The 62,528-nt window shown below is 46.8% G+C and overlaps 1 protein-coding gene across 2 annotated transcripts; it reads left to right on the top strand.

Moving 5' to 3' along the window:
• Positions 1-5,814: 5,814 nt before the first annotated feature.
• On the top strand, positions 5,815-35,681 carry PLXNA3 (plexin A3). Of its 2 annotated transcripts, XM_069063772.1 has the most exons (33): positions 5,815-5,963; positions 9,166-9,860; positions 11,899-12,438; positions 12,758-12,940; positions 14,958-15,086; positions 15,166-15,266; positions 17,313-17,436; positions 17,527-17,683; positions 17,768-17,867; positions 19,609-19,723; positions 20,650-20,850; positions 21,393-21,489; positions 21,778-21,968; positions 22,057-22,202; positions 22,400-22,520; positions 22,993-23,129; positions 24,030-24,200; positions 24,432-24,525; positions 24,614-24,853; positions 25,001-25,144; positions 25,250-25,484; positions 25,659-25,801; positions 26,026-26,282; positions 26,447-26,513; positions 26,703-26,849; positions 27,020-27,179; positions 27,795-27,898; positions 28,257-28,353; positions 28,998-29,188; positions 29,882-30,051; positions 31,241-31,453; positions 32,042-32,192; positions 33,571-35,681. In XM_069063772.1, the coding sequence occupies exons 2-33, from the start codon at positions 9,216-9,218 to the stop codon at positions 33,664-33,666; spliced, it is 5,667 nt and encodes a 1,888-aa protein (XP_068919873.1). In that variant the 5' UTR covers positions 5,815-5,963; positions 9,166-9,215; the 3' UTR covers positions 33,667-35,681. The 2 variants fall into 2 exon arrangements, with proteins under 2 accessions (XP_068919873.1, XP_068919874.1); XM_069063773.1 differs by lacking the exon at positions 26,703-26,849.
• Positions 35,682-62,528: the final 26,847 nt, after the last annotated feature.

Here is a 62,528-nt window from a genome sequence, read left to right as displayed (position 1 = left end):
TCCCAACAGCAAGTATATATGAATGTCTAAGGTTTTGCATCCATATAGTGGGAGGCAGGGTGGGCTGGAGGCTATGGTAGTGTGTGAATGGGGATCAAGTAAAGTGATTTCTGATTGATTCGTATGGCTCCTGTGTCTTTGGGTTATGATGCTATGGAGCTCTGTGTCTCAGTGCAGGTTATCACTGGCTATTCACAAAATCACAGAAATTTGCATTTAGAAGAGATCTGAGGCTCCATGTAGTCCAACACTTATCTGAAAGGACCTCCCTCCCCATTTACTATACCATTCCTCTCTTAGACAGCTCTTAATAAATATTAGGAAGCATTCCAATCCTTGGGGCAGCTAGAGGTCGCTGTAGTGGATAGAGTGCAGGGTCTTGAGTCAGGAAGACACATTTTCCTGAGTTCAAATCTGGCCTCAGACATTTCTTAGCTGTGTGACCCTGGGCATGTCACTTCACCCCATTTGTCTTAGTTTCTTCATCTGTAAAATGAACTAGAGAAGGAAATGTTAAAAAAGAAAACCCCAAATGGGATCACAGTCAGACATGACTGAAAATGACTGAACAATGATTCCTATCCTCAGCTTGCTTATATGCTTTCCCTCCATTGCTGCACCTGGTTCTGCCTTTTGGGACCCAGCAGAAGCTAGCTCACCCCTTCTCTGTGACCTAGCCTTTCCAACACTTGAGCATAGTCCCCTGAGGGGACTCATGTCCCCCCAGGCATCTTATCTCTAGGCTCTTCATCTCTGTCCCTTTAACCCACCATTATATGACATGAATTCGAGACCTCCCATCATCACCCTGCTTTCCGAAACTGGTGTCCAGAATTCAACTCCATCCTCCAGGTGGAGTCTGAGGAGGACATCGCTTACTGGCCATGGAGAATGTAGATGTTCCATCAATGACCTCCATCCTCCTGGATGGTGTGCCTGTCTGAAGGCAGTCCTGAATCCCCAAAGCCCTTCTGGTTGCTACTTTTTACCCTACTAACTTAGATGATCTTGCCCTCCTTTTCAGACCCATTGCTGTCTTTCTTACCAGGCCTCCCCCATCTTGTACTAGTGAAGCTGATTTTTTAACTCATGTAAGACTTTACATTTCTCTCTATTGAACTTGACCTTAGATTTCAACCAAGGCTCTGAGAGCCTGGCAAAGGCCTCCTGGATCCTGACTGTTGTCCAATGTGGTAATCATTCCTCCAGTTTGGAGCTGTCTATACTTGGATGATCAACCAAACCAATAGATTATCAAGCATTTTTTTTTAATATTTGATTCTGGGAATGATAGGGAGACACCATGTCCCTATCAAGGCCACATATGACCTTCTAGGTCCTTGGGTGCTGCCTTTTGACTGAGTCCAAGTTTTTTTTTATTAATTTGTTTGTTTCCTTTTAGTTTACAGGATTCAATTCCACAATTCCTTGAATTTCACATTTTGTCCCCCTCCCTCCCCTCCCCCCCCCATGGCGGCATATAGTCAAGTATGGGATCTGTAAATACTTTCACATTATACATTAGTTCAGGTTATAAGGACAGATTGTACCAGCTGGAATGAAAAATGGTAAAGAGGACATAAAACCAAATAAGAGAACGAAAAAGATCAGGTATTTTGCTTCCACCTGGATATAAACTTAGTTCTTTCTAGTTCTTTCTCTGGATGCACATATTTCTCTCCATCATGAGTCTTTTGGGATTGACTTATATCACTGCATTGCTGAGAAGAGTCCAGTCTATCAAAGTTGGTCATCACACATATGTTGTGTCTGTAATTGTGTACAAATTTCTCCTGGTTCTACTCTTCTCACTCAGCATCAGTTCGTATAAGCCTCTCCAGGTAAATATGAAGACTGCCTGCTCCTCGTTTCTTATAGCACAATAGTATTCCATAACATGCATATACCACAACTTGTTCAGCCATTCCCCAGTTGATGGGCACCCCCTTAATTTCCAATTCTTTGCTACCACAAAAAGAGCTGCTATAAACATTTTTGTACATATGGGTCTTTCTCCCATTTCTATGATCTCTTTGGGATATAACCCTAGGAGTGGTATTGCTGGATCAAAGAGTATGAAAGTATTTATAGCCCTTTGGGCATAATTCCAGATTGCTCTCCAGAAAGGCTGGATCAGTTCACAATTCCACCACCAATGCATGAGTGTTCCAATTTGCCCACATCCTCTCCAGCATTTGTCATTTTCCTGTTTTGTCATCTTAGCCAATCTAACTGGTGAGATGTGGTACCTCAGAGTTGTTTTGATTTTCATTTCTCTAATCGATAGTGAATTAGAGCATTTTTTCATGTGCTTATAGATAGCTTTAATTTCTTTCTCTGAAAACCTGTTCATATCCTTTGACCATTTATCAATTGGGGAATGACTTGTATTCTTATAAATTTGACTCAATTCTCTGTATATTTTAGAAATGAGTCCTTCGTCAGAGACATAGGTTGTAAAGATTCTTTCCCAATTTCCCACCTCCCTCTTAATCTTGGTTACATTGGCTTTGTTTGTACAGAAACTTTTCAATTTCATGTAGTCAAAATTATCCATTTTACATTTTATAATGTTCCCTAATTCTTGTTTAGTCATAAAGTCTTTCCCTCTCCACAAGCCTGATAGGTAAACTATTCCTTATCAAGCATTTTAAATACTATTTTCCCCAATTATATGTAAAAACAATTTTTTTTTTTTTTGGAGGGCAATTGGAGTTAAGTGACTTGCCCAAGGTTACATGGCTAGTTTTTGTGTTGTGTCTGAGGCCACATTTGAACTCAGGTCCTCCTGACTCCAGGGCCAGTGCTCTATTCACTGTTCTACCTAGCTGCCCCAATAAAAACAATTTTTTAACATTTGTTGTTTCTTTTTTTGAGTTCCAAATTCCTTCCCCCCTCCCCACTCCCTGAGAAGGCAAGCAGTTTGATATAGGTTACACATGTGCAGTCATCAAGCATTTCTTTTTAAAAATAAATTGTTTTGTTCTCTTTTCTTTCAAACTCACTTGCATTTCCCCATGTATCCCTTCCCCCTCCTCCTCCCCCTTCTAGAGAGCAAACCCTTACAACAAAGAATAAAAGGGGTTGGTGACAACTCAACAAGACTAAGCATCACGTTGAAATCTGATATTAGGGTTCTCACCTCTGCAACTGCCAAACAAATAAGGTACTGTTCAGACAAAACCAACCATCCTTGCCCTCAGGGAGCTTACATTCTCTCATATCACTCTCTTAGACATCTCAAACCCCATGTGGCCCAAAACAGAACTCACTATCTTTCCCTCCAAACACACTCCTTTTCCCTATTACCATTAAGGGGACCATCAACCATCCTCCCAATCCCTCAGGCTGGTCGCCTTGGCATTGTCCTCCACCCTTCATCAGCTGGATGGTTTGTCTTCTTGCCTCAAAGTCTCTCCCTACTCCAGTACATCCTTAGCTCCTGTGAGCAGAATCCAGTCAGCTGTCAAAATGATCTTCCTGGAGTACGTTTGACCTTGTCACTTCCTTAATCCCCATTCAATCCACTCCTTATTGCCTTCCTTTGCCCTTCAAAACCCTTCACAACTGGACCCATTCTTACTTTTTCAGTCTTTTTAAACCTTATGCACTGCCCCCCCCCACACACACACTCTCTCTGACCCAGTGACCCCCAGCCTCCTGGGTGTACCACAGAAACAAGACTCTTCATCTCTGGACTCCAGCCATTCTCTCTGGCAGACTTCCATCCCTGGAAGACTCTTCCTCCTCAGCTCTGGCTCCTGGCTTCCCTGAAGTCTCAGCTAAAATCCCATCTTCTCCAGGAAGTCATTCTTGAACCCCACTAATGCTAATGCCTGCCCTCAGCTGATTCCCTCCGATTTATTCCACCTCTAGCTTGCTTGTTGCATTGTTTGCCTTCGATCTCAGCCATTGGACGTGAGGTGGGCTCTTTCCTGGAGAGCTTTTTTGCCTTGTATCTTTTTATCCTTTTTTGTATTATGTCTTTGTATCATGACACATAGTATCAATCAATAAATATTTGTTAAGTGCCTACTATGTGCCAGGCACTGTGCTAAGCACTAGGGATACAAAAAGAGGCAAAAGACAGGTCCTGCCCTCAAGAAGCTGACAATCTAATGGGGGATGGCAGACAACATGCAAACAAATATATACAAAGCAAGCTATAGACAGGATAAATGGAAAATAATTATAAGCGGCAAGAATTAAGAGGTGTTGAGGAAGACTTCTAGTAAAAGATAGGATTTTAGTTGGGACTTAAAAGAAGCTAGAAAGTCAGTAGGTGGAGTGGAGGAGGGAAAGCGTTTCAGGAACAGAGGACTGACTACCAGAGAGAATGCCCAGAGCCAAGAGATGGAGGGTCTTGCTTGTGGGACGGCCAGGGGGCCAGTGTCACTGGATCAGAGTTTGGGGTGGGGGTGGGGTGGCTAACATGTAAGAAGGCTGGAAAGGTAGGAGGGTTCAGGTTGTGAAAGGCTTTAAAAGCCAAACAGAGGATTTTTTGATACTGAAAGTGATAGGGAGCCATTGGAGTTGATTGAATGTCGGGGAGGAGCTGGGGGACAGACTTGGCCAAACATGCACTTTAGTGTGTGTTTAGAATGGAGGATTAGAGAAAGGCAAGACTAGAAGCAGGCAGACCCCTCCCCATTCCCCCCCCCCCATTCTAAAGCTATTGCAATAATCCCTTCCTGAGGTGAAGAGGGCCTGCCTAGGAATGGTGGCAGCGTCAGAGGAGAGAAGGGGGCATAATCTAGAGATGCCACAAAGGTGAAATAGACAAGCCTTGGCAACAGAGAGTGAGGAGGCCAGGATGACTCCTAGGTTGGGAGCCTGAGGGACTGGAAGGTGTTACCTTTAGTAATAATGGGGAAGGTAGAAGGTAGGGGAGATTTAGGGGGAAAGATAAAGAATTCTGTTTTGGACATTGAGTTTCAGGATGTATACAGCATGTTCAAAGATAAAAAAGAATTCCAAGATACATGCAAAGATAATTATCAATTGATTTGGGAGGTACACCTACTGACTGGGGAAGATCGGGAAAGGTCTCTTGGAGGAGGTGGCATTTGAGCCTCCTTGAAGGGACCTAGGAGCCCTAACAGGTGGAGTCTAATTCTTACACCATTATGAGCAACAGGAGGCAAGTTTATGCCAGCCTCTCTCGCTCCTGGGTAGATAAAACTGTGCTTAACACATGATCGATCAACTAGCATGGGGCATTCATCCCTATCCAGTGTGTGAGGCAAGCCACTAGTAGCTAGCTAGCTAGCCAGCCTGCCTGCCAGTCAGTCAGTCTGCCCGCCTGCCCGCCTGCCAGCCTACGGTGCGGGCTCCACCAAGGTAGGAGGGGAGCGGGGGGAGAATTCACCAATGGAGACGCTACCACTGTAAGCCGAGAGGGGGTTTGGGCTGAGATCCTTAAGCTTCCTCCCCGAGCGGGGTCCAGAGATGCCCCTCCCTGGGAACGACCGACGGGGGTCCAAGTTCAGAATTTTCGTGCTCGGGATCTGAGGTAGGGGCGCTGGGTCTTGACCCTTCCTCGCAGGCCGACTTTTCGAGTTCCACCCCCTTCCCAGTCACATAGTACAGTCCAGGTTTAAAAGGCCCGGGCCGGCTCAGCGGGCGCAGTGTGTGGGCGGCGGCGGCGTCGGCGGCGCACCCCGGTAGCCACGGACTAGCCTTCGAAGGGCTGCCCTGGCCTGCCCGTAGCCACTGGGCTAACGAGCGATAGCAGGGAGCCCAGGCCGGGGCGCCGCCGCCGCGGGGCCCCGAGGCGCGGGTGCGCACACCCCGCCCCCTGGCCCCGCCCCCCCTTCCCGGGCGGCCAGCCAGTGTGTCCCTCATCCGGGGCCTGCCTCGAGCTGGTGGGCCCCCTCTGCCGACCATTGTGGGCATCAGTGTTTGGGGGACCCCGGTGTAAGCTTCCGGGGTGCTGCCGTCCCGTTTCTTGCATCCAGCTCCAGGTAGGTGACTCCTCCCCCTCAGATCGGAGATCCCCCTGTACCCTGGGGGCCTTGCCTCCCCATCCCCGTTCATCGCGCCATCCCGTCACCTGTCTGCCCCTACTGGGAAAGGAAGAGGTGGGTGCGGCCCCAGCTTGCCTTTACTCCCCGCCCCCCACCCTCTGCCCTACACTTGGTGAGATTTTCTTTGAGGCTTGAGTGTTGGTATCGGGGCAACAGATCCTCCCCCTCCTCGAAGACCCTGGAATCCTTGATTTTCCACCTCCCTTCTATGGGGAAGGGGGTTTTGGATCGATGTGAGCACTTTGGCTAGTTTTTTTGGGGGGGAGGGTATTTTGCTGGCTCTGTGCTCTTCTGGGGCAGGGAAGAGAGACCCCAAAATAAGCCCCAAATACTTTGGGTGAAGAACTAAAAGGCTTGGATATTTGTGGATTGGGACTCTTTGTGTGGGGAGGGGGAAGTGGATGCATGAAGAGGGGGGAGCTGGGTATTGCTTATGTCTGATCTCCAGGGGTAGTAAGTAGATGAAGCAAGCTGGCTGTATATTCCTGAGTTCTAGATCTGGAAGGTGTCTTAGATCATGGGAGTCCTATCAGAGGAAGGCTCCCTGTGTGTGTTTTTTTGGGGCTCTTTGTGACTGACCTCCTCCTGCCCTGGTAGAGAGAAGCTGTCACATAATAGGACTGAGTGGGTGAGGAGGCCTGGTCAGACCCAACACTCCTCCACCTTCAAGCAGAACCCTCACCCCCACTCTGCCCCCCCCATACACTTCCCTGCTTGGGCCCATGTGCCACATTTCTGGGCCTGAACATTCTGGGGTTCCAGGGAGCTGATCCGGTAAAGAATAAACAGATATAGTTTTAATCTTGACTACCACTTTGCAGGTTTATCCTCTCCCAGAACTGGCCTGCTTTCTGTTTATCTTGGAAACTGATTTTTTTTTTCCCCCTTTTGACTCTTCCTGGGCCTCCTTGGAGCTTGGCTGTAGAGCCTTTGCTTTCCTGCTTCCAAACAGTAGCACCCCCACCCTTTGGCACCCTTCTGCTTATATTATCAGTTTGGGCTTTGCCCACCTCAACTACAGAGGGTATGGGCAAAATCAGCAACATGGTTCTCACTCCATTGCTAGTGCTCCTGGAGCTGTTTTCCTCCATCTCTGAGCCTGGTGGAGTGGGTGTGGCCTAGAAGGAGTGGACACATTCATTGTGGGGCAGCCAAAGCAAGGTTGCTACTTTGAGGCCAAAAAGCAGCCTTTTTTCTTAGCTCTGTGGCCCCTCCAGTCAGGCATGCCTCTTATCCCCAAATACAATACAATGAACAGTATCTTCCACTGTCTGCCATCGCTACCCATTGTCAGGGCATTCAAGCCCACTAAATGGCAATGGTGCTTCCCCAGGGTAAGAGAGAGGGTGCCCACTCACATTAGTTAAGGTTAAGAGGAGAGAGGCTTGGGATTTTAGGGAGTTGGGGAACTAAGGCTGGGCTGGGGGAGGGATTGGCATGGAAGGACAGCTGAGGGAGAGTGCCATACCTCTCCCAACTCTCCCCCATTACACACAGCTGGGGGAGGGGGCATGGTGGTTTGGAGTGATCTGTGTCTTAGTAGTTTCTCTTATTGGGCTAAGGTCAAAACTGCTGTGGTTCCCCTCTTATAATCCCCGCCTTCCCCACCCCCCAAAACAATTGCTTTCTGATTTGGATGTAGACTTGAGAAGACTGAACCCTCAGTCACTCCAACACACAGCCTCTCAGACAGTCACCAAGATAGAAGAACGGAAACTGGCAACAGGAAGATGGACACGAGGGTTCAGTCTTCTCAAGTCTACATCCAAATCAGAAGGTTATGGTTTTGGGGGGTGGGGAATGTATGGATGAGATGTGCTGACCCACAGCAGTTTTGGCCTAAGCCCAATAAGCCCCCCCCCCCAAGCCATGCTCTGCTTTGTGTCTGTACGAGAGCTGCAGGTGGTGGGAAGGAGAAGCAGGAATGTAGACTCCAAAGACTGGGGTGGGGAGTATAATGGGGGGAGCCAGCTCAGCTCTCTACCCTGAGCATTGTTGGGGATAGAAAGAAGGGGTTCCTGACCTATAGTCTGGGTCTGGGGGCAGAAATGGGGGCTTCAGAGCTATAGTCTTACAGCTCCATCTTGGCTCCACCCTGTGGGAGCTTGAGGGGGGGGGCAATGAGGGGTAGAGCTTTGCTTCAAGCCAGGCGCCCCCCCCCCCACGGAGCTGGCCAGCCTTAGCGACAGAAGCTGTCGAAGAAAGGACAGCAGCAGCCCTGGGGTTATCATGCCTTACAGCTCCATCCTCCCCACTCTCTGCTGAGCTGTTTTCTGCCCCATACTGTGCATCCCAGCCCCAGCAAGAGGGAGAGAGCTGAGCCCTAGCTGGGTGACAGTTGCTGCTAGAGATGCCAGCCCGACATGACTCTGGCTGGGCTTTATGCTGATCTTCTTCCCTCTCATCCCACCTGTGACTCGATGGGGTGTGGGGGCTCTGGAGGCAGATATAGGCTCTGGGGATTTCGTCTCTTTCCATTTGGGCAGAAAGCAGGGAGGGATAGGGTTTTGGGGGACCCCTTGGGTGTGGTCTTCCTCTCCTTGCTCCCGCCTCCCCTGGGACCTGGTGCGGTAATGAGCTGTCTCACTGGCCTATTCCCTGGGAGACTGAGGGTGATTTACAGCTACTCTGGCTGGCTGGCATGCCTGCTTTCTCCATCGCCGGTGTGGCCAGAAGCCTGCTGGCTTTCTCCAGTGCTTGCTAATCTCAGAGAGATCCAGCGCCATCACTGATCTTTCTTGTCCTCCTCTGCCTCACTGCTTCCTTCTCCTCCTTTCCCTCTCATCCCTACTCAGTGACCAGGTCACTTCTGCCTTCCTGAGCATCATCCCCTTTGTTCTCTCCTTCCCTGTTAGAGTCTGGCATGTGGGAAGAATGGGGCAAGGAGCTGGATGTTGTTGAAGGGTGGGCAGGGGGATTCAGGGCAGGCCCTTGCTGTTCTGTACACATTGGAGTATTTTACTGAGTGGGTGACTAGCAGGAGGTTGAGCTTGCTCCTGGGGAGGAGGGTGGATTGAGGACAGGCCCTCCCAGTATGTTACCACACCTAGTACGCCTAGCCCAGTTGGGTGACCGGTGGTATGGCTGTGTGATGTCTGAGAGAGTAATGGTTCCCAACCATGTTCCCTCTTTCCCCAAGTCTTGCCCTAGGACTCGACACCACTCACAACTGCTTACCCCGGACCAGCCATGGCCTTGGGGGACCCTGTGGTACTGTGTATGAAGGCATCAGTTCCCTTCCTGTCACTGATGCTGTTTCTGCTGCTCCTGCCCATTCCCCATGAGGTACTATCAGCTGTGGGCTCCTTCCCTACCTTCTCTGCAGCTGACACCACCTTGACCCACCTGGCTGTACATCGGGGGACAGGTGAAGTGTTTGTGGGGGCTGTGAACCGGGTGTTCAAGTTGTCCCCAAACCTCACAGAGCTCCGTGCACACATTACCGGCCCCATTGAAGACAATGCCCGCTGCTATCCCCCTCCAAGCATGCGGGTCTGCACCCACCACTTGGTACCCACTGACAACATCAACAAACTGCTGCTCATTGACTATGCCAGTCGCCGCCTGGTGGCCTGTGGCAGCATCTGGCAGGGCATCTGCCAGTTCCTTCGCCTCGATGACCTTTTTAAACTGGGTGAGCCACATCATCGCAAGGAACACTATCTGTCAGGGGCCCAGGAGCCAGACACTATGGCTGGGGTCATCGTGGAACAGGGATCAGAACCCAGCAAGCTGTTCATTGGCACAGCCATCGATGGCAAGTCAGAGTACTTCCCCACCCTCAGCTCCCGCAAGCTCATCCGAGATGAGGACAGTGCCGACATGTTCAGCCTGGTGGGTAGCCTGATGGGGATGGAAGGATGGTCCAGGGAGTGGTCTACAGTTGGCCACAAGGGTGGCATCATGGCAGGGGGAGAAGGTTTTGAGTCCGACCTACTTGAAGAGAGCACCCCTGTCCTGATCAGGGATGAGTTGAGGGGGGTGGTGATCAAATTCCAGTATCTTTCAAAATCAAGGAGAAGCTAAAAGTTAGTGCATCTTCTTCAAACTCTCTTCTGGAGGATGGGTAGGTATTTGCCAGCAGCTTTTCCTTCTGAAGGATAGGAGTCTCCAGATCCTCTGGCTAAGAGTAGGAAGGGTCCTAAGCCATCTTGGGCCTTTCGACAAACTGTCTCAGGCTCTAGCTGATGTGTTCCTGGGGCTAGGCAGCTATACCAACTTGGGTTTGCTGGGACTGAATACTAACCTAAGAGGATTCAGAGTGGCTGCTCCTTCCCTGGCTCTCTCCCCATTCCCCATGGGAGTTCTGGGAGCTTGACAATGGTGCATGAGTATGTACCCCATGTTTATGGAACCATAGACTAGATTGGGTAAGGGACCTTGAGTCCAACCTGGACCTAGCCAAGAATTCTATATAGTATATACACCCCCCTTAGGTGGCCAAGTGGATAGAGCACTGGGCCTGACATCAGAAAGACCAAAGTTCAAATTTGACCTCAGACACTAGCTATGTGACCCTGAGCAAGTCACTTAACCCTTGCCTGCATAAAAAAATAAAAATGGAGAAAGAAATGACAATCCACTCCAGGATCTTTGCCAAGAAAACCCCCTGGACAGTTTGGTCCGTGAGGTCATGAAGAGCTGGTCATGACCCAAGAACAGCAACAACAAACCCCCACAAAGTCAGTCAAGGCTCAGTTCATTTCCTTTTCACATAGGATTGCTGGACTGATAGATCAGGGGAAGGTGCTTCCTGTTTTATATTTGGATTCTTGCAGGACTTTGGGCAAAACTCTTTGGTAATAATCACCTTGTGGGCAGATAGCAGGCACACTTGGGAACTGCCTGGGAGCCTCCTGGTGAGATGCCTGGCAGAAAGCCACCAGACTTCTCCCTTTTACCTGTGCTAGTCAACACTTGTGCCAGTGACTTAAATGAGAACAGTTCCTGCCCTTTAGGATCATACATTCTCTTTGAGGCCAGGGATTACTCTTGGTTTGCCCTCTCTGTCCCCAGCACTTAGCCCACTGCCTGGAACAGAGTAAGCAATTCGTAAAGGTTTGGTGATGGACTGAGTGAACATTGAATGGAAGTACAGATGGCATTCTTAATCAAGCTGAGAAAGGGCAGTTAACGTGTTGGCTTCATGTCCAGATTCCAAAAGTCCTCTCTTATCCCCCCAACTAAGCCAGTTGGCCCTGTCTCGCTCAGATTTGAAAAGAATCCCTGGGTCCATCTACCCGTGTCCCCACATGTGTCATGGCTGAGTCATTTCTTGGTAGTCTCCCACTGGGGTTCTTATCCCTTCTACGGCCCAAAACTTTTCCAAAAGGCAAGTAGTGTATGAACCTGAGAGTCAGAAATCTGGGTTCTCATCCTACTTCTGTCATGAATTACCTCTGTGACACTGGGTAAGTCATGGGTCTTCCTGGGTCTCAGTTTCTTCATCTGTAAAATGAGAGGGTTGGACTCAATGGCCTCTGAGGGTCTTTCTGGCTTCAGGGCCTAGATCCCATGTGTGGCCTTGGGCATGTGCTATGCCTCCCTGAGCCTGGATTTCCTCCCCTGTAAAATGAGGTTGGGCTTGATAACCTCTGAGGGCCCTTCCAGCTCTCAGGCTACTCTCGTTATATAGCAACAAGTAAGAGGAAGGAGCACTGGGGAAAATTATTGAAGGAAGTTTGTACTTGCCAGGTCAGGCTTGGAGGGGCAATTTCTAGAGCCATTTCAGGTGGAAGTAGTAGAGGGTTTTCCCCCTCTCTCCAACCCCTCTAAATCAGCTAAGCCTGGTACTTTGGGGCCAGAGTTGACTCACCTTTCTTCCTCTTCTCCTCGTTTCCCTTCTTTCCTTTCTTTCCCTTCTCTTCCTCAGGTGTACCAGGATGAGTTTGTATCCTCACAGATCAAGATCCCCTCAGATACCCTGTCACTGTACCCAGCCTTCGACATTTACTATGTGTATGGCTTTGGGAGTGAGTCTTTTGTCTACTTCCTGACACTGCAACTTGATACCCAGCAGACACTCCTAGATGCAGCTGGCGAGAAATTTTTTACATCCAAGATCGTGCGCATGTGTGCTGGTGATTCTGAGTTCTACTCCTATGTGGAATTCCCAATTGGCTGTTCCAGAGATGGTGTGGAATTCCGCCTGGTACAGAGTGCCCACCTGGCAAAGCCTGGCCCCCGGCTGGCCCAGACACTGGGAGTATCAGAGGATGAGGATGTGCTCTTTACCATCTTCTCCCAGGGTCAGAAGAACCGTGCTAGCCCACCCCGCCAGACACTCCTTTGCCTCTTTACTCTCAGAGACATCAATGCCCACATTCGGCGCCGCATCCAGTCCTGCTACCGTGGAGAGGGCAAGCTGTCTCTGCCCTGGCTGCTGAATAAGGAACTTCCCTGTATTAATACAGTGAGCATGAGACCCTCATCCCTCCCTCTCCTTCTCCTTTCGCTCTTTCTCCACTCACTTCTCCCTTTCCCATTCCAGGTGGGGATATATTGGAGGAGCCGCAGGCTGGGAGTTGGGGGTGGTGGGCATCTGGATGGCAAAGTGCCTTCACTTTGCACACATTTGTGAGACCCTTGAGCAGGTTTGGTACTGGGCTCTCTTAGCAAGGTAGGGAGTGGTGGCCAGTTGGTTTCCTTGCAGCCTCCAAGGCAGGAGGTGTTAGCCTCTTCTCCTCCAAGGACCTAAGAGAGCAAACTTCCTCTCTTCTTTCCACCCCCAGCCCATGCAGATAAACGGGAACTTCTGCGGTCTGGTCCTGAACCAGCCATTGGGTGGGCTGCAGGTGATTGAAGGGCTGCCCCTGCTCGAGGATCGATCAGATGGGATGGCCAGTGTGGCTGCCTACACCTACCACCAGCATTCAGTTGTCTTCATTGGCACCCGCAATGGCAACCTCAAGAAGGTAAGGCTTAGGGGCTGTCTGCTACACAGGACATGGCTCTGTGGCTTAGCTGGGCTCTGATCTGCACAAGGGAGAGCCATACTGGATTTGACTTTGAATGCCACCTCGAAGACTTGACAATTTCTTGGCAAAGCAGGGTTTTACCGAACAACTCTGAGGCAACATTTCAGCAAGTTTGAAAGAGTGGCAGAGAGGATATGTGGCTGAAGAGATCACTGGTAAGGTAGGGTTAAGATGAACTGAGATTATGGAGGGGGTCCTGGGAGCAGGTGAGTTCTGAAGTCAGGGAAGGGTTGGGATAGTCTGAGTGAGGGCATTCTGGGGAGGAATAGATGGTGGGAAAATACAGGAAAATGAGCAGACAGTCTGGGCTGGAGTGGAGGGACCCAGCAGTAGAAGGCCTTCAGTGCCTGATTGAGGAGTTGGGTTTTTATCTTGTAGGCAGTGGGGAACCAGTGAAGGATCTGGAGTGAGATAGGAGTGTGGTGGCAATAGCTGTGAGTCATAGGACAATCAGATAGAGGGTGACTGTGAAGTTGCTGGGAGAAAGAAAGCTGGCTAGGGAGGATCAAGGAGTAGGAAGATCAAGGGGAGACTCTGTAGAAGCTCAGAGCTAGTAGAGACTGTGGGGTAAGTCAGGATCTTCATCTTGTCTGTGCCATTGTTCTGTCTTTAGCTTGGTCCCCCACCCCCTCCACTCCCATAATGGTGCTCAGAATTGACCCAATACTGTCAGGAACTCATGGCTGCCTTACTGTGCTCCTCCACTTCCCTTCTCTGGATATCCTGCCTACCTCCTGAGGCTTCTGGGAAGTTCAGGTGGGAGACTGGCTAGGGAAGTCTCTTAGGAGAGGCAGAGAGGCAAGACATTCCAGTTTGGGGTTTGATTGGGAGATGGGGGAAGCAATTAAGCTTGTTCTTAGACTCACATGTCTATGTGTCAGTTACCTTCTCCATGTCTGACATTGACAGCTCTCTGGGGCTTAGGACACTCAGCCTACCCTGTTCTCTGTCCCAGCCTACTTCTGCCTCCTGACCTTGGGGCGGGAAGAAGGATGTCCTTTCCATCAGGTGGCCAAGAAAAGGAGTCAGTTGACTTAGTTTAAGCTCTGGCCTGGTCTTCTCTCTACCCCTCCCAATCCCTTTTGGGTCTTGGCTTGACTTCCTTTCCCTTTGTCCTAGTTCCCTGTTCGATGTGAAAAATCCCCATTCAACATCCCCTTCCAAAGTGTGGCCCTCTGGCGTGGGTGCTTCTCCTTCTGTGAGCCCTGGGTCTATAGTCATTTTAGTCCTCCTGACTTAGATAAGAGGACTACTCTTGGGGGAGGGGATGCTGAAGGCTCCCCTTTTTGGGCAGGGTGGGGGTGGAGTGGAGGTAGGAATCCTGGGAACTCCCTAGACTAAGAGATTCAGCTAGAGGCTAATGGGAAGGGGGGCCCTGTCCCTACTGTGATCCTTCTGAACCCTTACCCTTTCCCTAGCTGTGCCCCTTAGGATCCCTCCCAGGCCTAGGGTTCTTGGACAACCTTGGCACCTTACAGCATGTTCTTTCTTTCTCCTTATCTTCTGGATGCTGGGATGTCTTAGAGAAGCTTAAGGGGCAGAGCCAGGAGTATTTCCTTCCGCAGGGACAATGCCTCTTCTTCATCAGGGGGCCAGATATTCCCATCAGTGCCTACCTCTCTACCCCTGAGAGATAGCCAGTATGTCTGAGACATGACTTAGTCATTGTGCCAATGTTCTGTGCCCAGGCAACACCCCAGGCCTGGCATCACTTGCCTGCCTGCCACTTAGTTGACAGTGTCCTAGCACACAGAGGCTTCTTCCCGTTCTTCCCCCCCCCCCATTCGAAGTGTGATTGGGGGTGGAGGTGAGAGTGTTAACAAGGGTGAGAACTGGAACAGAACAGATTGGAGGAGGTGGGGAGGAGTCTGGAGGGGGGAGGGGCAAGTCTGCCCCCTGCCTCCAGCCCATCCTCCCTTAGTCTAAGGCCCCTCCCTTTGCTTCCTTGGCCTAGGTTCGTGTTGATGGCATCCATGATGCCCATTTATATGAGACAGTGCCTGTGGCAGAGGGGAGACCCATTCTCCGAGATCTTCTGTTTAGCCCCGACCATCAGTACATCTACCTCCTTAGTGACAAGCAGGTATCCGAGGCTGGCAAAGCTGGGGGAGGGCTGGCTTCGGATGTTCCACTGAGGCCATCCTCCCCACTCTAATCCCCAGGTGAGCCAGGTGCCAGTGGAGACATGTGAGCAGTATCTTCACTGTGGGGCGTGCCTGGGGTCTGGGGATCCCCACTGTGGTTGGTGTGTACTTCATAACAAGTAAGCTGGCAAAGGGTAGCGGTCGGGTGGGGGGCCAGATGAGGGCTGAGAGCCCAGTGAGGCTACAGCAGGGCCCAGGAAGAAGAGATCTTTGTGGGCCTAGGGATTCCCAGGCCCAGTCTTTAGTCTTCCCCTTGTTTCTCCTTCCTGGACTCAGCTACATTCTTGAGTAGCATTTGGCTCCTCAGGCTGGGAGGGAGTGGGGGTCGGTGGTCAGAAAACCAGCAAGAACAGAGGAAGCCAGGCAGGGGCAGGGGGTCCTCTCTCCCCTGGTCCTGAAGTATCCAGCACTGGCAGGCAGGGTTGGTTTTGCTGTCTGCCTCCCTCTGATATTAAGTGAGTGGCCTGTCCTCTTCCAAGGAGGCTGCCTGGGTTACTTCTTGGAAGTAGGGCAGACACAGTCAGGGGTGAGGGATGTCAGAAGCGGGGGGTGCCCTCAATGCCTGGGGCCAGCTCCTTGGGGCTTTGCTTTATGGGTGAAGAAAAGCTGAGAACCGTCCTTGGCTGGGTCCAGGGCCTTCACCGGCCCTCTTGGGGGCACCTCTATTGGAGATGTGCTGGGGGGAGGGGGGAGCTGCAGTGGCACCCTTACTCTGTTTCCTTGGGTTAGATTCTCATGACCTGAAATTCCCTTAGGTCCCAAGCATTCCCACGTATTTTCTAGTTGTTTCTTTCCACATTCAGTTGGAATACAAAGACAAAATGTTATTATTCTCTCCCCCACACACACACATGAGCAGGACAGTCTTCCTTGTCCTCATCATTGAGCTGCTAAGGAATCAGAAGAAGAGTGGGAGGGTGTGATGGGGCTGGGGGCAGCAGGAGTCTCCCTCCCCACCACCCCTGCTGACAGGCTCACTTAAGTAGGAAGGCCACCACTTGGGTCCTGGGCCTCACCTAAGCAAGTATCAAATGAAAAGCACCCCTCCCCCAGACATGTTGCTCCAGATGGCATTGGGGGGAGGGGGGAGGGAACAAGCATTCATTGAGAGCCATGGACTCAGCTCATTGGGTCCTTATCACAACCCTGGGACTTGAAGAACCTGAGACAGATCGTGGTCTGCCTCAGCAACTTGCCCAGGGTCATACCCCTCATACCCACTAGAAAATGCCTGAGGCCAGCTTTGAACTTATGTCAGGCCCAGCATTCTGATCCTTGTGGTTCACCTGGGCCAGCGTGGTTCCTTTGGGCATCATGCCTCTCCTTCCTGGTACCTGAGTCCTGGAAGCTGTGCCATGAAGGCCTATCCCCCCCCCCCCTTTCAACCCAGCTGGGTTCCCACCTACTCGAGGACTGCTCCTCTTGGGGGGTATTTTTGTCCTCCAGGAAGGGATGGGAGGGAGAGAAAGCCTAGCAGGTTCTCCCTCTCCCAAAGGCCTCTTCACAGGGGAATCTCACCAGAGAGGTGGCTCCTCACCTTGCCCCTGCCCCATTCAGAACTGCTCAGGACCAGAGCTGGGCCAACAGGCTGTGGCCTTGGGGTTGGGGTTGTCTCATTTTTCATCCTCCAAGGTTAGGTGTGTCCAGGGTGATTGGCTGGGGCACATGTGCAGGGGATGAAGGGGGCATCAGCTATCTACTCTGGGGCCTCCTGGCCGTTCTTGAGTTTATTTCTTATTCCTCACAAAAAGCTGCCTCTAGGCAGACCAACATGCCACCCCTGAAAAGCAGGGTAGGCCTATTTGGAAATAACTTTGAAGCCTCTCCTTCCCACTCTGCCCCCATCCCCCATGGCTTGCCTTTCTGTCTTTTCCCCCAGGCCCTAGGACAGGCCCATCTTGTCCTCATGTCCCCAGGCCTCCATTCCACCTAAGGAGCGGAAACTCCATCCCCTGATGACGTCTGTCTGCTTCTAGAGCCTCTGGGGGTTGCCTGATACTCTAGCTCCACCTCCCCCCTCTCCCAGCTGTTAGGGCCACCCCCCCAGAGCACTGCCCTAGCTCAGGCCCATCACTGAGGGTCCTCAGAGGGGTATGGCTTGACACTGGCCCAGCTCTCTGAGACTGTGTTTTCTCCCCCTTCCCCCTGCACACATGCATGTTCAGATGCTGCCGGGAAGGGGAGTGCCCTCGGGCTTGGGAGCCACACCGATTCACCGAGGTGCTCAGTGAGTGTGTCCGGGTGTCAGTACAGCCCAGCAATGTGTCTGTCACTGTGCCTGAGGTGCAGGTGAGGGAGAAGACAGTGGGATGAGGGCCTGGGGGCTGGGCCTTAGGGCCCCTCTGAGCCCTGGTCCCTCTATCCTTGTGTCCCCCACAGGTAACTTTGTTGGTACAGAATGTGCCTGATCTGACTGGGGGAGTGAGCTGTTCCTTTGAGGCCATGGCTGAGAACGAGGCATCCCTGCTGGCCCCAGGACACCTACAGTGCCTCTCCCCTTCCTTGCGAGACATCCCTGCCATCACTAGTGGGCGTGGTAAGTGGGCATGAGCTGGTGCCGTGGCCACACCCTTGTGGATAGTTTGCCCAACTTACTGGCTGCCCCCCACTCTGTCCATAGGTGCCACTTCTACTGTCCAGCTCTACCTACACTCCAAAGAGACAGGCTTGAAGTTTGCCCAGGCTGATTTTGTCTTCTACAACTGTAGCACCTTCCAGTCGTGAGTTTTAATTCCCACTTAGGGAAGACTGGGCCAAGGCTGGGATTCTTCGATTCTGGGATTATGTGACACACTTCTCACCTCCATCTGTGCATTATACATTTCACAGATAGGAAAGAATTCCCAGGGGGAAGGCCCAGGTGCCTGTGAGCAGTGCTGGCCCCCCCCACCGCCCCCAGCCCATGTCTGCTCCTGGGCTTCTTATATATCTTACATAGCTGACTTAGAAAACCACAGACTGTCATCTATGTTCTCTTGAATTTTTCTTTCTTTTGTTAACTGCTTCCCAGTTACATTTTAATCCCCCCCTAGAAAGTGTATGACCCCTCTGTTCTAGTCTAACCCCCTCATTTTGTAGATGAGGAAGTAGGCCCAGAGAAGGAAAGGGCCTGGCCCAAGGTCCCATACCAAGTCTAATGGCCTCATTTTACTGGAGAAGCATCAGGAGTGGGATTTTAATGCAGGTGCATTGACTCCCAAACCTGTGCTCCTTTGTTTGTTATCTAGGCAGATTATGAAACCTGTTTCTGGCAGGGGAGGGGTAAAGGAGAGAGTGAATGGCAGCTGGAAGTGCCTTGGGAGACTTATTGGTTCTTCCCTGGAGCTTTGCCTTCAGGGCCAGGAGAAGCCTGCTGCCCGGTTGGTGGGCTCACTGGCCCTGAAAATGGTGGGGGAGGAGGGAGGGAAGGGTTGTGGGGAGAAGAGGAGGTGCCCAGTGCTAGCCTCAGCTCTCTCCAGGCCTCTTAGGAGGCCACAGCATTGTTTTTCTTGGCTCCAGAGGGCAGAACCAGCTGTGAAGGGGGGACTTCTTTGCCTTTGGACAAGCCCCTCCCTTTCTCTGAGCCTCACTTTCCTCATCTATAAAATGAAGGGTTTGGATTAGAAGGTCCCTGACCAATTTAGACTTACTGTTAGGAAAAACTCAGCAATTAAAACTTGCCTGAGGAAGAATAGGCTGCCCTCCTTAGAGGCCTGCAGGCAGGAAGACCCGAGGGGGAATCCAGCCTCTGACACTTCCTAGCTGAGTGACCTTTCTGGGTGAGGCCTTATTCAGCCTCAGTTTCCTCACCTATAAAATGGGGATAATAATAGCACAGAGCTTTTGTGAGGATCAAATGAAATGATGGGTGTAAAGTGCTTTGCCAACCTTAAAATGCTATAGAAGTGCTAGCTAGTAGCCAATGCTTCTTAGCATAGTGCCTAGCATGTAGTAGGTATTTGATAAATATTTGACTGATTTAAGCAAAGGCTAAATGAATATTTGTCAGGGATGTCATAGTTAGGTTTCCTTTATGACTGGTTTGAATTGGAACGTCACTGAGGTCCCTTCCAACTCAGATCCCGTGATTCCTAGGCAGGAAACCCCAATAATGTACAATACTCTCAGAGAAACAGGACTCCCTCCCTGGGCCCCTAAGCCTTCTCTCCTGTTCCCTAGGAGTGTCCACTTATATGAATGTTTTCAGGTGCCCTTGGGGGCTCCAGCCCAGGACTTGGGTACTCCTATTACCCACTTTGCTCCAGTCATTGGCTTGGGGGAGCATCTGAGCCATCCCTCTCCCCTTCTTGAGATTGTTAAGAGCCCTGAACTGGTATTTGGGAGTCTGGGCTGTTTGTCCTGCTGGACCTCACTTTCCACTGCTATCGAATGAAGGGGTCAAAGCCAGGTGACCTCTGAGGTCCTTGGCAGCTCTGAATTCCATGATCCTTTCTCTCTTGGCTTTGTTATCTCTCCATTCAGGTGTTTGTCATGTGTCAGCAGCCTCTACCCCTGTCATTGGTGTAAGTACCGTCACATGTGCACGGACAACGCCAGGGAGTGCTCCTTTCAAGAGGGCCGGGTCAACACTACTGAGGTGAGAAGCGTCATAACAGCCGCCTTTCCCCTGAACCAGCTGGTGCCCTTGTCTCTTCCTACCTTGGAGATGTGATTGTCCAGCTACCTGAGGTTCTCCTTGCCCACGTGTCAGGGCCAGCCATCTAAGAGCTCCTCCAACAAGTGGCTTTGTTGCAATGTCTCTGCTTTCTCTCAGAGCTTCTTGGTACACTTGGGGAGTGTGTGTACACATACGTCTCTGGATGTCCCTTGCCACCTACTGAGTCCTGATGTTATCCCTGTGGGCATGTAAATTCAAATGCTGAGGGGGGGTGCCATTCTGCCCTTCTGGGCCGTGAGGGATGGGTTGCACTTAGCCTTCTCCTAGTCCCCTAAGCCCTGCTAAAGACACCCTCTATGATAGAGTATAACCTGACTATGTCCCTGGCCTGGGGTTAGAAAACCAGGCCCCTGCCCAGGTACTCTGAGAGTGTGTGTGTGTGTGTGTGTGTGTGTGTGTGTGTGTGTGTGTGTGTGCATGTGCCCATGTGTAAATGGCAGCAAAAGCAGCTGGGAGGAGGTATTGGCTCTGGCTGGTATTCAGAGGGAGTAAGGGGCATGAGGCCAGAGCCACATTTTGTCTTTTGTCTCTCACTGGGATGGGATCAATTTAATCCCAGTACTGAAACCAGCTGAGCTCATAGAATTAGGCCCTGGGGACCCTCAGCTTCCTCCACTGCTTTGGCCCATGGCCCTCCTGACTCTCCAGCTAGGAAGCCAGTGACCAGTGTGGCCATCTGGGTCTCTCAGGGTAGAGGCTTCTCTGTGCCTCTTCCGCCCCCTTCCAGTATTACACAGCAGACTACACGTGTCTCCTTCTGGGTGGTGTGGCCCCTGGAGGCTGGGGAAAGAGGGATTAAGCCAAGCAGTGTGTGTGTGTGTGTGTGTGCATGCTCTCCTCCACAGGGCTGCCCAGAGATTCTGCCCAGTGGAGAGATCTTGATCCCAGTGGGTGTGGTTCAACCACTCACACTTCAGGCCAAGAACCTGCCCCAGCCCCAGTCAGGGCAGAAGAATTATGAATGTGTGTTCCGCATCCAGGGCAGGCAGCAGAGGGTGCCTGCCATCCGCTTTAACAGCAGCAGCGTACAGTGCCAGAACACCTCGGTGAGTGAGGATGGAGGTGGGTGGGAGAACAGGCGGGCAGGCAGGCAGTGGCTGCTGCCCTGGCCTGAGACTGAGGTGGGGAGGGGCTCTTTTGGAAACCCAAGTGGGACAGGACCAGCCAAGATCCAAAGAGGTCATTGTAATGAAACTGCCTGCTTCAGCCCGAGTGTTGGGGGGGGGGGGAGGGTGTGTGGGGTGTGTGTGTGTGTGTGTGTGTGTGTGTGTGTAGTTAAGTAAGACAGCCAACAGAGATGAGAAGTGGAATAAGGTTGCTTGGTAACAGGACACAGCCCAGGCTTCTGTTGCCATGGAAATCCTGGGGTCTCCTCTCCAGGTAGAAAAACCTCTAGAGGCCCAGCCTCCCCTTTGCTCATTATTCCACTTGACCTCTTAGCCTTCTGGATGGTGGGGGAGGAGAGTGATCAGGCTAGCAGCAGGGGGTGGGAGCTGCTGAGTGGTCCAGCCCTCTTTCTCTCCCACTGAGCTCAGGGTCCCTGTCCCTGTGGTAACACTGACAGCGTCTTCATGGTACCTCCTCTCAGTATTCCTATGAGGGAGATGCCCAGGGAGCCATGGCATTAGATTTCTCTGTGGTTTGGGATGGTGACTTCTACATCGACAAGCCAGACAACTTCAAAGGTGAGAACAGCCCTTTTTCCTCCTTGCTCCCTTATGGCACCTAGCCTCCTAGAACTCCCGAACCTCTAAGTTGGAAGGAGCACTTGCTAAAAGGGGGAGGCCCAGAAAAGACTCATGTCTTGGTCATGGCCACCTAGCTTTTTCAGGACAAGGTGAGGACCCAGATCCCAATTCCCTCCTTCATCAGGCGTGTTGTCCCTGTCTTCCTCTTGTGCCCTGAACTTGCCCAAGATACTCTCTTGGAGCCTGACCCTGTCCCTGATACACCCTATGGTCATTTGCTCATAGCCCTGTTGTATAAATGCTGGGCGCAGAGGGAGAGCTGTGGTTTGTGTCTGAAGGCTGACCCCCGCTTTGAGTGTGGCTGGTGCATTTCGGAGAAGAAGTGCCAATTGCGGGCCCACTGCCCTATGCCCAAAGGCAACTGGATGCACCCAAGCAAGAGGAACCCGCGATGCAGCCATCCACGCATCACCAAGGTCAGTCCACGTCCCAGGGCCTGCCTTCTCCCTCGGCATAGAGGAGAAGCTCCTTGCACATACCTTGCTTTGTCCCCATCTTCCACAGATCTCCCCTGTGAAGGGGCCCAAGGAAGGGGGTACACAAGTGACGGTGCTAGGGGAGAACCTAGGCCTGACATACCATGAAGTTGGTGTGCGAGTAGCAGGCGTCCGCTGCAATTCCATCCCTGCTGCATATATCAGTGCCGAGAGGTAAGTGAGCCATGGGCACATGAACCGTCCTCCCTGGCCCAGCCCCCATCCCAGCAGCTTCACTGCTCCCACTCCAGTCCCCAAAAGCGGGTAAGACAACATAGGAAGCCGGCAGCACTTGGCCAGGGGCACCTTCTCCTCCTGCTCATTCCCAGGTCCTGGTGACCACTCACTCACTGCACTTTCTCACTTGCCAGGATAGTGTGTGAGATGGAGGAGTCTCTGGTGCCCAGCCCTTTGCCAGGGCCTGTAGAGCTGTGTGTGAGTGACTGCTCGACTGACTACCGGACCCAGTCAGAGCAGCTGTACACTTTTGTGGTAGGTCCCTACGCCCATTGATTCAGATCTCCCTGGAACCCATTGGAGCCACTCTCCCTCCCTGCCTTGGTTTCCCCAGAATGAAGACTTCGCCCCCCTCTTGGGCCTGGAGTCAAGAAGACCTGACTTTGAATCTAGCCTCAGACACTTACTAACTTTGTGTTCCTGGGCAAGTCACTTGACCTCTGTCTGCCTCAGTGTCCCCATTTTCCTAATGAGGAATATAATAGGACTTAACTTCCCAGAGTGGTTGGGAGGTGCACATGAGATAATATTTGTAAAGTGTAAGCTTAGCCCAGTGCCTGGCACACAGTAATAAATCCTTCCTCCCTCCCTCCATCCTTCTCTCTATCCTTCCTTCCCCCCTTTCTCCCTCCCTTTCTCTTCCCCAAAGGTCCTGCTGAGTGATTTCTGGGGTGGGCTCTGGGGTGGGCTTGGCTTTTCCTTCTCAGGACCTCTCCTTCCACTGCAGACCCCAATTTTTGACCAAGTGAGCCCTACCCACGGGCCAGCTTCTGGGGGCACCCACCTCACCATATCCGGCAGCCACTTGGATGCAGGCAGCAGTGTGGCCGTGGCTGTGAGGAACAGAGAATGCCAGTTTGTGAGGTGAGCAGGGGTGGGGAGAGTGAGCTCTTCCTGGGCAGTACTCAGTTTGCAGGCCTTTCATGCCAGGCAATGTAGGAATCTACAGTCTTTTGTGGGCAAAACAACATGCACACAGAGCAGTAAATGCAGTAGAAGGTTTGGGCTGCAGGAGGGTAGGATCAGAGAGGCCTTCCTGTAGCAGGAGTACCTGAGATGAATCTGGAAGAAACTGCAGAATTCTAAAGAGGTGGGGTGAGGAAGCTTGAGGGCCAGCCTGGGCCTACACACTGGAGTACAACTATGGGAGCCACCTGGCTTCATGAGGGTCAACCGACCAGTTTGGCTGAAATGTGGGGCACATGAGCGAGAGTAGTGTATGAGAAGCCTAGGAAGGGAGCTTGGAAACAGAGGAGTTTGTAGTTGATCCTGGAGGTTAGTAGAGAATCTCTAGAGTCTGTTGAATAGAGGATAGACAGAAAGGGGAAAGACCTGAGGCTGGAGTCATTGAAATTGTGCCAAGGCCTGTCCTGGGGCTGTGGCTTTGGAACAGAGAGAAGGGAAAGGAAGCTCCAAATGCTGTGGAGATGAAAAGAGGAAAATTTGGCAACTGCTTGCCTTGGAGGATAAGGGAGAGGGAACAGTCCAGGATGCCTTGGAAGATAATGGTGGTTCCCTAGGTGGTGATAGGGAAGCTGGAAAGAGGAGAGGTCTTAGGGGAAGGGAGATAAGTTCAGGTTGGAACATGTTGAGTTTGAGAAGTTATTCACATGGAATGTCCAGCGGGACAGTCAATGTGAAGAGAGATTGAGGCTGGATATATAGATGGAGCCCAACGTAGGGGAGAGGGATTGTTGGGGAGATCATCACATGGGAGCTGGGGCCCTGATCCCCCTCACCCTGATCTGCTCCATGTCTCCCTAGGAGAAGTGCCAAGGAGATCCTGTGCATCTCCCCCAGCTCAGGCCTGGGCCCCAGTCAAGCTGCCATCACTGTCCGCATCGACCGTGCCAATATCTCGAGCCCAACCGTGCTCTACACCTACACTCCGGATCCCACCATTACCCTCCTGGAGCCAGCTTGGAGCATCTTTAAGTGAGCATCTTTTTTCTGCCCCAAGCAGGAATAGCCAAATGGACCACTTCAGAGAGTTGGCTTCTGCCACGTGCTCACAGTCTGTGGGAGCTGGCACAAGGAGACCAAGGCTTCTGGCTCGCTGGGCCTCCTGGCTGAGGCTCACACTATGTCATGGTGAGGGCTTGGCCTGGGTCAGCCTAGGCAGGATGTGCAGGGGCCTCAGCTCTCTTCCCTTCCTACCCACTACAGTGGCAGTACCACCATCACTGTAACAGGAACCCACCTGCTGACAGTCCAGGAACCCCGAGTTCGAGCCAAGTACCGTGGCATTGAGACAATCAATGTAAGTTGAATATGCCTCCCTCCCCCAAACCCCTTTTTCCCTTTTCTCCCTGCTCCCCACTTACTTTCTCCTTTTCCATCTCCCTCAGACCTGCCGAGTGCTCAATGACACTGTCATGCTGTGCAAGGCCCCTGGCATCTTCTATGGGCATTCTCACCCTCCCTCTGAAGGAGAGCATCCAGATGAGTTTGGCTTCCTAATGGATCATGTGCAGGCTACTCGGACTCTGGACCACTCAGCCTTCACCTACTACCCCAACCCCACCTTTGAGCCCCTTGGCCCCACTGGCGTCTTGGACATCAAGCCAGGCTCCCATATCATTCTCAAGGTGTTGGGGGAATGGCAGGCCCTGGGAAGGCATGACAGGAGCCAGGGAGGATGCTAGCTAGGGAGCCAGGGCACTGGCTGGCATGGGCCCACCTGGGCCACCCAAGTGTGACTCTGGCCTGTCTTTGTCTCCCCTTCCTGTCCACAGGGAAAGAACCTCATTCCAGTGGCATCAGGCAGCTCCCGGCTCAACTACACTGTGCTGATTGGGGGCCAGCCATGTGCACTCACCGTCTCTGACACTCAGCTTCTCTGTGATTCTCCGACCCAGACTGGCAAGCAGCCTGTCATGGTATGGGCATGGAGCAGGGGGTAGGGAGGGTGGAAGAGACTAGATCTTTATCGGGCATGAAGGAAGGGCCATGGAGTCTGGCTAGGCCTTGCTTTTCTCTGGCAGATCCTGGTGGGGGGCCTGGAGTTCTGGCCAGGGACACTGCACATCTATGCAGAGCGGGCGCTGACCCTCCCAGCCATGGCTGGCCTGGGAGCAGGTGGTGGGCTGCTGCTTCTTGCCATCGGGGCCGTCCTCATTGCCTACAAACGCAAGACCCGAGATGCTGACCGGACCCTCAAGCGGCTGCAGTTACAGATGGACAATCTGGAGTCTCGAGTGGCCCTGGAGTGCAAGGAAGGTATCAGACGTCAGACTGTGCGGAGGGAGGGTTGGTGCTGTGGGAGATGGGGCCAGAGAGATTGGCATCTTCTCGGGGAGGCCTCTAGCCAAGGCCCTCTGGCTTGGCCCCTGTCCTTTTCCTTGCTTGGGTCTGTTTGGGCCCTTGTGCATTTCTTTCTTCATTTCCCCCTAGCCTTTGCTGAGCTTCAGACAGATATCAATGAATTGACCAATAATATGGATGGGGTCAAGATTCCCTTCCTTGATTATAAAACCTACGCCATGAGAGTGTTGTTCCCTGGAATTGAAGAGCACCCTGTGCTCAAAGAATTGGATGTGAGTCATTCTTGGGACAAAGCACTGAGGTCCTGCCCACCCCCCAGTCCTGCCCACCCCCCAGTCCTACCCATTGGGCCCCTTCTGTCACCCCCAATCCTGTCCATTGGTCCCCTTCTGTCCCTTCACACCCCAGTCCTGCCCATTGGTCCCCTTCTATCCCCTCCCCACTCTAATCCTGCCCACCCCTCATTCCCATCCTGTTCCCTTTCCATTTTCCTCAGACCCCTCCCAACATGGAGAAAGCACTACACCTGTTTGGGCAGCTGCTGCACAGCCGTGCCTTTGTACTGACCTTCATCCACACCCTGGAGGCCCAGAGGAGCTTCTCAATGCGAGACCGAGGCAACGTGGCCTCCCTCACCATGGTGGCACTGCAGGGCCGAATGGACTATGCCACTGGCCTCCTCAAGCAGCTGCTGTCTGATCTCATTGAGAAGAACCTGGAGAGCAAGAACCACCCAAAGCTGCTGCTGCGGAGGTAGGTGCCCACTTACTGCTGTTACCTCAGGGGTGTCTGCTCGCCTCCCTCCCCCCTTGTCTGGGTGCCTCTTGTGGATTTGGGGGCCCTTGTCTCGGACGTTCACTCCACGTGCACCTTCTACTGAACTCTTTCCTTTCTCTTTGCCTCATGGAATCTCCTAGGACAGAATCAGTAGCAGAAAAGATGCTAACCAACTGGTTCACATTCCTGCTGCACCGCTTCCTAAAGGTGAGCAGACCTCTGAAGGCCCAGGGGTCTGAGGGAAGGGAGACTCTGGGCTTGCCCTGTCCTAGAAGGTCCCCAACAGGCCTGGGCCTTCATTTAGCAGCATTGCTTAGCTGGGCTCCTGCTCCCCAAGAGCCCAGGAAGCTCCTAGGGAGTGTCCTGTGGAGCTCACCGAACCTCTCCCTGGACCAGGAGTGTGCAGGGGAACCCCTCTTCATGCTCTTCTGCGCCATCAAGCAGCAGATGGAGAAAGGACCCATTGATGCCATCACAGGGGAGGCGCGCTATTCCCTTAGTGAGGACAAGCTCATTCGCCAGCAGATTGACTACAAGATGCTGGTGAGGGCCAAGGCTGTCAACCATTTGAAAGGGGAGAGGCACAGACAGCCCATGTTTGCTAGGAGAGCCTTTTGGGGGGCAGGGGTGGGGGTGGGGGAGGAAGAAGAAAAGGTACCATCATGGGCAGCTTTCCAGAGCCTCCTCCTGCCACCTTCCTCCTTCCTTCCCAGACCCTGCACTGTGTTTGTCCTGAGAGTGAAGGCAACGTAGAGGTTCCTGTGAAAGTCCTCAACTGTGACACCATCACTCAGGCCAAGGACAAGCTGCTGGACACCGTGTACAAGGGCATTCCTTACTCCCAGCGCCCCAAAGCAGATGACATGGACTTAGGTAGCTGCTGGCAAGGCCAGAGCCAACTCTCCTTGGCTGTCCCTCTCCCAGCACCCCCTGCCCCAAGTCGGGCACTCAGGCGCATGCACATGCAGAGAGCCCTGGACTGAAAGTCAGCAGTGGAAAGCTAGCTAGGTGGCACCAAAGTGGAGAGAGCACTAGGCCTGGACTTGGGGAGATCTGAGTTCAAATGTGGCCTCAGACAGCTACTAGCTGTATGACCTTGGACAAGTCACTGAGCCTCTGTCTGTTTCAGTTTCCTCCTCTGTAAAATGGGCTCATAAGAGCAGCTACTTCCCAGGTTTGTGGTGCCAATCCAATAAGAAAATATTTGTAAAGTGCTTAGCACAGTGCCTGTCACATGATAAGCACTCACATATTCATGTGAGCTATTGTAAGAATTCTTATTAACCATTCTGTTGTGTGACTTTGGGCAGGCCACTCTCCCTTTGTGGCTTCAGTTTCCTCACGTACCCAACATATGTTTGCTGTGTCCATCTGTCTGCTGACCCTTCAGATTTTGGATGCTGGCTTTGGGAGGGCTTCAGGGGGGTCCCAGAGTCATGGGCCAAGTTCTCCCTGTCCTCCATTCAGCTGTATCCCTCCTCCCTCTAGAATGGCGTCAGGGTCGGGTGACCCGGATCATTTTGCAGGATGAGGATGTTACAACCAAGATTGAGTGTGACTGGAAAAGACTCAACTCCTTGGCACATTACCAGGTGGGGATAGCATCTTGCTGTTTGGCTTCGTGTTCCTGTGAGCTTTGGCATGGCCCTTTGCCCTCTCTCTCTTTTATTTCCTCTGTCCCATCTCCCTTCAGTGCTTTCTTCCCAGTTGGGAAGCCCCCTCCCCACCTTTATGACCCCAGCTTCCTCTTCTCCTTTGATACAGTTCAAGGGTCAGAGGATCTGGGTTCAGATCCTACTTCTGCCCCTTACCACTTGTACATGACCTTGAGCAAGTCACTTCCCTTCCCTGGACCTCAGTTTCCTCTTGTGTAAAAGGAGGGGGTTGAACTAGGTGGCCTCCAAGGGCCCTTCTAGGTCTATGATGCTCCTGTCCTTGCTCCTTTCTCAGGTGACAGATGGCTCCTCAGTTGCACTGGTGCCCAAGCAAGTGTCTGCCTACAATATTGCTAACTCCTTCACCTTCACCCGTTCCCTCAGCCGCTATGGTGAGCAGGGGTCACCAGTAGAGGCCTTCATTGGACCTGACCTCTCTGTCAGAAGTTCCTCTCCCCCTTCAGCTGTCAAGTATCAGAACTGGCTGTTGGCCTCTGAGGCCTCAGTCACATGATGGGAAAGAGAGGGAGAGGGAGGGATAGACAAAGAGGAACTGAGAGATTGAGCTTGATTGTGCAGGGGCATATCTGTAAAACTGGTACCTAAATGGGTCAGGGATCCCAGAGCAGGAAGAGATCCCTGGAGCTTGGCATCTCTACTCAGGGAAAGCCAGCTCCCTTTGAGCCTGGAGCTGGACTGGTGTTGGAGAAAGAACTCTGTGCCTGACTGTTTACCTCCCATTCTAAGATAAAAGCCTTGCCATTAGAGGGGACTGTGGCCTGGCCACATGTATTTTCCAACATAGATGATGGGTTGGTTTTGCTTTTTTCTTCTTGAGAGAAAGAAAGTATTTCATATGTGGCAAAAGCTTTAATAGCTAAAAACAGACTTAAGATTTTGGGGACACTTTAGATTTAGAGAGGAAGGTGATTTCAAACTCAAAGATGTCTCCGTCAGCACTGGGGCCCCTCCAAAGGTCCACATGGCACTCTCTCAAGTGCTCATTGCCCCTCTCTTCTCCACCACTCCCCTACAGAAAGCCTACTTCGAACCTCTAGTAGTCCAGACAGTCTCCGCTCTCGGGCACCCATGATCACACCTGACCAGGAGACAGGCACAAAGTTGTGGCACCTGGTCAAAAACCATGACCATGCCGATCACAGAGAGGGTGACCGAGGCAGCAAGATGGTATCTGAGATCTACCTGACTCGGCTGCTGGCAACCAAGGTCAGTCGGTGGGCGCTGGGCAGGGTTGAATTAAGCTACCACTATGGGCTGGGATTTTATCAGCTCCAGATTCCTTCACTTCCTCCTGTCAGTAGTGGCCTTAGTTTCCTCAGCTGCCATAACATGTGCCATAACAGACCAGTCCATTCTATCCCCAGGCCTAAGACTGAAGGAATCCCCCTAGTCACACCATCAAAGCTGTTGCCCCCCAAAGAGCCTTCCAAAGGCTAGAGTCAGCTGCCTCCCCAGAGAAAGAGTTTGCTAGGCATCAGAAGTAGTACTTTCATGTCTAGCAGAGAGCAGCATTGGCTCTGGCAGATTAGTCTCAGCACACATTTGATTTTCTCCCTGGTTATTTCAACCAAAGACCCAATCTTAGATGGTAGTGACTTGGGCCTCTGGATGTTTGTAGGCATGTCACTTGGCAATGTTGCTGTTCGGGGACTCCCTTTTCAGTAATACTGGACAAAAATAGTGACAGTAGAGTGGCGGCAATGGCCAGGATCCCTGGCTTCTGTTTTGATCCCAGACAAGCCCCTTCCCCTGTCTGGGCCTTTGTTTCCTCCTGTAGAGAAGGGCTTTGGTTGAGATAAAACTTAAGGGCCCTTCCAGCTCTTTGCCATGGCCCCAGCCCTCTGGGGGCCTCCTCTTCTCTCCCCCTTGTGGGCACATATCCTGTGCTGTTCTCCCCAGGGCACCCTGCAGAAGTTCGTTGATGACCTCTTTGAGACAGTGTTCAGCACCGCCCACCGGGGCTCAGCCCTGCCACTCGCCATCAAGTACATGTTTGACTTCCTGGATGAGCAGGCCGACCGGCAGCAGATCGCAGACCCTGACGTGCGACACACTTGGAAGAGCAATTGGTATCTGCCTGTCCTGCAGGCCTCACCTCCAGGCCTAGCTGAGGGGGAGCTGGAAGAGGGGCCAGGCATAGTCAGCTCCAACATGGGATTCTTCCTATAAATGCTCAGTCTTTACCGGCCAGCTGATACTGCTTTTCTGGGAGATGGCAGTGTCTCCTGGGCTTAGTAATGCTCAGGACCTTTGGGCAGCCTGGCAGCTTGTTCTAGCTCTCGGTACCACTTTGCCTCTCCCAGAGTTACCCTACTGTGCCCAGTGAGAGTATCCCTGGAAGGGCCATGTGTTCATGGGAGTTCTCTGAATGTCTGAAGTGTTTGACATGGAGTAAGGAGCTGCTGTGGATCTAACGATCCTGAGTACAGCAGGAATGCCTTCCAGAGACCACATCCTCCTCTTCTGTTTAAAGAAATCACAGTGTTTACATACTGGGTTTGCTAGAAACCCGGAGCACTTGGGTCAGCTAGGTGGTGCAGTGAATAGAGCACTGTCTCTGGAGTCAGAGAACCTGAGTTCAAATCCTGCCTCAGACACTTAACACTTACCAGCCCTGTGACCTTGGGCAAGTCACTTAATCCCAATTGCCTTGCCTTTCCCCTTCAAAACAAACAAACAAACAAAACCCCAGGGACACCTGTAATGAAATCAACTCTGCTTTATTCATGGACTTGGCAGTTCTTTGTAACATGTTATGACTTAGCCCTGAAAGTTTTTCAGAGATGAAGAGGGAGGGGAAGTGGCACAAGCAAAGGTTTGAAGGCTGGAAATGAGCCTAGCATTTGTGGGAGGGCTAGAGAAAAGGCTGACTTGACCAGAACTGAAAGGGCTTTAAGGCACATTTTGAAATCAGCTGTATAGTTATTTTGATCCTGGAGGGCAGAACTCAGGAAAAGTGTTTGTTTGAATTCCCCTGCCCTACTACACTAGAAAGAACTAGAATACTTAATCCCCCTCCCAGCTCCCCCCAAAAAAGCTGAGAGGTATGGGGGTACATTCTTTGGCCTGGCATCTGCACTAAAGCTTTAGTGGGGGACCCAGCATGAAGAAGTAAGTCAGGAGAATGTGAACCAGGAGAGCCAGCTGGGGAAACCATGATGCTGGGGGGAAGGGAGAGAGAGGTATGTGGTGGGAGGATTGGGAGGGCCAGCCAGCTAGACTCTGCTCTCACTGGAGTCCTTGGGAACTCTCTGCCAGCCTCCCTCTCCGCTTCTGGGTGAATGTCCTCAAGAACCCGCAGTTTGTGTTCGACATTCACAAGAACAGTATCACGGATGCCTGCCTGTCGGTGGTGGCCCAGACGTTCATGGACTCGTGTTCCACCTCTGAGCACCGGCTGGGCAAGGATTCACCCTCCAATAAGCTCCTCTATGCCAAGGATATCCCCAACTACAAGACCTGGGTGGAGAGGTGGGCACTGTGTCCAGCAGGCTTGTTGGAGGCTCCAAGTTGGGTACCAGGGGCAGGAGAAGCTTGCCAGCTGCTTTCCACCCTGGCAACATTAGTGGGCAGCAGGTACCAGGGGAAGGTGGTCTTAATGCTGCTTTAGCTCATTATGGAAGGAGAGCAGGAAAGGGGGCAGCCCTGTGCCTCTAACTGGTCTAGGGGAGGGAAAAATGGGATAGGTAGGGAATCGGTTCCCATTTATTGAGCACCTACTATTTGTACTCCTGGCCTCACTTGGGGACTTTCTAATCCAGCTGAGATCTGATGATTTATAAAGCAGCATCCACCAATCACCCAGTGAATGGCACAGAGAACATAGAGAGGGAGGAGCAAGGCCTGTTCTGGGCCCCAAAATCCAGGTAGGGTTGGAACAGAGAGAACAGTATGAGCAAAGGTATATGCCTGTAACAGGGCTCTCAGAGGGTAGAGAAGGGTGGGATGGGAGAAGGTGCCTTCAGTGATGGAGACATGGGAAGTGATGTTGTTGCCCTCCCTGCCCCGTTCAGGAAGTGAATCCCCTTTTCCCTTCCTTCATGATCTCCACCCTGACAGGTACTATCGAGATATTTCAAAGATGGCATCGATCAGTGACCAAGATATGGATGCCTACCTCGTGGAACAGTCCCGCCTCCATGCCAATGACTTCAACACCCTCAGTGCCCTCAGCGAACTCTACTTCTACATCAACAAGTATCAGGAAGAGGTGGGCACTCTTCACTGCCCCCACCCCCTATCCCCCATCCTTTACCCTTGAACAAGAGGTTTCAGGCCTTCAGTCCCAGCTCTGTGTTCTCAGAATTCTTCAGAAACTCCAGTCTCCCCATCTTCATTGTGACCTGCTTATTTAAGAGCTGCTGGGCCCAAGCTGGGTTATGGGGCAGCTTGAGGTTGTGGCCCAGCATCAGTGAAAACCCAGACCCTGCCCCAGGGAGCACCAAAGCATGTAGCAAAGGGGCTGATGATTGGTATAGATAGGGAGGCCTGGGCCCTGAAGGGACAGGATAGGTGGAAAGCATCCAGGTAGAAGGATGGCCAAGAAAGGTGCAGAAACTGGAAGGGCTTGGCACATAGCTGGGGTGAAGGATCCACATTGGGAGCAGAGAGGACAAACTTTGCATTTGGGTACTGTTATCAGAGAGAAGTCACAGAAGAGTAGTTGAGGCTTGGTGCCTGGCTCAGGGCAGGAGAGACACAGGAGTCTCCTGAGGGAGTGGAGGAGTCCCTTCCTACCTTGCCTCCCCATCCCACACTGCCAAGGTTGGTTGGGCAGGTGGCCTTTCCCATGGGTAGCCCTTATACCTCACTGAATGTATGTCATGTGCCTTGGCCCAGCTGCTGTCTGTCCCTGGCCACCCCTGAGCCTGATAGGCCCGGAGGACAGACAGCTTTCACAGAAGTGGGTAGTTGGGAGGCAGGGGGAAAGAGGGGAGAATGTGGGACAGGGGAGGGGCCTAGGGTCTCATAAGTGGACATTTGGGCATCAGAGGCAAGTCTGCTCAATTTCCAAGAGGCAGTTAGGTAGGTGGTGCAGTGGATGGAGCCCTGGGCCTGGGGTCAGGAAGATCGGAGTTCAAACCTGATCTCCAGCATGTGTTAGCTCTGTGACCCTGGACAAGTCACTTCACCTCTGCCTCAGTTGCCTCATCCATAGAATGGGAATAAATAATAGCATCTACCTTGCAGGGTTGTTGGCAGGATCAAATGAGATAATACTTGTAAAAATACTTAACAGTGCCTGGCATACAGTAGGTGTTTAATAAGAGCCAAGATTGCCAAGGGATAGTGTGGGGAGAGGAGAGCAGAGCATGCCCAGGGTGGCTTGGGAAGGAAATCATGACAAGGGTATCCCAAAGAAGCCAGGGAAGGGGCTACTGCTTTAGGGGAGCAGGAGGCCCCCTCTAACAGGCATGGAGCAGGAGGGCCAGGCCTCAAGTGAGTGGGCCTTGATTGAGCAAGGATGAGGGGAGGTTATAGAGCTTTAAAGACCCCTGGACGGAAAAGGATGGAACAGTTGCTTGCAAAAGGTAGCTGCTTGGGCCTGCTGCCAGGCCTTCCCTCACCAGGCCTTGTCTGCCCCACAGATCCTCACTGCCCTGGACCGAGATGTTGGCTGCCGGAAGCAGAAGCTGCGCGTCAAGTTGGAGCAGGTCATCAGCTTGGTGTCCAGCAACAGCTGAGGACGAGGGGCTGGGGAGGGGGACCCAGCAACCCACCCTCCCTTCTCTCTGCTTTCTCCCCCCACAGCCCGTCACCCTTCTCAACTCCCCACAGACACAGCCAGGAAGGGAGGGGGCCTTTATCTCTACATACCACCAGGGGAGACTACAGATAGACAGGCCTCCCCTCACCCCCAATAGAGGTAGAAAGGAGAGACAGGCTGGGCATATCTGGGTAGACCTGCACAACCCCCCCCCCATAGAAACCAAAGGGGGGCAGTGTCTTAACTCTGGCCTCATGGAGGGGAGGGTCTTTACTTAGTGCCTTTCTTTTTTTGGGGGTGGAGGGCCAACACTACTCAGTCAGGCCCCCCATGGCCAATAACAGCAATACCCCCAGAGATGGACCCCCAGTTCTCCCACCTCCCTCTAAGCTCTGATCTCTGCCCTACCCCCTTTGTGTGTACTGTCCCAGGTGTTCAACAGAACCTATCCTCAATCTGTATTTATAACTCCCCCCACTCTCCCCAAAGCCCTGACTTGGCCTATTTATTTAATTTTAATACCCCCCCCCATTTCTGTAAATATTCTTCCTGCCTAAGGGTGGCTAGTGCTGTACCCTGTGGAGATGCCCAGCCAGGGGCCATGGCCCCCCATTTCTTCCCTTTCCTTGAACCTGTTCTCAGGCCCTCTTGGCCCCTCTTGCTTTGTTCCTGGGACTGTCACCTCAGGAGCCACTGTTTGTATACGTGTGCGCACGTATATGGTAGGCTCATGTAGCCTCTTACCAGTCTGGAAGGTGGTAGCAAGGGCCCTGGCTGTCCTGGAATGGGAGTGGGAAGACCTTGGACCCAATACTTTTCCTCAGGGCCTGAGTTTCCTCTTCTTTAAAATCAAGGGATTTAGTAGACGGCCTTTCAGGGCCCTCCCAGCTCTACCAGCCTAGTTGGACAAACCCTTCCTCCACATCCCAGTCTGTGCCAGGCAGTCATCCTCCTCTCTGCACCCAGCAAAGCAATAACAAGGTTTTACATGGTGCCAGTGACCCTTGTCCCCACTTCTGTGGGCCCAGGGCTAGTGCCACCTTTCCCTCACAGTGGCAGTGCCTTTCACCTGCCTTCAGAAGCCTGCCGGTGCCCCACACAATAGCTTCTCCAGACATCCCTGCATATTCCCATCCCTGGCTGGGGAAAGAGAGACGTGGACACCTGGGCTGGGAGAGAAGCTTGTCATCTTCTAGAGGCCGTGCCTTATTCCTTAATTTATTCTGTACACTGCCCCAAAGTGTAGACATTTTCTGTACAAAGCCAAGCAACTGGCCTGCCCTGTAAATAAGTGTCTGTACCCCACAGTCTGGTCGTCCTTTGTCTCTTCTTCTTCACCTCCCCTGTTCCTGGTCGCATGAGCTTTTTATTTTTTCGTTTTGTGATTATTTTCTTTTGCTAATTAAAATGCCTGGAAAAGAAGTGGCTTTTAACCCTGCTGATTTAAGGGGCAGTTTGCCCCCTTTCATCCATGCCTTCTGGGAACCTGTGGGTGCAGCTTTTGGGGTTAGTATAAGACCATGGAGGACCCTAGATTACAGCAAGATGTTTAGGGGGCTCTCGGGGAAAAAGGCCCATTGAAACCAGGTATAAATAAGCTAGGCCAGGATTAATAATTGAGGGGTCTTCCCTTTTAACCAGGGGTGGATCCGAAGAAAGCAATCCAGACTAGGGGTAAGGCTCCTCATGCGATAGGTGCTTAATAAAGATGTGTTGAGGAGAAAGCTGCTGGAAGCAAAGGAAGAAGCCAATTAATTGGGGGGGGGGGGGGCGGAAGTGGCTTCAGGAATTCTGCAAAGCCATTGGCCACCTCTGTCCATTATTTCTTCATCCATTGTGGCAGGAGGTACCATGATGCTAAAAGACCGCTGTCTCCCTTATCCCTACCTTTCAATTTTTATGGTCTGTTACAGAGCCTTCAAGGGTGGGATCTGCCCTGAGTGATTTTTTTTTACTTTCTTTTTTCAGTAATAAAGTACTGTCATGTTGAAAGCCTGTTTTATTACTACTGAGGCCCTCTCCTTTTTGGGGGGGGGTGTTCCTGTTGAGGCCAGCCCCATTTCAGTCCTGCATGCAGCCTGGAGACCTCCCAACCTGATTCAGTGGTAGCCAGGCAGCCTCCATTCTGGCCCACACCAGTTGCCTGGTCACGGTGCTGCTTCTGCCCAGAAACCTCTATCCTGCAGTCTGGGAGGTAGCTTTGGTACACGTAAAGCTATCCTTGCAATTCCAGATGGAACCACCTTGGCCACAGTGCCTCAGATTGTGTACTACCAGTAAGATACCATCATTATCCCAGAAATTAAAAGGAGCAGCTTCTGAGCACAATGCTTTCTGTGATGAGATGAAGGTAACAAATGAGTGTCAATGGGCCCGGCAGGACATAGCAAAGAACAGATAGTCAATAAACATTAAACACCTACTATGTGCTATGAGACTCAAAAGATAGTGCCAGCCCCCAAAGAGCTCAATCTAATGCATTCAACAAAGGGAAGGGTCTCAAATTCAAGATGGGGAAATGCTTCTTGTAGAAGGTGGGGTTTTAGCTGGTACTTGAAGGAACTCAGGAGGTGAACATGGGGGAAAAGCAGGCAAAATTCCCAAAGGCTAATGATAGAATTTTTAAATTAATTTTTTTAAGGTTATTGAATTTTTTAAAATCCAATTTTATTTTCAGTTTATAATTCTCCACCCCTTTGCCCCCCCAACTGAGAGGGCAAGAAAAACAAAACCTGATACAAATATGGAATGTCTTTCAAAAAACAAATTACCACATTAGCCATGCTGCCCCAAAAAAGGGAAGGGGCAGGGGGAAGAAAGGTAAATATGCTTCGATCTGTCCTTGGAGACCATCACTTCTGTATCTAGAGATGGGCGGCATATTTCATCATGAATCTTTAAGAACTTAGTGTTTGTTATTTAATTGTTGTCTGACACTCTGTGATCCCATTTGCATTTTTGTTGGCAAAGATACTGGAGTGGTTTGCCATTTCCTTCTCCAGATCATTTTACACATGAGGAAACTGAGGCAAGCAGGGTGAAGTGACTTACCCAAGGTCACACAGGGTCTGAGGCCAGATTTGAACTCAAGTAAACTAGTCTTCCTGACTCCAGGCCCTGCACTGTATCCACTATAGCGCTACTGAGCTTTACAATATTTTTTAACTTTGTATAAATCACTGCTTGCTTTATTTCGCATCAGCTCATAAAAATCTTCCCAGTTTTTAAAAAAAATCCTCTTTTCACTATTTCTTACAGAACAATAGTATTCCATCACCTACATATTCCATAACTTGTTCAACTATTCTCCAAATGATGAGCTTCACTTTCCAGTTCTTACCCACCATGAAAAGAAATGTTATAAATATTTTTTGTACAAATGGGCCCTTTTCCTCTTTCTTTGATCTCTCTGGGGGCATGGACCTAGCAGTGGGATTACTGGGTTAAAGGGTAGGCACAATTTAATAGATTTTTTAGGCATAGCATATGCCTAAATTTAGCAATGCATAGGAAAGTTTTGCTTTCCAGAATGGTCAGATCAGTTCACAGTTCAACCAACAACCTGTTGTCCCACAGCCCTTCCAGCATTTGTCATTTTTCTTTTTTTTCCTGTCAATTTAGCCAATATGATGGGTGTGAGGTGATATCTCACAATTGTTTTAATGTGCATTTATCTAGTTATTAGTGATTTTGAGCATTCTTTTTTAAAAAAATGTTTTTTGTTGATGTCTTCTGTTTTATATATCATTATCATCTCCAGTATCTCTCCCCCTTTTCTTCCCAGAGAGCTATCCCAAATAACAAACAGTATTTTTTTCCAGGTTGGTTTTTATTTATTTACTTATTTAGATATCTTCTTATTTATTTTAACATTCTTTTTAAACATTTTAGTTCCAAATTCTCTCCCTTCCACCCCTCCCCCACTCATTGTTAAGGCAAGAAATGTGATATCAATTACATATGTGAAGTCATGAAAAACACATTTCCATATTAGCCATGTTGCAAAAAAAAGATGCTATCTATTCCTTCTCTTTTTTCCCTGCCTCCCTTTAAGAATCTATTTAGCTTCTGACTAATGTCTCCCTTAATCTAATCTCCCTCTTATTCCTCCCCCTTCCATTAACCCCTCTCTCCCCCCCCAATTCCTCTTTTGTAAGATGTATTTCTGTCCCCAGCTGTGTATGTATGTATATTCTTCTCTCTTTTAACCAGTTCAGATGAGAATAGGTTCAAGTGTCACTCTTCCTGCCATTCCCTCTCCTGATTGTTTGAACTTCTCTTTGTGTATTCAATTTAAGATAATTTCTCCCATTCTTCCTTTCCCTTACCTCTTCTCCTAGTGTTTCTCTTCCTCAAGCATTCCATTCTTCTTTTGAGCTCATCAAAACATATCAGTCATTCCCAGGCCCTCTATCTAATTAGACTTTGTGATCCCCAATGATGATAGTGATAAGGAGCTATGTTTATCATATCTCCATATAAGAATGTAAACAATTCAAACTTACTTTGATCCCTTATGATTGCTCCCTTATGTTTACCTTTTTTATGCTGTTCCTGACTCCTATGTTTCTATGTCAAATTTTCTCTTCAGCTCTGGTCTTTTCATCAGGAATGCTTGGAAGCCCTTTATTTTGTTAAAGATCCATTTTGTTTCTCCCACACAGGAGAATACTCAGGTTTGCTGGATAGATTATTCTTTCTTGCAATCCTAGATCCTTTGCATTCTGGAATATCATATTCCAAGTTCACTGATTCTTTAAAGTAGTGGTTCCTTAATCTTGTATAATCCTAACTATGACTGTTCAGTATTTGAATTAAATCTGGCTGCTAGCCATATTTTTTTCCTTGACCTGGGTGTTCTAGATTGGGATTTTCATTTTAGTGTTTCAGGATGTGACTGGTGAATTTTTTCCATTTTTACTTTGCTCCCTAGTTCTAAGATATCTGAGCAGCTTTATGCTGTGATGTGTAGGCTCTTTTTGGTCCACAGTTTGGAGATTGGTCCCATGATTCTTAAATTATTTCTCCTTAATCTGTTTTCCTATCAGTTGTTTTTCCTATGACATAATTCACATTTTCCTCTATTTTTTCAGTTTTTTTAACTTTGTTTTATTATTTCTTGATGTCTTATGGAATCATGAATTTCCATACAGTCAATTCTAATTTTCAAAGTTTTTTCTTCGGTAAGATTTTGTACTTGTTTTTCTAAGCTGTTAATTATCTTTTCATATCTTTCTTCCCCACTTGTGTTTTTCCCCCATTTTTTCCTTTATTTAGCTTTTTAAAATCACATTTTAGCTCTTTTTAAAAATTGCTTCTTTAGGGGTGGCCAGGTAGCACCAGCAAGTAAGAGCACCGGCTCCAGTGTCAGGTCAACCTGGGGATCAAATCCCAGGCTCAGACACTTAGCACCCACCCAGAAACACCTGGCCATGTAACCTTGAGCAAGTTACTTAACCCCAATTGCTTAGGGGCAGCCAGGTGGCTCAGCGAGTAAGAGCACCGGCTCCAGTGTCGGGATGACCTGGGATCGAATCCTGGGCTCAGACACTCAGCACCACACCCAGAAATAACTGGCTGTGTAACCTTGAGCAAGTTACTTAACCCCAGTTGCTTAAAAAAAAATTGCTTCTTCAACTTTTCTAGGAAGTCTTGGTGGATGCATGTCCACATGGAATTTTTCTTTTGAAGTCTTTCTTGAAAATGTTTTCAAGTTATTCTCTTCTTCTGTGTTTAGTATCTTGAGCTTCCCTGTCACCATAATAGTTCTTTATGGTCAGGTTCCTTTTCTGTTATTTGCTCATTCTTCTAGCCTACTTCTTGACTTTGGACTTGATATTAGTGTTGGGCTCTGCCAAATTCTATGGGGTGGGGTGGGGTGGATGTCTGGTCTGGGCTTCTGTCCTCTTACATCCTTCTGCTGCTTACACTGCTCTGGCTGGGGCCCTGCAAGCTTTTAGTGCTCCCAAATCTGGGTGAGATCTGGGATGAGGTCTACTCCCTGCCTTCCTGGCCTGAGTTCTGCAAGTTCCTGACACAAATTTTGTCCCTGCTTGGGAGTTTCAGCAGACAACTGCTGGACTCAGTCACTAACAGCTTGCTGGGAGGCTCTACAGGTTCAGAATGGGTGAACAATTGACTCCCCTTTGGTCTGGGCCTCCTACCCTGGTTATTCCACTGCAGGCCTACATACTAGAGAGTAAAGGCTAGAATGGAGATACGGGATGATAGCTACTGGGGACGGATGGATCAAGTGAGGAATTTTTGAAGATGAGGAGATGTGTAGTCAGTGGAGAGTGAGCCAGTAGAGAGGGAGAGACTGAAAATAAGTGAGAGACTCTTTTGTGTTTTGATTTGTTCCTTCTTTCTCATTGTTCATTCCATTGGTTTTAATTCTTCTTTACAACATGACTATTGTTTAGTGTGAAGGTATTCGTAAAACCTATATTGGATTGCATGCCAGCATGTTGGGGGGGAGAGGGGCAGGGAGAAAATTTGGAACTCAAGGGATTGTGGAATTGAATGTTGTAAACTAAAAGTAAATAAATTTTAAAAAAATAATTAAAAATAAGAGAGAGTAGGGATGATAGAGAGGACAATCTGTGGGAGAAGATGGGATAGAATGGGGATCAATTGTACATGTAGAGGGTTTTTTTAGCAAGGAAAAGGAGACTCTCTTCATGTGAGACAGGTCAACAAAAGGATAAATGGCAAAAAGCCATCTAAGTGATATGAAATGAGGAAGAGAAGGAGGAGGAGAGAGGAGAGCATTCTTGGCAAATGGTCTTGATTTTTTTCAGTGAAATATGAGGTGAGGTTCTCAGCTGAGGTGGTTACTCATTAAACATTTATTAAGCACCTACTACATGCTAGGCAGCTAAGTGGTACAGAGCCTGCAATACAAAAGATAGTCTCTGCCTTCAAGGAGCTCATAGTCTACTGGAGGAGACAACATACAAATAACTGTACAAACAAGCTTTAGACAGGATAAACTGGAGAGAATCATGAGAGGGAAGGCACTAGCATTAAGAAGGATTACCAGGGGATAAGCTAGGTGGCTCAGTGAATAGAGCACCAGCTCTGGAGTCAGGAGGACCTGAGTTTAAATCTAACCCCAGACATTTAATACAAAAACTAGGTGTGTGACCTTGGGCAAGTCACTTAACCCCAACTGCCCTACCTTTCCCCCCTCCAAAAAGAAAGAAAGAAAGAAAAAGGATTGCCAAAGGCTTTCTATAGAAGGTAAAATTGTATCTGAGACTTGAAGGAAGTTGGGAGGCAGAAGTAAGGAGAGCAAGAACATTCCAGACATAGGGGAAAAGTCAGAGTTGGGAGATGGAGTGTCTTGTTCAAAAAACAACCAAAAGACCAGTATCACTTACATGGAGGGATATAAGAGAGTGTAAGAAAATTGGAAAGGAGGAGGGGAGGCATGTCTGGCAAGTTGGATGCCAGAGGATTTTGGTTTGGATCCTGGAGGTGAAAGGGAACCATTGTAGTATAAGTAGGGAGTTGACACTGGAGTTTATTGAATGGGGTAGGCATAGGCAGAGTCAGGATGAAAAGGTTTGGAAAAACCACTGTGGTGACTGGGACAGTGAATCAGGGAGGTATAAAGGGATTGCTTTGCTGCAGCAAGAGCCCAGTTGAGATTGTTCAATATAAATTTGTAATGGAGCCAGCCAGAACAGTTCCATGATTTTCTCCAGCTTTGTTCAGAAGCACATAAGTAGGAGTAAAGGCAATAGATGGTTGAAGTGATCCAGGGCTTGGCAGAGCAAAACTGGTGCTATGGTAAGGGGACAGAGGCCTCAAGGGAAGAGGAACTGGTTCACCAAGGGCTCAAGATGGGGAAGAGAGGAGAATTCAGCCAGTGCAGGGGTGACAGCCTGGGAAAGAACATACCTACCTCCCAGCACTGTCATAATCACCCAGGTTTCTAGATTACAGTGATTCCTTGTTGACCTCAGGAAACTGTTCTGTAAATGCCAGGGACGGCTTTTTCACAGAAAAGCCTTGTACCTGTCAGTGGGTCAAAGGTCACATTCCAAAGAGGTTACCATCTGGCAGCCCCTACTCTGAACTGGTCAGATCATTGAGATTAGCATTAAGATTGGCAACACTGCCATGATCCAGAGAGAGTTGAAGGGATTTGAAAATCATGCTATAGAAATATCACTCAAAGGAATTGTAGAGCTAGGATCCATACAAAGGAGACTCTAAACAAACAAAAAAGCAAGTCAGAGCTAGCCAATAGGAAAATAGGCTTATCCTCCCTGCCCTCAGTATTGTGTGAGTGAAAGGGTATGCTGCACAATGGAAAAGTCTGGCAAGTTAGGTTGGCCCCAGATAATGACTGATGATACAAGATGCTGATATTGTCTTTACATAAAAAAACTAAAAACTTTCTCATTGTCTCATTTCTAACTCAAATTAGATAAATAGCTTCCTGAACTATGTCTTCCTTGCACAGGTCAAAATGCCCTTGAACACATATGCAAAATATGGGAGGTTTTCAGTCACAGAAAGGATGGTCAAACCTGGGGTAGTTTCCAGACTGGAACCAGTCCAGATGCATTTTGAGTGGGCAGAGATATTGGAGTAGGCTTGGGGGTTAGGAGGAATATTCCAACCTGTAGCCTCCTGGGATTAAGACAGGGACCTGGAATTATAGACCAATCTCCCTCATGAATATAGATGCAAAAATTCTAAATAAAATACTAGCAAAAAGACTACAGCAACTTATCTCAAGAATAATACACTTTGATCAGGTAGCATTTATCCCAGGAATGCAAGGATGGTTTAATATTAGGAAAACCATCAGTATAATTGATCATATCAACAATAAAATTAGCAGAAACCACATGATCATCTCAACAGATGCAGAAAAGGCTTTTGACAAAATACAACATCCATTCCTATTAAAAACATTAGAAAGTATAGGAATAAATGGAATCTTCCTTAAAATAACAGGTAGCATCTATTTAAAGCCATCAGCAAGTAGTATATGTAATGGGGAGAAGCTAGAAGCATTTCCCATAAGATCAGGGGTGAAACAAGGGTGTCCACTATCACCCCTTTTACTCAATCTGGTACTAGAAATGTTAGCAGTAGCAGTTAGAGAAGAAAAAGAAATCAAAGGAATCAAATTGGGCAAAGAAGAGACCAAGCTATCACTCTTTGCAGATGATATGATGATATACTTAGAGAATCCTAGAGAATCAAGTAAAAAACTACTTGAGACAATAAATAAATTTGGCAAAGTTGCAAGATATAAAATAAACCCACATATGTTCTGGACATTCCTATATATTTCCAATGAAATTCAACAGCAAGATAGAAAGAGAAATCCCATTTAAAGCTACTGTAGACATTATAAAACATTTGGGAATCTACCTGCCAAAACAAACCCAGGACCTATATGACCACAACTACAAAACACTTTTCACACAAATAGTCAGATCTAACTAATTGGAAAAATATCAATTGCTCATGGCTGGGTCGAGCTAATATAATAAAAATGACAATTTTACCTAAATTAAATTATATATTTAGTGCCATACCAATTAATTTACCAAAAAACTACTTTATAGAGCTAGAAAAAATAGTAACAAAATTCATTTGGAAGAATAAACGGTCCAGAATATCAAGGGAATTAATGAAAAGAAATGCTAGGGAAGGTGGACTAGCTATACCAGATTTCAATCTGTATTATAAAGCAGCAGTCATCAAAACTACTTGGTACTGGCTGCGGAGTAGAGGAATGCATCAATGGAATAGATTAGGCACACAAGATTCAGAAGTCAACGACTATAGTAATCTATTGTTTGATAAACCCCAAGGCCCTAGTTTTTGGGATAAGAACTCATTATTTGACAAAAACTGCTGGGAAAATGAATATAGTATGGCAGAAACTGGGCATAGACCATTATCAAACACCATATACCAAAATCAAGTCTAAATGGGTGCATGATCTAGGTATAATGGTTGATACTGTAAGCAGTCTCTGAAAACAAGGAGTAGTTTACCTATCAGACTAGTGGAGAGGGAAAGACTTTATGACTAAACAAGAATTAGAGAACATTATAAAATGTAAAATGGATAATTTTGACTACATGAAATTGAAAAGCTTAGCACCCACCCAGAAACACCTGGCCGTGTAACCTTGAGCAAGTTACTTAACCCCAATTGCTTAGGGGCAGCCAGGTGGGTCAGCGAGTAAGAGCACCGGCCCCAGTGTCAGGATGACCTGGAGATCAAATCCCGGGCTCAGACACTCAGCACCACACCCAGAAATAACAGGCTGTGTAACCTTGAGCAAGTTACTTAACCCCAATTGCTTAAAAAAAAAAAGAAATTGAAAAGCTTCTGTACAAACAAAGCCAATGTAACCAAGATTAAGAGGGAGGTGGGAAACTGGGAAAGAATCTTTACAACCTATGTCTCTGACAAAGGACTCATTTCTAAAAGATACAGAGAATTGAGTCAAATTTTATAAGAATACAAGTCATCCCCCAATCAATAGTGAGTTAGAGTATTTTTTCATATGGCTATCACTTTGATGACTTCATCTGAAATTAATCATATGTTTTAATCATTTATCAATTAAGGAATGGCTCTTATTATTATCAATTTGACTCAGTTCTCTATGTTTGAGAAATGAGGCCTTTATCAGAGAACTTGCTTCAAAATTTTAGTTATTATTTCAGTTATTATTGCTAACTATTTCTAGAGGGGATTTTTTTTTTGGCACAGTGGAATGCGCATTGGATTTAGTCAAAGGACTGAGTTCAGAGTCTCAGTCTTCGGGACACTGGGACTAAGTGTACCCTCATCACCCCCATCCCCAACTGTCAATCTACCCTTACACCTCACCATGATGCTTAGAAGCTCCCTCTGTTGTGGTTGTTCAGTCATTTTTCAGTCATGTCTGACTCTTTGTGACCCCAGTAGGGGTTTTCTTGGCAAAGATATTGCAGTGGTTTGCCATTTCCTTCTCCAGCTCATTTTACAGATAAGGAAACTGAGGCAAACAGGGTGAAGTGACTTGCCCAGGGTCACACTAGTGTCTGAGGCCAAATTTGAACCCAAGAAGGTGAGTGTTCCTGACTCCAGGCCTGACACTTTATTTACTGTGCCACCTAACTTCTTTTTATGTAATTGATCTTTATTGGAATATTTCTCCAACATGACCTTCCCTCTGTGCCCCACACCTCCATCCCCAGCCTTAGCTTCATAGATTTAGGGCTAAAAGAGATCTTGGATGCTGTTTAGTCCACCCCACTTGTTTTACAATTCAGGGAAAAGGTCAAAGGAAATGACTTGCTTAAGGTCACACTTAGGTAATAAATAGCAGAATTTGCCATGATCCCAGATCCTTTCCCTTCAAAGTAGGTGCTCTTTCCCCTGTTCCACATCCTCTGGTTCTGACAGGCTGACATCGACCAACACAACCATGCTCATGCCCCTCCTTCTGATTCCCTTCCCCTCCCAAACCCAAACATTTTCTTCACTAGTTCACTTAGCTTTTCACTACTCTTTTTAAAAAGAAAAAATCATTTCCCCCCAATTACATGTAAAAAAAAAAAAATATATATATATATATATTGCTTTTTGGAGGGGGAAGGCAGGGCAATTGGGGTTAAGTGACTTACCCAAGGTCACACAGCTAAGTGTTCAGAGTTCAAGGCCAGATTTGAATTCAGGTCCTCCTGACTTCAGGGTTGGTGCTCTATTCACTGCACCACTTAGCTGCCCCTAAAAGTAATTTTTAACATTTGGGTTTTTTTTTTTAAGTTTTGAGTTCCAAATTCTATCCTTCCCTCCCTCCCCTCTCCCCTTCCTGAGAGAGTAAACAATCTGATATAGATTATGCATGTGCAATCATGTGAAAACATTTCCATCTTAGACATTTTGTCTTACTCCTCTTTAACCCCTTCCTTACAAGTGTGCTCTCTGCCCACAACCCTGTATTAAAACTGCTTTCTCTAATAGCCTCTCTGCTAGTCACCAAACCTCCTCACTTCTGCTGAGCACTCTTTCTCATGGATACTCTTCTACCTTGGGTGTTTTGAAGAACACTACCTTCTCTTCCCTCCTTTTCTGTTCTCTGACAACCTTTCTCATCATTCCTTAAATATAGGCATTCTCCACCCCCCATCTCCCCACTTCAGATCAAAAATACCAGTTTTTCCTCTGCCTTTTCCATGACCCACACTAGAGGGCATGCATGCTCAGGATCCCTTCAATTCCCTATTTGTTGGATGATCTATCTTACTGATTGTGGAAAAAAAGTGGAATTCAAAGGTCATGGTTTAGGGAAGTGGTCCAGATTTTATACATACACACACACATACATATACATACACATATTCACAAAATATACAATACAGTATACATACAGGAACACACACATACATACAATATAATATACATAACCACACACATTTAACATATACTCAACATACATACATGCATACATTCATACATACATACATACATACATTTCTACTTATGCCAGGCACTTTTTTTCCTCTCACTTAATAGTATTTTATTTTTCCAATTACATGTAAAGATAATTTTTAACATTCACTTTTATAAGATTCTGAGTTCCAAATTTTTTTCTCCCTCCCTCCCCTACCCCCTCCCCAAGATAGCATGTGATTTGATATGGGTTATACATGTACAACCATATTAAACATATTTCCACATTACTTATGTTGTGAAAGAAGAATCAGAACAAAGGAGAAAAGCCACAAGAAAGAAAAACAAAAGAAAAAACAGAATGCTTTGATCTTCATGCCAATTCCACAGTTCTTTGGATGTGGACATCATTTTCTATCATGAGTCTTTTGGAGTTGTCTTAGATCATTGCAGTAATGAGAAGAGCTAAGTCTATCAGTTAGTCATCGCACAATGTTGCTATTGCTGTGTACAATGTTCTCCTGGTTCTGCTTACTTCACTCAGCATCAGTTCATATGTCTTTCCAGGTCTTTCTAAAGTCTGCCTGCTCATCACTTCTTTTTTTTTTCTTTTTGGAGGGCAATTGGGGTTAAGTAACTTGCCCAAGGTTACACGGCTAGTTTTTTTTTGTGTGGGTATTAAGTGTCTGAGGCTGGAATTGAACTCAGGTCCTCTTGACTCCAGGGCCAGCGCTTTACTCACTGCGCCACCTAGCCGCCCCTCATCATTTCTTATAGAACAATAGTATTCTATTACATACATATACCACAACTTGTCCGGCCATTTCTCAATTGATGGGCATCCCCTCAATTTCCAATTCTTTGCTACCACCACCACACACATGAAAAAAAAAACTGCTTATAAATATTTTTGTGCACATGGGTCCTTTTCCCATTTGTATGATCTCTTTGGGATACAGACCTAGTAATTGGTATTGCTGGATCAAAGAGTATGTACAGTTTTATAGCCCTTTGGGCATAGTTCCAAATTGCTCTCCAGAATGGTTGGATCAGTTCACAACTCCACCAACAATGCATTAACTGTTCCAATTTTCTCACATCTTCTCCAAACTTTATTATTTTCCTTCTCTAACATATTACCCAATCTGATAAGTGGGAGGTGGTACATCAGAGTCGTTTTAATTTGCACTTCTCTCATCAATAGTGATTTAGAGTATTTTTTCATATGTCTATAGATAGTTTTAATTTCTTCCTCTGAAAACTGCCTGTTCATATCCTTTGACCATTTATCAATTGGAGAATGACTTGTATTCTTACAAATTTGACTCAGTTCTCTATATATTTTAGAAATAAGGCCTTTATCAGCACTGACTGTAAATATTGTTTTCCAGCTTTCTGCTTTCCTTCTAATCTTGATTGCAATGGCTTTTTTTGTGCAAACCCTTTTTAATTTAATTTAATTTAGATTAAAATCATCCATTTTGCATTTCATAATGCTCTATATCTCTTGTTTGTCATAGAAGCTGGAGTCTTTGGATTTATCACACAGTAGATTACTGTAGTCATTGACTACTGTGTCTTGCATGTCTAACCTATTTCACTGATCCACCACTCTATTTCTTAGCCAGTTTTGATGATTGCTGCTTTATAATAGTTTTAGATCTGGTACAGGTAGGCCACTTACCTTTGCATTTCTTTTTAATAATTCCCTTGATATTCTGAATCTTCTATCCTTCCAGATGAATTTTATTATTTTTTTTCTAGCTCTATAATTGTTGGTAGTTTGATTGGTATGGTCTGAATAAGTAATTTAGATAGAATTGTCATTTTTATTATATTAGCTTGACCTACCCATAAGCAACTGATACTTTATTTATTTAGATCTATTTGTGTGAAGCATTTTGTAATTGTGTTCATATAGTTCCTGGGTTTGTCTTGGTAGGTAGAATCCCAAATATTTTTATATTGTCTACAGATATTTTAAATGGAATTACTCTATTTTTTGCTGCTGGACTTCATTAGTAATATATAGAAATGCTGATGATTTCTGTGGGTTTACTTTATATCCTGCAAGTATACCATCAAGTCATCTGCAAAGAGTGATAGCTTTGTTTCCTCATTGCCTATTCTAATTCCTTTTTCTTCTCTAATTTGTAAAGCTAACATTTCTAGTATTGCATAACAGTGGCGATAATGGACATCCTTGTTTCACCCCTGATCTTTTTGGGAAAACTTCTAGCTTATCCCTATTACATATAATGCTTGTTGATGGTTTTAGATAGATGCTACTTATTTTAAGGAAAACTTCATTTATTCCTATGCTCTCTAGTGTTTTTAATAGGAATGTATGCTGTACTTTGTCAAAAAGCTTTTTCTGCATCTTTTGAAATAATCACATGATTTCTGTTAGTTTTGTTATTGATGTGGTCAATTAGGCTGATAGTTTTCCTAATATTGAACCAGCCCTGCCTTCTTGGTATAAATCCCACCTGATCATAGTGCATTATCCTTGTGACAAGTTGCTGTAATCTCTTTGCTAATATTTTAATATTTTTGCATCAATATTCATTAGGGAAATTTGGTCTGTAATTGTTTCTCTGTTTTGTCTCTTCCAGAACCATGCTTATATCATAAAAAGAATTTGGTACAACTTCTTCATCTATTTTTCCAAATAGTTTAGAGAGTATTGGAATTAATTGTTCTTTAAACATTTGGTAGAATTCATTTATAAATCAATCTGGCCCTGGTGATTTTTTTTCTTAGGGAGTTCTTTGAAGCCTTGATCAATTTCTTTTTCTGACATGGGTTAATCTGTTAATCTGGGCAATTTATATTTTTGTAAATATTTTTTGCAATTTTAGTAAATTTTACAAATTTTTGTAAATATTCATCCATTTTATGTAGATTGTCAGATTTATTGGGGGAAATAACTCCTAATTATTGTTTTAATTTCCTCTTCACTGGTGAATTCACCCTTTTCATTTTTGATACTAGTAATTTGGTTTTCTTCTTTCTTTTTTCAAAATCACATTAACCAAAGGTTTATCTATTTTACTGGTCTTTTCATGGAATCAGCTCTTAGTTTTATTTGTTCAGTAGTTTTCTTAATTTCAATTTTATTAATCTCTCCTTTGATTTTCAGAATTATTAATTTGGCATTTAGTTGGGGATTTTAAATTTATTTTTTTTCTAGCTTTTTTAATTGCATGCCCAATTCATTGATCTCCTTTCTCTATTCATGTGAGCATTTAGAGAGATAAAATTTCCCCTAAGAACTGCTTTGGCCACATCCCATAAGTTTTAGTATGTTGTCTCATTACTTTCATTATCTTTGATGAAGTTGTTGTTTCTGATTTGTTGTCTGACCCACTCATTCTTTAGGACTAGATTAGTTTCCAATTGATTTTAGTCTGTCTTTCCATGGTCCTTTATTATGTGTAATTTTCATTGCATCATGATCCCAAAAGGATGCATTTAGTATTTCTGCATTGGATGCTGAGTATTTTATGACCCAGTAGATGGTCAGTTTTTGTGTAGGTGCCATGTACCACTGAGAAAAAGGTATATTCCTTTCTATCCCCACTCAATTTTCTCCAGAGATTTTCTAAAATTCTATTCATCATCTTAACTTCTTTTTTGTTTATTTTGTGGTTAGATTTACCTAGTTCTGAGGTTGAGGTCCCCACACTAGTATAATTCTGTGATCTATTTCTTCCAGTAATTCACTTAACCTCCTCTAAGAATTTGGATGCTATACCACTTGGTGCATATGTTTAGTACTGATATTACTTTGTCATCTATGGTACCTTTTAGTAAGATGCAATTTCCTTCCTTATCTCTTTTAATTAGATCTACTTTTGCTTTGTCTGAGATCAGGATTGCTACCCCTGCTTTTTTAATTTCAGCTGAAGCATAATATATTCTGCTCCAGCCCTTTACCTTTACTTTGTGTGTCTCTGCTTCAAATGTGTTTCTTGTAAACAACATATTGTAAGATTATGTTTTTTAATCACTCTACTATCTGCTTCCCTTTTGTGGAAGAGTTCATCCCACTCACATTCACAGTTATGATAACTGTGTCTTTCTCTCCATTCTATTTTCTCCCATTTATACTTTTCTCTCTCCTTTCACCCTTTCCCCCTTCACCAGTGCTGTTTATGACCACTGCCTTCCTCAATCTGCCCTCCCTTCAATGTTTTCAATCCCCTCTCCCTTTTCTTTCCCCTACTTCTTCCCTCCCTTCTATCCACCACCTCTCTTTTCTTTTCCCTTTCTTCTCCTACTTCCCTATAAAGATTAGGTTTCGATAACCAAGTAAATGTGTATGTTATTCCCTCTTTGAGCCAAATCTAATGAGTAACGTTCAAATAATGCTCACACTGCCCTCCTCCCCAGCTTCTTTTCCTCTACTGAAACAGGTCTTTGTGCCTTTTCATGTGATATAATTTACCCTATTAGGTCTCCCCTTTTCCTCTTCTCCCAGTACAATCTTTTTTTTTCCATTCCTTAATTCATTATATCATCACATCAAAGTTTATACCCACACTCTCTATGTATACCACTTCTAAATGTTGTAACAGAGTTCTTAAGAGTTACAAGCATCATCTTCTTGTGTAGGGATGTATACAGTTTAACCTTATTGAATAACATGTTTTGTTCTTTCCAGTGTTCTTTTTATGCTTCTCCTGAGTCTTGTATTTGAAAATTGAATTCTCTGTTCTGATGGGCTTTTTTTTCCATCAGAAATGACTGAAAATCCCCTTATTTCACTGAAAGTCCATCCCTCCCCCACAAAGAATATGCTCAATTTTGCTGGGTAGGTGATTCTTGATTATAATCCAAGCTCCTTTGCCATCCAGAATATCATATTCCGAGCCCTCTAATCCTCTAATGTAGTGAAGTGCCCACCAGAAATTATACACTAGAGCCCCCTTAAACCTGCTAGATGGGACCCCTACTGAGTTCCTTGAAAACCACCTAATAGGCTCCAATAGTAAAGAAATATTTCACCTGTGTTGCTAAAAACATGCCACAGATTCCCATGGATTCAGGTCTGTTTCGCTTCAGTAGAAATAATACTAAGGCTTTGTTTCAATAAGAATAATACTGAGAAAGCTTCACTTCAATGGAAACAATGCTAACCCCTTAGAAACATGTTCTGTTGCCAGCAATCACATTGTCTATAAAATTGTGTCTAACAGAAAGCTCGAGGCTGTCTTTCAGTCTGAGAGGCAGCCTCGGCCAGTTAATAAACACTCCTATCAAATCATAATTGGCCTAGCTGTCTTGTTATATCTCGGTGTCCATTACAGATGGAGGTTCCACCAAGATAGCCTTTGGCTCTGTTTTGACAGCTGGATCAGGCTCCCTGGAGGGCCAGGAGAGCAGTCTGACCTAGGGGAGGCCACTGAGTGAATTCCTCGGCCCCAGGCTCGCATTGCTTCCCTGAGCGGACCGGAACCTGAGTCCTATCCAAATTCTTTCAATTCGATCCAAGAGTGTTCTGTTTGGTGAGTACTCAGTCTGTGAAAGTGCCTAGGGGATGATCACGAGAACTCTTTCCCTCGGCCCCAGGTAAAGGTAGGAGGCTAGCTGGACGCGGCGGTATGGCCCCTACAGGCCTCCAAGGTCAGGACGCTGACGGAGTGCCCGGTTTCTGTTTTTTTTTTTCTCTTTTCCCTCTCTTCTGAATTTTGTGTTTGCTGTTAAAGTGTTACTGTATCTTAAACTGTCTATTTGTTTGTGGATTGTTGCTAGATGTCACTGTCTGTGTGTTGTGTTGTTTTGTGTATATCCTGTTTCTGAGATACTGGCAGGTAGAAAAGAGGAGACTTTCTTCCTTTTGCCCTGCTGCAGTTTATTTTTGTATAATCTGTCTGTATGTGTAAAGAAATTTTTAAATCTACCACTCTGTAAGCCAAATGCACCCAAGCAGCCAAAAGAATTCTGTACCTGAGCTAGAAAGATTAATAATCTCTTAAAGAAAGGCTGCTGGCAGAAAAACCACTTCTCCTTCTACTACTTGAACTCCAGCCAAAATTCTCGAAGTAGAAAGACAAATGGACAGAAAGAGAATGGGAAATTTCTCCCCAAAAATCTGTCTAAGGGAAAAGGGGTCACTTCAATGATCAAAGAGAAGTAGGTTTTCAAGCTGCACTTTGAAATAGCACTAATACTTAACCCTTTCCTGGGTCACAGAAAGAGAACTGTGCAACATCATTGGGAATATAGATCCAGGTAATTGAATTCATTCTGATTCTATTTAGCACTACAAAAACTGAAGTTTAAGGTCACCAGCTGGGTTATTCAATTGTTTTTATTTCAAAGTTCAAAATTAAGACCATGATTGTTACTGGTAAACAGCTGTATTATATATGTAGTACAAGAAACAGTTTCTTTTGAGTAGATCTGAAATTTTAAAGGAATGAACACCTAAGACAAGTTTATTTGAGCAAAAGGTCAAAAAGAGAAATCCACTAAGATTCTCTTCCCTGTGGTCCCAGTTCTTCTCAGCTAGGGCCGCGGAGCCCTCCCCTGTAAATCAGCTCTGACAGAGCTGAGGAGACTGTAAGAGGTCTGAACCATTAAGATTTTTTTCTCCCTGTTGTCCTGGCTATAACTGAGCTAGGGCTGCAGTGAAGTTAATTTGAGTAAACTTCCTCCAAAAAGAAAAAGGGGGGAAGGCACAGTAGCTACATCGGAGCTACACGGGCTTGTCATCTGCCTACCTGAAAGGTTAAATCCCTGGAATAGAATATTTTTTTCTCTGAATGACATGGGAAAAGTTAGACAAGGAAAAAGAAGCTTGTGAAACAAAGGTACAAATACAAGTTAATCATTATCCCATATACTAAGCCTGGGATACATCTGAGCTACTAAAGTGTGTGTTACATTTGAGCTATTCAGCCTAAATAGTTTAGTGAAAGGGTACTTGATCTAGCTCCCATCAGCAAGTTTTAGATCCCCAGGTACCCTGAAGTCCACCTCTCTAAGTAAGCAGAGCCTGAAGTTTCTACTTCAAGTTCCCCAAACCTTCTCCTCAATGCTCCAGGCAAATCGACCACCCCATAACCAAGGTCTGCTACAGCTAAGCATTCATAGAGGTTTATTTGATAAAACATAAGCTGATAATGTGCTTTGAGTGTGATGAGTTTGGAAAAAAATGGAGAGTTTCCCCCTGAAATATAGAGTTCACTCTGTATCATGAAGCCCCAACTTCAGTACCATCTAAGAGATCTCTCCCTTGCTGCAAATAATCACTTTGCTTGTTCCAGTGCCAAGGAATTAAAGAAGGTTGCTAAGGATTTAGATTATTCTGACCAGAAACCCTGTCTGATCCAAAGATCCAAGGACTTTACTGACAATTATACATCTCAAGCAACTGAGGGAATTGAGAGGATTAGATTAGTCTGTTCTTAACTGGCCCTTTACTGATTAATCAGTTATTGTTTCCATGTTCCTTTGATTGAATACAGACAATTGAAGGGAATGGAACACCAAATTTTCTGATTTTAGGCTATTGCATTTGTTCACTTTCCCTTTCCCAACTTGGAAAGCTCCAAATTTTTCCTCCAATTAGAAATCAGATTGCCTAATTTTGTAGCCTGGGTAAATTTTTTTTGTTGTTGTTTGGAGGGGCAATTGGGGTTAAGTGACTTGCCCAGGGTCACATGGCCAGTTTTTGTGTTAATTGCCTGAGGCTAGATTTGAATTCAGGTCGTCCTGACTCCAGGGCTGGTGTTCTATTCACTGTGCCACCTAGCCACCCCAGCCTGGTTAATTTTTCTTTTGATTAATTGGTCTTATTTGATGGTTTTTAATGCATCAAAGTGTGTCTCCCCCTGTATCTGGGGAGCAAAATTGAGGAAGGCCTGGAAAATATTTGTTATGTAATTGGTGTGCATTGTTTAATAAAGCGATATGCTTGGAAGCTTAAAAAAAAAAAACTTGTCAGTGAGAAACAGTGTGTTCTGAACCCTGCACTGACTGGTTGTGTGACCTAGAATAAATCATTTAGCCCTGAGTCTTAATTCATCTATAAAGTGGGAAGATGAGAAAAAGAAAGGAGAAAATGAGGTCAGAAGTCAACTAGCCTCTTCGTTTGGTAAGATCAATCATTCTTATATGTAATTTGAAAAGGCAATTAATGTAATGTCATCTTGTAGTTTATATTATTGTTGTATTTCTACACTGTATATTGTAAAACCTGAGGGAGGAGAAAATTTTGTAAGACCAGTAGTGTTACTTTAAATATCTGCTATTCCAAAAAAAAAACTTGTAAAACTGTTAACTAAGCTATTTTGGGCTAATGTTTTAATGTTAAAACCTAAAATTGTTTATTGATTATTGTATGAAAATTTGTTTGACTAGTTCTACCCATTCAGAGCAGTCTCTCCTGCTTACAATTCATATAAATTTTCCTTATGTTGTAAAACTGTTAAATTCTCTAGAAATTATTTCCAGGCAAGGTCATTCAGCCTGAGAAAGGAAGTTTTAAATGAACCTAACTTGCTAAGAAGTTGCAAAGATCAAAAAGCATTTTTATAAATTGGCTTTTATATTTTAGAAGGAAAAGGAATTCCTTACATTATAAGATCTGATATTTTTATTGTTTATCACAGCCCCATGAGAATAGAAATAATTATAACTGGCTCTAAGCTGTGATTGGTGAGGCTTGTTGTTTAAGGTAAAAAGCACTTGGAACTATAACTAAAATTTATTTTGAGTCTGAATTTGGGTATAGTTGTCTGCATTAAATCAGCGTCTGAGAGGAAATGCCACTAGCTACTCAGAGGAATGTGATCCTATGCTGTCAACAGGTGGAAGTCTACATTTGGTAACAGCCAAAGGGACAATCTTAGCCTCTGACTGGGATGGGATCCCTCCTGGCTCAGTTTACCCATGAGGTTCCTTTGAAAAGGAATGTTTCCCACCTATTTCTGAGTCTAGCTATGAGATGGAACAGATGCTGCATGAGATGGAATATCTGTAACTGTACCTGAATTTGCACAGAGCCAAGGACGTTTTCTCCTGGCATATTTGGAATGTCACATGTCCCTGCCTTTTTCCTTCTGTAACAGGTTTCTCTGCTCAGAGCAAGTGATCAGCAACATATGAGCTTTTTTAATGTTAGCTTATTGGAAAATCAAATATTTTTTTTCATCTAGAATTAGAATGTGTATAGAAAGTTTATGCAAACTGCTTAAGATCATTTAAAAGTTTTCAATTAACTTCCTTCACAAAGGTTTAGTGATCATTGAAACTGTTTTGAAGAAGGAAAATACCTTTAGAAGGAATTTTTAAAATCTCTAGTGTGATTCTAAGAGACCCACTAAAACCTCCATTTGCAAGACATGTTTCTTGCTAAATTGATGTAACAAATTGTAAAGCAGAAAATAACTTGCTGTTTTAATCTGAATTTGTAGTTATTCTATCATCTAAGCAAATGTTAATATCTGTAGCTGAATACATATGTGTAAAATTCACTTCTCTTTTTGAGATTCTGTTCAGCACCCCACCTCCTATTGTATTTCGGGTGTTGAATACTGTTATGTATGAATGTTAATGATTTACTTCTCAGTCCCTCCAGGCTCCTTGAGACATCCAAAATGCAGTTCGGGCAGTGCACCAGGCCCCTCCTCATTCTCCACCCCAAGATCCTGCACACTCAGTGAATATCGGAGATTGAGTGCCCACCCGCAAACTACCCCGAGACTCCTCACTTGAGCCCTGTTGGACTGGCCCATACCAGGTTATACTGACTACCCCATCTGCTGTTAAAGTGACCGGAAGGAAAGCCTGGATTCACGGCTCCCACGTCAGTGACGACTCCTCCCAGCTCTCCAGACCTGTGAGTGGCAGAACCCACCAGTGACTTACAACTGAAAATCAAGAGATTGTTGTGATGTTCCTGCTTCTAGCACTCTTGCCTTTCATTGGTCCTAACCCCTATACTCTCACTTTGTACTCTTGAACTCTTACTAAGACAATTGATGGGACTCTAATTTCAAAAATGTGACTCATGGCCAGCCCACCCTTTGCTTTGATCTCTGTACCCTGCTTAGCCCCAGATTTATGTTTTTTCCCTACACAGGCATGTATTTTGTGGGGACCGAAGGTGCTGCTTGTGGAGCAGAAAAACAGCCTTTGGTCAACCCAGTCATATGTCTGCCCTGAGGATGGGTCTCCCAATTGTGGGGGGACCAGGAAATATCACTCTGTCAATTGGGATTGTATAACCATTGCTGACCGGGTCTCCGGTGGCAACTGTGACCACCACATTTCATTTCATTGTAATACCCTTAAGTCATGTAACCCAGTTGTCATCAGGATTTTAAATTGGACTAAACAAACTTGGAAAACGGGGAGGACCTGGGGAATTAAATTTTATGTTGTAGGAAGGGACCCTGGAGCCTTGTTTACTATTCAAAGCACTCCAGTACCAAGGGATCTCATTCCCATTGGTCCCAACCCAGTTCTTAACCCACCTCTGGAAGTTGATCAAACTCTGCATGGGCCCCTTAACCCACACTCTACCATAACCCCTGCAGGTTCAGGGATTACTTTGGCAAACCCCAGGCTACATGCCCACTCTTATACTTTTCATGTTCTTCATACTGTCTCTTTCCTAAATTCCTTGGATCCCAGCCTAACTTCTGACTGATGGTTTTGTTTGAACCCTGTCCCCCCGCCTTATTTTGTTGGGCTAGGTTTAAATTCATCAAAGGGTTCAACTGATCATGAAATTCAGTATTGGAAGCCCACACTCACCGACACCGATCTCCCTGCCCGCTGTAACCTTGGCTCCCCCAAAGCTTATGTTAGGAGATGTGCAAGGACAAGCCTGGTGTGTTAAATCTAGGGGCTACACCCTCCAGCAGTCACCCTATAAAAACCTTTGTGCTTCTGTGGTCGAAGTTTTTTCCCAAACAGGAATTTTCACCAAATGTTTTCTTAGCCCCTAAAAATGCTTGGTTTGCCTGTACCTTAGGCTTAACTGATTGTGTAAAGGACCGCCTCCTTGCTGGTAACTCCCCCGAATTCTGCATTTTAGTTCATGTCCTTCAATAGATATACATTTATTCAGGAGAAGGGGCTCATGAACATTTTGGGCTACAAGCCCGCTATAAAAGAACAGTCCCCATTTTAGTCCCTATCTTAGTTGGTCTAGGCATAGCAGGTTCAGCAGCAGTGGGAACCATGGCCCTAGTACAAGAAAATAGTCATTTTGAAGCCCTCACCTCCCAACTCTACACAGATATCCGAGACTTGGAGAGCCAAATCTCCTACTTGGAGACCGCCCTAGATTCCCTGGACGAAGTGGTTCTCCAAAACCCCTGAGGTTTAGACCTCCTGTTTCTCAAGCAAGGTGGCCTTTGTATGGCCCTTGGAGAAATCTGTTGTTTTTATGTCAACCACTCCAGGGTGCTTCAGGAATCTTTGGCTACTGTACGTCAACGTTTGGCTGACAGAGAGGCTCATCATAAACAATCTTATGTCTTGGTACCAATCTTTTTTTCAACTGGTCCCCCTGGCTCACATCACTTGTAACTTCCCTTGTAGGACCATTTGCTTTGTTGTCACTGGGGTTGCTATTGACCCTCTGCCTTATTAACTGCCTAACTACATATGTTAGACAAAGGATTCAAGCTGTTAAGCTGTTTGCCCTTCGCACTGCCTATGTCCCTATATAGGTTCCCCTGGACTCAGATGAGTCCGGGATACAACTATTAACCAGTAAAAAGGGGGGGGTGAAGTGCCCACCAGAAATCATACACTAGAGCCCCCTTAAACCTGCTAGATGGGACCCCTACTGGGTTCCTTGGAAACCACCTAATAGGCTCCAATAGTAAAGAAATGTTTCACCTGTGTTGCTAAAAACATGCCACAGATTCCCACGGATTCAGGTCTGTTTCGCTTCAGTAGAAATAATACTAAGGCTTTGTTTCAGTAAGAATAATACTGAGAAAGCTTCACTTCAATGGAAACAATGCTAACCCCTTAGAAACATGTTCTGTTGCTAGCAATCACATTGTCTATAAAATTATGTCTAACAGAAAGCTCGAGGCTGTCTTTCAGTCTGAGAGGCAGTCCTGGCCAGTTAATAAACACTCCTATCAAATCATAATTGGCCTAGCTGTCTTGTTATATCTCGGTGTCCATTACAGTAGAAGCTGCTAAGTCTTGCACAATCCTGACTGTGGTTCTACAATATTTAAATTGTTTCTTTCTGGCTACTTGCAGTATGTTCTCCTTAACCTGATAATTCTGTAATTTGGTTAGGATATTCCTTGGAGTTTTCATTTTGGGATCCTTTTAGGAGGTGATTGGTGGATTCTTTCAATTTCTATTTTTACCCTATGCTTCTAGGATATTAGGGCAGTTTTCCTTGATAATTTCTTAAAAGATGCTATCCAGGCTCCTCCCCCCTCTCCCCCACCATGGCTTTCAGGTTGTCCAATAATTCTTAAATTATCTCTCTTGGATCTATTTTCCAGGTCAGTTGTTTTTCCAATGAGTTATTTTACATTTTCTTCTACTTTTTTATTCTTTTGATTTTGTTTGACTCTTGATGTCTCATAGAGTCATTAACTTCTACTTGCCCAATTCTACTTCTTAAGGAATTATTTTCTTCAGTTAGCTTTTTCCATTTGGCCAATTCTACTTTTTAAAGAATTGTTTTCCTTTTGTGTGTGTGTGTGTTTTTTTTGCTTTTTGGAGGGCAATTGGGGTGAAATAACTTGCCCAAGGTCACATGGCTAGTTTTTGTGTAAAGTGTCTGAGGCCAGATTTGAACTCAGGTCATTCTGACTCCAGGGCCAGTGCTCTATTCGCTGGGCCACCTAGCTGCACCAACTGTATTTTTTTTTTAAGGAATTGTTTTCTTTAGTCAATTTTTGTCCTTCCTTTTTCAAGTTGTTGACTCTCTTACGTACCTCTCATTTCTTTTTCCAAATTTTCTTCTACCTCTTATTTGACTTTTAAAATCCTTCTTGACTTCTTCCAAGTTTTTTTGGGTTCAAACCAATTCACACTACTCATTGAGGGTTCAGATGCAGGTTCTCTTCTGAGTTTGTTTTGATCTTCCCTGTCACCATAGAAATTTCTTACAGCCAATGTTTGTTTTTGCTTCTGGCTCATTTTTTTTTTTTGATAGGCCAAACTTTTAAAACTGAGTGCTCCTGCTGTAGCACAGGGGGCACAGTTCTAAGCTTCTTGTTATGGGGGCAAAGGGCCTGGTCACTGGCTTTATGCACTGCGGCCTCAGGTGCTGACAGCTGGAGGCTGTGGGGGTCTGGCAGCTTACTTGGTGCTGAGCTGCAACCCTACTAGTGGTATCTGGTGTGTGCTGAGGCCAGGTGGTGTCTTTCTGCATTTCCCTGGGACTACTCTGAAGCACAGGGAAGTCTGAAGCCTGGAGGATGCCTGTTTGCCCTGGGCTGCGTGTTTGCCTGTTCCACCACAAAGAGGCTCATGCTTTGCTGAGATGTGGCTTGCTGGGATGCTTACTGTCCTGAAACATGTTCCCTGTTGACCCAAGATGGACCTTTCTTGCCAATCATCCAAGTTTCCTGGGCTAAAAGACTGCTCCACCCTATCTTTCCATGGGCTCTGCTGTTTCAGGATCTGTTCTTGGGTGCTATTTTATGGTTGTTCAGAGGTGAATATGGGAAAGCAACAGTGATTTACTGTTCACTATCTTTGCTCTTAGTCTTTTGATGTATTTTTTAAAATTTTATTTTATTTTCATTCTAAATTGCCTTCTTTCCCCCCACACTGAGAAAAACAAAACCATTACAAATATGTATATTAGTACAAAACAAAATCTCACATTAGTCAATGGAAGGAAGGAAGGAAAAACAAGAAAAAGAAAAGATGCTTTGATATGTCCTCTGAGTCCATCATTTCTATCTGGAGGTGGGAAACATTTTTCATCCTGGGTCCTTTGGAGTTGTGGTGGATCATTGTATTGATCAGAGTAGCTAGTCTTTTACAGTGGATCATCATGACAATACTGTTACTGTGTACTCCTGGTTCACTCTACATCAATTCATAGAGGTCCTCCCAGGTTTCTCTGAAAATCATTCCCTTCATCATTTCTTACAGCCTAAGTACTAACTCCATCACAATCATATACTCTAATTTGTTCAGTCACCCTCCAATTAATGGGCACAGTTTCCAATTCTTTGTCACCACAAAAAGAAATGCTGTAAAGATTTCTCTACATATGGGTCCTTTTCTTCTTTCTTTCATCTATTTGTAGTACTGCTGGGTTAGAGGGTATGCACAGATGCTGGCTTTTGATACTTCATTTCCTCCCAGTTCAGTCTTGCAAGGAGAGGAGCAATGGGGATGTGGAGGTCACAGGACAGAAGTGGTCAACACAGGAGTAGATCAGCATGTCATGGGAACCTCAAACACTCCAAAAAGTGGAAACCAGTTGACAGTATGGATTGAAACTCAAAGGATGGAAGACTTCATTTGATCTCCAGTGGCCACAGGATATGGGTCAGAATCAAGAAGCCCGGTAGACAGGCACATGTGGATGACCCCTTAGAGATGTGGCCTGTCTCCTCTCCCCCTACCAAACACTCACAGGTGAGTCCAGAACTTGCGAAGCCACCAGGGCCAACTTGCTTCTGAAGATAGTTCTTGTTGTTTGCCTGAGGTCAGGGATCTGGCAGGGCAAACTGAGCAGTGGGCCTCTTCACTGCTACTGGGGAGCTGCATGTAGATGTACAACACCTGGACCCTGGCCTTACCCTGATGTCACCCCATGTCCTTCAGTCGGGGTTAGCTGTAGGATACAAGTTGTAGAAGACACACCTTGGGGAGTCCAAGCCTAATGAGGAGAGTCAGCTGGACTAGGATGAGCTCTACTGGGCTGCCTGGGCTAAACCTAGAGAACTAGGTAGGCCAAGGGGGTGAGGTAGGATTGGGAACAACAGCCTCAGCCCTGCACCATTCAAGTCTCCAAGGGTTATGCCAAGCCAAATAGTCCTCTTCCCCACCCCTTCATTGTCCTACCCTGAGCCCCAATGCCTCAGGCCCAATAGAGGCAGCCCTCTCCTTCCTCCCAGTTTTAGGAGGGACCTGGGGCAGATCCCTTTTCCCACAATATCATGCTGTACTGCTCTTTCCTCTTTTCCCAAATTAGATGGAAAACTGTGAGCACAGGCGCTATGATTTTGGATCATTGGGTTCTAGCTTTCCATTCAAGCCTTTCTCTGTTGCCTCTTCCTATCACCTCCATTAGGGCAATAATGGTTTCTGATTTTGTGTGTCTGGACTGGCATGTCAGATCTGTGTGATCTTGCACATGTCACTGAACTTCTGTCTGCCTCAGTTTCCTCAGGTGTAAAATGGGGATTATAAAAGTACCTATCCCCCAAGGTTGTTATGAGGATCCAATGACATCTTTATAAAGCACTCTGCAAATCTTCAGGTGCTAAAGACTAGCTGCTATTATGATTCTCCTCAGGGCCTAGCATATGGCCCACTCAATAAATGAGCTTTGCATGAATAGAGGTGAATCAGGGTTACTGGAGATTATTGCAGGCTCTGGCAGCTCCTGGGCCTTGTCTCTTCCACAGATTAGCTTCAGTCAGCTAGGAGGAGCCCGTTTGGTCAGGGACAATAACATTTTAGGTGACAAATCATTGACCTTGTGGAGGGACACTCAAAGGGAGGTAGGGGTCAGGCAGATGTTAAGCTACATCCAAGTAATCACTGGTCCTTAACGCAGAGAACAAAAACCCAAAAGCTTCTAGTAGAGGTGCATAATAAAGATTTAATTGAATTAACTGGAAACCAAAGTTTGAAAATCTAGGCTCTCTCTCCCTAGTAGGAGAGGCCCTGAGGACTCCTTTACCCCCACCTCCCCTCACTCAGAGCTAACTGCTCTCTAAGGTTGCCTCATAGGTCTAGGGTAGATTTTCTTTGATTCAGGAAGCTGCTGAGGAACACCCACAAGGTGAAGCCTCACAGTGGCAATGAGTAACCCTGAGCTTCACCACCGTCCCATCACCCAAGCACCCTTTTGTACACAAGTGGGAGTGAGAGAAAACATATATAGGAAGGGCCCCACCTTGAGATAAGGACAGGGGATGGCTAAATAGGAACATGACTGGCCCCAAGCCCTGAGGCTCTGAGAAAAAGAGAGGCTACTACCACAGAGGGCAGCTGCTCTCATAATCACCAGGCTTAAGGAAGAAAGGTGTCCCTTCCTCTAAGGTTTTCGGATCCTTGGCTGCCCTTTCACAGGTGGCTTTTATTCATGTTGGGAACAGGGAGAAAAAACTTGGAGAAAAAAGCCCATGATTCTGTGCTCAAAAGGAAGCAGCCCTGAAAGCAAGGGGCCAAGGATGCCTGGGATGCAGAGTCTGATGGTGACATCATAAGGTCAGTAGTCATATT

This window comes from Petaurus breviceps, unplaced genomic scaffold (genome assembly GCF_028583685.1).
Source record: "Petaurus breviceps papuanus isolate PSGF00001 unplaced genomic scaffold, PetGlider_PUasm1.0 90601, whole genome shotgun sequence".
Classification (NCBI taxonomy): domain Eukaryota; kingdom Metazoa; phylum Chordata; class Mammalia; order Diprotodontia; family Petauridae; genus Petaurus; species Petaurus breviceps.
Note: the sequence above shows the minus strand (reverse complement) of the source record. Positions and strands in the feature narration are given on the sequence as shown.

What these genes read in the sequence shown, in the direction of transcription:
- PLXNA3 (XM_069063772.1), top strand. Translation starts at nt 9,216, where the DNA reads ATGGCCTTGGGGGACCCTGTGGTACTGTGTATGAAGGCATCAGTTCCC. An exon ending in GTGCCGACATGTTCAGCCTG is followed by an intron (nt 9,861 to 11,898) that starts GTGGGTAGCCTG and finishes TCTCTTCCTCAG; the next exon opens with GTGTACCAGGATGAGTTTGT. An exon ending in GCTCCCATATCATTCTCAAG is followed by an intron (nt 24,854 to 25,000) that starts GTGTTGGGGGAA and finishes TCCTGTCCACAG; the next exon opens with GGAAAGAACCTCATTCCAGT.